This window comes from Vigna unguiculata, chromosome 11 (genome assembly GCF_004118075.2).
Source record: "Vigna unguiculata cultivar IT97K-499-35 chromosome 11, ASM411807v1, whole genome shotgun sequence".
NCBI lineage: Eukaryota > Viridiplantae > Streptophyta > Magnoliopsida > Fabales > Fabaceae > Vigna > Vigna unguiculata.
Window position 1 is genome coordinate 27,932,387 of NC_040289.1, and position 72,089 is coordinate 28,004,475.

General features: G+C 33.1%; 4 protein-coding genes across 4 annotated transcripts; 1 reads left to right on the top strand and 3 right to left on the bottom strand.

Moving 5' to 3' along the window:
• The first annotated feature begins 5,313 nt into the window (after positions 1-5,313).
• On the top strand, positions 5,314-11,239 carry LOC114168504 (protein MAK16 homolog). Its single transcript, XM_028053346.1, has 9 exons — positions 5,314-5,559; positions 5,694-5,803; positions 6,374-6,492; positions 6,586-6,683; positions 8,079-8,166; positions 8,258-8,398; positions 8,529-8,622; positions 9,124-9,272; positions 10,756-11,239. Exons 1-9 carry the CDS (start codon positions 5,498-5,500, stop codon positions 10,798-10,800), a joined length of 906 nt encoding a protein of 301 aa, XP_027909147.1. The 5' UTR covers positions 5,314-5,497; the 3' UTR covers positions 10,801-11,239.
• A 12,324-nt stretch (positions 11,240-23,563) lies between these two features.
• Positions 23,564-24,078, bottom strand: LOC114170316 (protein MAINTENANCE OF MERISTEMS-like). Its single transcript, XM_028055799.1, has 2 exons — positions 23,716-24,078; positions 23,564-23,644 (listed from the first exon to the last, which is right to left on the bottom strand). The coding sequence occupies exons 1-2, from the start codon at positions 24,076-24,078 to the stop codon at positions 23,564-23,566; spliced, it is 444 nt and encodes a 147-aa protein (XP_027911600.1).
• A 42,695-nt stretch (positions 24,079-66,773) lies between these two features.
• LOC114169547 (probable O-methyltransferase 3) lies at positions 66,774-68,732 on the bottom strand. The gene is made up of 2 exons (XM_028054752.1): positions 67,904-68,732; positions 66,774-67,196 (listed from the first exon to the last, which is right to left on the bottom strand). The coding sequence occupies exons 1-2, from the start codon at positions 68,681-68,683 to the stop codon at positions 66,897-66,899; spliced, it is 1,080 nt and encodes a 359-aa protein (XP_027910553.1). The 5' UTR covers positions 68,684-68,732; the 3' UTR covers positions 66,774-66,896.
• An 851-nt stretch (positions 68,733-69,583) lies between these two features.
• On the bottom strand, positions 69,584-71,362 carry LOC114170317 (protein EARLY-RESPONSIVE TO DEHYDRATION 7, chloroplastic-like). The gene is made up of 2 exons (XM_028055800.1): positions 70,820-71,362; positions 69,584-69,643 (listed from the first exon to the last, which is right to left on the bottom strand). Exons 1-2 carry the CDS (start codon positions 71,360-71,362, stop codon positions 69,584-69,586), a joined length of 603 nt encoding a protein of 200 aa, XP_027911601.1.
• Positions 71,363-72,089: the final 727 nt, after the last annotated feature.

Below are 72,089 nucleotides of genomic sequence, written 5' to 3' on the forward strand. Positions count from 1 at the left end.
TAGCCTGCCAACCCCACAAAGCTCATAATCTCCGTTGCTGACTTAGGACGCTCCCACTTCAACACAGCTTTCACCTTGGATGGGTCCACAGATATGCCCTGAGCTGAAATCATGTGTCCCAAGAATTGGATTGTGGTCATCCAAAATTCACATTTCGACAATTTTGCATACAGTTGCTTCTCTCTTAGGATGTTCAGAACTGTCTTTAGGTGCTATGTGTGCTCTTCATGAGTGCGAAAGTAGATTAAGATATCATCAATGAAAACCACAACAAATTTGTCAAGAAACGATCGAAAGATTTTGTTCATATAGTCCATGAACGAGGCAGGGGCGTTAGTCACACCAAAAGGCATCACTACATACTCATAATGCCCGTACTTGGACCTGAAAGCGGTCTTCTGCACATCATCAGACTTGACTCGAATCTGATGATATCCTGATCTCAGATCTATCTTAGAAAACACCATAGCTCCGTGCAACTGATCTATCAAGTCGTCTATCCTTGGCAAAGGATATTTGTTCTTAATGGTTAACTTGTTTAGTTGCCTATAGTCTACACAGAGTCTAGAACTGTCGTCTTTCTTCTTGACCAACAACACTGGCGCTCCCCAGGGTGACACGCTTGGTCTGATGAATTGTTTCTCTAGAAGTTCTTCGATCTGTTTCTTCAATTCTACCAATTCAGCAGGAGCCATTCTGTAAGGTGCTATTGATATTGGCCCTGCTCCCGGAACCAGATCAATGGAGAACTCTATCTCCCTAGAAGGAGGTAATCCAGGCACATCTTCTGGAAACACATCTGAGAAGTCTTTTACTACAGGTATCTCAATATTTTCGTCTCCCTCCTCAATTGACAGCTGAGTCAGAATCAAGAAACACCGAGACCCTTCCTTGATTGCCTTATCCACCTGTTGTGAGGACACCAACTGATCCTCCTCTCCCAAGCTAGGTAATAACACCTTTTTCTCATTACAATCAATGAGAATACGATTGGTAGATAGCCAATCCATTCCCAAGATTACATCCAACCCTTCCAGGGGTAAACAGATAAGGTTTACCTTGTACTTGCGTCCATCCACCTCGATCAAACACCAAGCACACACTGTCGAGGTTCTGACCATCCCAGAAGCAGGCGTGGACACCACCAGGTCATACTGGAGTTCCCTCACCATAAGACCCAACTCTACCACTACTGATTCAGACACAAAGGAGTGTGTCGCTCCAGAATCATATAAGACATGCAAATTCCTATCAACAATCACACAAGACCCGATGATGAGGTTACCTGCTCCAGTCACTTCCGCACCCGTCATAGCGTACACTCGACCAACTGCCTGAGGTCTTGTACCTCCCCTGGTCTGTTGTGGCTGAGACTGTGTCGGAGGCCTCGGCGCTGTGCCCCTACCATTGGGGCAGTCTCTGAAGAAGTGGCCCTCCTAGCCGCATTTGTGACGTGTCTGCCTACCCCCAAGCTAAGGGCAAGAACTCCTCATGTGGGGCCCTCCACAATGATGACAATGTGGCTTGTGAGACTGATGCTGATGAGACTGGGGTGAGAATCTCCTGGACCCCTGAGGCTGAGGTCTAGAGTATGGTTTCCTCCTATCCTTTTGTCTGCTCGTGGACCCAGAAGGTCCTCCCACCTTTTGTTGAGGCCACTGCTGAGTTCGACTTCAGCCTTTAACTTCTCCATGACTCTAGCTTTCTCTACCAAAGTAGGGAACTCCGTGATAGAGAGTGGGACCACCACAAGTTTAAGATCGTCTCTCAACCCATTTTCAAACTTTCTACATTGCCAATCCTCTGCCATCTTCAGGGTATGAAATCTCCCCAAGTGCTTGAACTTCTTCGCATACTCAGATACCGACATGCTTCCTTGCATCAGCTGCAAGAACTCAACCTCCTTTGCATACCTCACACTATCGGGGAAATATTCAGCATAAAACTTCTTCTTGAATAGATCCCAAGTGACTGGTTCCCTATTATCTTCCAGCATCATCTTCAAGCTGGACCACCAGTGCACGACCTCCCCAGCAAGAAGATACTCAATGTAGGCCAGTCTGTTCTCTGTAGGACATCTCTTTGCATCATAGATCCGTTCCATATCCCGCATCCACTAATCTGCCCCATCCAGGCTAGTCTTGCCATCAAAACGGGATGGATGATGCTGTAGAAAATCTTCCAAACTCCACTCTTACACTCGGGGTGATGGCGCTTGGGAAGTACCGGCTGCTGAACAATTTTCTCCTATCTGGCGTAAGGCTTCCAAATGCCTCTGTTGAGTTGTCTCTACTGCTAGCCTAGCAGACTCCATCTGTTGTAAGGCTAGATTGTGCTGATTCACCATGGTAGCACTCTATTGCTGCATGGCTGCAATCATTGCTTCGATTGCTCCCACCAATTGAGGATTATCTGGGTTGGGAATGGGAGGAGGAGGGGGCCTAGGTGCCATAGCTCTGACCACATAAAGAGAGAATCATCAGTCTGACTAGCAGATATTACAACCATACTAAAGGCATTATGGAGAACACGCAACAGAAACCAAGCAGGCTCACACCCACAGATTCTAGAGGAACTACTGCTCTGATACCAAAAATGTAACATCCAATTTAATAGCCTTTTTCTACTAAATAAAATATCATATCATGATAACCCAAAACAGATAGTAAGAGAAAAGGCTGATCTATGAGTATAATACCAATACAGTCATCCAAAATTTAACTATACCCGAACTAGTTATGTTACAGCTAACACTAGTAAAAAGGGGTTAACAAAACGCCAAAGTTCAACAGAACATAAGGTAGCAACTACTACTAGATATCCACGACTACAGATTAACTCCTATCATGGAGAGGAGTATCTTCGCCTACACTTGTGTCTGCTCACACCAAAAAGGCAATCATAGCAAAAGAGAAAAGAAAACACAGAGGAAACAAACATATGCAAGAAAGGGTAAGCTAACTTAATTGAGAAAAATCATACAGTTTCATAATAAGCATAAATCAGAACTTATCACATCCGTCATAACTAATTAAGCTCTCATAATACAGTATAATACCCACATCTCTAGACTCAATATCCGGATTATGTAAGGAACATTGAAGCTCTTTGCGGCTTGCACCTGTAACGGTTCCCAAACTTTGCAGAGTATGGACACATGGGGCCATCACCCGACCGCTCACAAGGTAAGTCCCCTTCGCGTCTAAGACTTGATCAAGTCTAGAGACTAGGACATCCTGCTACTCCTCACGACATAATCCATTCTGCTCTATCTGAGCGTGAATGATTATTGGAGTTTCAGGATACCAACCAATTTAGGAGTCCTCATGTTCTTACATACAATAACTTACCCTCTAGAATTTCCCTTGAATTCTAGTGCTACCACACCTTCCAATAATCTGATTTCATACAACTCTACTATAGGTTCTACTAATCACAAGAATTCAAGCACAATACAACAAACATCACAATATATTACTCATGATAACCTTCAATACTTTAAAATAAAGGAAAAATCAAAATTCTACAGAGGAACTCGCTTAAGGTAGAAGATCTCGCCTGGGCGAGAGGGTTACCCTCGCTTAGGCGGGTCACTCTCGCTTGAGCGAGACTCAAATAGTGGGCAACTCTAAAACTGGGCGAATTTTTGCTCAGGCTAAACTGTTTCGCCTAGACGAGAGTGTCTCTCTCGCTCAGGCGAACCCAGCTCGCCTAGGCGAGACTTCGAGCAGTTCCAAGGGGTAAATTCCTGGCGTTTTCGCTCAGGCGAGAGCTACTCGCCTAGGCGAAAATACCAGGTTCCTAATCTGTTTCAACATGCAACAACACAAGATTTTTGCTCAATCCATTCATACACTCAATCATACCGATCAAACATTCATACAACACTAAATCATGAACTTCCAACCCATTAGAAAGACTTCTATGCGAAAATTAGAGAAAATTTGGCTAGATTCCCTTACCTTATGAAATCTCCAAGAAGCAAAACGTTTTCAACAAAGGAACCCCTCAATCACACAACCTAGGAAGCTAGAAAGTACAAATTTAGAGTGAGAATAGAACTCCAGTTAGGACTTCAAAGAAGGAGATGCTCCATTGATCGAATTTGCAGAGAAAAGAGAAAGACTTGAAGTAAACTTACAAGAATGGGAGGGGAGAACAACTTGAGTGAGAAATTCAGCTCCAGATTCAGTGTTGCTGGCTGCAACAAGAAGAGAGGGTGGATCAGAATGAGAATTTGCAGTTTTCTGGTTGGAGAGGATTGGAAATTCTGAAGGTGGATGCAGTGTGTGAGTATTTAGGAGAGCCTAGTTTCTGTGTGTGGGCAGTGGAGAGAAGAAAAGGGAAATAAAAGGGGTCTCACAAGTTGTAGTGTGTATTTTTTTAAAATCAATAAAATAAATACATAAAAAGTGAATTGAATTTTGAAATATTATTTTAAATCTATCAAAACTATGTTATTTATTCCCAAATAATAAGAATTTAAATTTCCAAATAAACTGTTACGCCATAATATGTATTTTCAAATAATAAGATGTCACGCAATAATATATATCTATTTTTCAAATTTTATTCTCTTTTACTTATTCTTGCATGTTACCTTATTTATTATTTTTATTTTAGACCCATAACACATTCGACTGTCACGAATATTTATCAAGTTTGAAAAGCAAGATATTTATATTCATGATTTATTATTTAATTTGAAGTTAAATTTAGATAATATAAATATGATAAGTTGCACTTAATATATTTTCAAAATAAATTCAAATAAAACTCTAAATGTCCCAACGCATTCTTTTGTCCGTGAATAAGTTCATTTTGAATAATTACGTAGTGGTAATATTTTTATGGGCAATAGGTAATTAAACATCACACATATTTATATAACTTATTTTTAAAATTTAATTAATATTTTTGTTTTCATATTTAAATTTATTAGTTTTTATATATATTTTCTTAACTCAATTAAATTTTAATATTTTTTAAATAAAATAAATTTGATTCAAAATTGACAATTACTACATTTAGAATATTATGGGTTAAAATTTTGAAAGTGCTACGTATTAAACGATTTCAAAAATATCATATGTTAAAATTGAAAAATAACACACGTTAAAATAAAGAGTTTCAAAACAAAAACGAAATTTTAACACAAAAATAAAGATAAAAATGAATTATATAATTAAATATTATGATCAATTTACTGATTAAACTTTTTTATGTGATATCATATTTTATATATTAAAATTAAAAGGTTAATCTCTATTTATATTTTATATTAAAAACCTCAAATAAAACCCTGAAGTAAAACCTACTCCTAAACGTTCGCGGACGATAGTGTTTCAACGGAGGCCACTGTCGATCTCCAGTAAAGAAAGCCTTCCCTTCGTAGTTCACAGCGGCGCCTCAAGTTCTCTCACTCCGCAATAAAACGACATCCGTCGCACCTTGAAACGACACCGCCGAAGCTGAACCCTAAAACTTTGGGGCAACGATGCAACACGACGAGGTCATATGGCAAGTTATCAGGCATAACCATTGTAGTTATTTGGCCAAGTAAGAAGTTCCCTAACTTTTTGTTTTCGATTTTCCTTTTCTTTAGTCTCTCTTCAGATTTATGATTTTGTTTTATTGATGGTGTTGTTACGAGCTCAAACTAATCGTTCACTTTTTTTTTTCCCTTATCGTAGAATTACGACGGGGAATTTCTGTAGAAACCCTTACAACGTAACTGGGGTTTGTAACAGAAGTTCGTGCCCTTTGGCTAATAGTCGATATGCCACTATTCGAGAAGACAATGGTACTTTTGCTTACAAACACTTTTTTTGTTGTTGCCTTTTTGGAGCTAGGTTTTGTTTTGGATGGAATTGATGCTTTGTACTGTGTAGTAGGGCTGGTTAAGACGCTTATGTTATCATTTTGTTGGAACTATAAATTTGTTATAGCCCTGTTTGGATAAATTTATCGAATTTACACAAGATAATATTAACTTGTATACTTCGGTTTATGGAGAAGTTAGATAGGAGAGCATGTATAGAAGTTGTAGTGTGTTGAATGTTGATTTTTTTTTTTTAAAATTTTCTTCTCTGGTAAGTACTCGTTGAGAAGTTTATCCAAACATTTCTGTAGTTTAATAAGTCTCACTGCAAAGCTTATTGAAATTTGTTAGAAAGAGTTTATGCCAGCCACTTTCATAATTTTGACCAGATAGCTTCAACTTTCTGCATAACTTTTGAAGATAAATTTAAATTAGCTCATATATGCTCTTCCGAACGCCCCTAAATGGTTATATTCGTGAGTGACAAGTGCAATAAATGAGTAATTGAAGGCAAAATATGTGTAGAATCATAATTTGCATTGGGTGTTGCAGGAGTGTTTTATCTTTACATGAAAACTATAGAACGGGCTCACATGCCGAAAGATTTGTGGGAAAGAGTAAAGCTGCCTAGGAATTATGAGAAGGCACTTGAAGTCATAGACAAACATCTGGTACTGTTGATATATGTAGTCTTTGGCATATTTAACTATTCAACATTTTACCGGTTAGTATTGTCAAGATTGAATGTGTTTCTGCATTGGCAGATGTATTGGCCCAAGCTTCTTATACACAAGATAAAGCAACGACTGACAAAAATGACCCAGATGCGGATACGTATGAGGAAACTTGCTTTAAAGACGAGGTTTGAAATCATATTCCCATGTTCAGTTTGTTTTATCTTATCATGTTTACCAGTGCCTAATTTTATACAAGTAGCTTGTAGTCCAGATGCTCTAATTTTTGTATCATTTGAATAGCCAGTCTGATAAATTTATTTTTGCATGTATGAAGGAAAATTAATTTTCTGTGAATGAATGAGATTGTCACTGAACATGGAGTAAAACCTCAATACCCTTCCATATTACATCTGATTTTTATTGAATAGGTTACTGATTGTATTGGTTTTGGGCTAAATTTGGTTGAAATAAAAGAATCTACACTAACAAAGTAAAAATTGGGCTACTAGTACTACTACTATCATCATCCTTTAATTCTGATGCTGAAAATCCATTTTGGGTGAAGTAACAAATTATATTGCTTCAGCTTAGGGAAAAAATTGGATCCCCCACTGTTAGATCTAATTTTACTACCTCACCTTTAATTTTTTACCCATATTTTATGAATTTTTAATGTTTTTGGTAGTATGACATCTAATTGCATTCCAAACTTCTTCAATATGCATTCCTCGGATAAGTAATTCCAAAGATGGATAAGTTTATGAGAGAGGGGTTATCTGCGTATGATTGATTTCTGTCGTCCAGGTTTTTCCTCTTCTTTCTGTCTACTTCCTGTATATTTGTATAATTAGGAACACTACAAGAAATCATTTACTTGTATATTGTAATGCACCAACCAAATTATGTTTCTGGTCACTACATTAATATATGTGTGTGTATACACACACACACAGAGAAAGAGAGAGAGAAATATTGGTCCCATGGGATTTTTTTTTTGTATTGATCCATTTTTAGTGTTTTAGTAATAATTTATTTCTGTTGTCCAGGATATTTCCTCTTCTCTCTGTATACTTCCTGTACCATATTTGTTTAATTAGGAAACACTATTATGAAATCATTTACTTGTATATTGTAATGCACCAACCAAAGCTTGTTTAGGTAATTACTACATTAATGTATGTGGAAATATCGGTCTCATGGGATGCATTTTTTTGTATTGAACCGTTTTGAGCATTTAGTAATAATTTATTCTATGTTTATGTTTCATCCCTCGGGCTCTAATTTTTATACAACTTCATTATTACTTAATTAGTTTTAATCCCATTATTTTATTATAAATTCCTTTTTCCAGAACTTAAATTGGAGTTAATTTTGAATGTGTGACTTCATAGGTATTCTTCCTGTCTTTTATTTATACACATGTATGTATCTATGCATTATTTTGAATATGATTTTATGTTTAAGGTGAGGTCATACATTTTGTGTTATATCTTTTATCTATAATTCTATTTTTTAAGCTGATGTCGCAATTAAATGTTCATAGCAGTTTATCATAGTATAAAGTGGTTGCTGTTTTACAGGGAGAAAATAATGACAACTCCAAGGAAAGAGAAAAAGAGAGAGGCTCGAAGAGAAGAGAAGGCTGAGAAAGCAGCTTTGTTGGAAAAGGTTATAGTCAATCCTAATGTTACTCATACACATAATTTTATGCTTTTTTCACTCTTCACTTTACTCATTGGTGCTTTTCAACATTATTTAGTCTATTGAAAAAGAGCTATTAGAACGCCTTCAAAAAGGAGTTTATCAACAAAGTGATATATATAATTATCCTCTTGAAGAGTACAATAAAGTTCTCGATATGGAGAATCTTCAACCTGTTGATGAAGAGGAGGATGAAGAGGTATTTGTCCACTAACCCATTTTTTTGTCTGTTACCAATCATGTTTAATTTAAGAACTATTTGCAGTTTAACCTTTTTAAATGTGTTTAATCTATTCAATTTATTTATTTTTTGTTTTTGGAATGGACAGGAACCAGAGATAGAATATGTAGAAGGATATGATGAACTTGAAGAGGAAGAAGATATGGAGGATTTTGGTGGTTTTGTTACTCACAAGTCACAGGGTAATTATGATGATGGTGAAAATAGTCAAATTTAGTTTAGAAGCTTTGGAACATGCATTGAGTATTTTTCATTTGTTAAAATGTATATGGATGGCATTTTTTATTTGTGATGAAATAGTGAATTATGTTCCCATTTTTGTTTTAAATAATTGGTCACTCAACAAGGAATTTGGTTTTGCCATAATTTCTTTAATAATTTTTCATGTCTTCATTTCTTCTAGATTTGATGCAGTAATAAGATGATGATACCCGCCCCCCCAATAGAAGTAAAATAATAAAAGTCACATACAAAGCTGCTTTCTGCTTGGCTAGAACTTGAAATGCTGAGTTGTGTGTGATGCCTTTGTTATGTGTGATGCCTTTGTTATGTGTTCATTATTTCATTATTTGTTGGGTGTGATAGCCTTTCATGTTAAGAAGGAATCTGTGTTCATGAATTTTTAAATAGTTCCAAACTTGCATATTAGAAAAGCAAAATCATGATAAAGTGTACTTATGCAGCTGAAAGCTCTGATGATGAGGAAGATGAAGAGGAAGATGATGAAACAGTTGATCAGAGTAGAGCAAAAAGGAAAATGATTTTATCTTCAAAGAAACATGAGAAGAATGGCCTTGATTCTAAATCAAAGAAGACAAGGGTCCTTGTTGAGGTAATTATACAATGTTTCCTTCTATGAAGATCTTAACTTAGGGGAGCTTTTGCGTATAATAATTTCAATATTGTTTTCAAATACAACTGTAATTTCTTGACTGAGAACTTTTAAGATAGACTGTTTGATAGTGAAACCTTTTTGTTTTTCGGAAGCTGAAAATAGAGCCAATACTTCTGTATTTTTGAAAGTTAGTTAATAACAAGCTAATCCAATGTTTACTTCAATAATGTTATACATGCATCTCTAATCCATGTGATGAGTATTTCTGACAATAATGAGAACTAAATCGTTGTCGATATTTTCCCTTCTTACTTGATATTACCTAGTTTTTGCTGTGTTTGGTTTGCCAAAGCTACATTCTAACAATTATTATCATGATTATGACACGTTGTAATTTTATGATTAATATGCATTTGTGTTTAAAGAATAAGGCATCAATTAGCTTCATTCCATCTTTAATTGTATAAGTAGCGTTTAGAAAGCAAAAACAATGCTAAAGTCAACTGTATGAGTGCCAAACAGTGTTGAATTCAATACATTCCATATTAGAGTGGATTTCTTCTCTATTGACGTTAGTTGAGTTTTATTAGAAAGTGAACTTCAAGTCTAATTTAACAATTTCACAAAACCAATTTGTAAATTTGAAAGTTAGTTAATAACAAGCTAATCCAATGTTTACTTCAATAATGTTATACATGCATCTCTAATCCATGTGATGAGTATTTCTGACAATAATGAGAACTAAATCGTTGTCGATATTTTCCCTTCTTACTTGATATTACCTAGTTTTTGCTGTGTTTGGTTTGCCAAAGCTACATTCTAACAATTATTATCATGATTATGACACGTTGTAATTTTATGATTAATATGCATTTGTGTTTAAAGAATAAGGCATCAATTAGCTTCATTCCATCTTTAATTGTACAAGTAGCGTTTAGAAAGCAAAAACAATGCTAAAGTCAACTGTATGAGTGCCAAACAGTGTTGAATTCAATACATTCCATATTAGAGTGGATTTCTTCTCTATTGACGTTAGTTGAGTTTTATTAGAAAGTGAACTTCAAGTCTAATTTAACAATTTCACAAAATCAATTTGTAAATTGAGGTTTAGATATTTATATACTATAATTTGACCATATTTGTAGTCCATATAGTATCTCCAACACACTTTCCCACGTCTGGGCATTTCAAGTGTGTGAATAGATATGTATGGGTGGTTTGATAGTGGGTGGAAAAATAGGCATGATGGTCCTCTCTAAGATACTCTGTTTCCATTTAAGAAATGCACTATAACAACTTAATAGTATAAAACTGATTTGTAAGATTATGTTTGCACTTTCTAATATACTATAATTTATTCATATTTTTATGTACGATCCTCACATGTTTAGACATTCACATGTTTAGAGATGCATGAAATGCTTGAATTAGTTTTGGGTTCAAAATATGATATTGTAACCATGATTTTCGTTGTTTTCAGGTTGAGCAAGAGAATGGTGATGAAAGACAGAGGGTGGTGCAGTAGTTGCATTTGCCGTTTTTACGGATAGAAGAAAATGCTAAAGCAAAAACCGATTTTGATTGTTGAGTCTTCTAATTTTGTTCCTATCCATTTAAAAATTATATACAGTTTCCATTTCTCTTTTCAATTTATTTAATGTTCTGAAGGAGTTGTGGCAAATGCCATAAAATGTATCTAGGGTAGAGACGGAGCATCTCATTCCTGCATTTAATCGGGCATTAATAGTGACTGATCCTTTTCCTGTGTCACGCTGGTCAGCAAGGTTTTGGACACCTTTGTAAGTTTAGAGAAAGTTAAGCACATTTTTTATTACTTTTTTTTTTCTGAAACTGATGTTCACATGCAGTTGCTTTACTGACACCTCACATTACAAAAATTCCTTGAATTAGGGAGGTAAGTTGTTAAACATTTTGTTCTGATATAAACTTAGTTTAAGGTGTCATCTGAGTATAAAACAGTGGTGGTTTTGGAATTTTATGTTTTTATTATGATTGCTTTTAAAAGATATTCCGGTTGATCAAGAAAGTTTAGATGGTAAGAAATAGGGCCACAAGTTGGCTGAGTGGATGAAAAGGTAGAAAAGTAATTCACATCACTTTCGAATAATTTCCATGTAAAAATGAGTTTTTTTTTTTTTTTTTTTTTTTTTTTTTTTTTTTTTGTAAAATCATTGCAACTAAACCATTACTCTTTATAGTAAAACAACGTGAATACATTTGAATTAATTCAGACCAACTGAAGGGGAGAGAGCTGTACTTCAGCGAAAGCATGAACTTAGGTGAAAGGTGGTCAATGAGTTAACATTCTCAACCCTCTACAGCACCAAGACTAGGTTTCATGTCCGAAGTTTTATGTTATAATTGAAAAAGTTTATTAATAATTCTAGATTCATTTTAGAAGAAATATAATCTACTAATACTTATAAATTTATTTAAAAAGTCTAAATAAAATCAATAAAAAGTATAAGGAAATAGTAATGATAGAACCCAAGAAAGACTAAAGATCATTGATTTATTATTTTGATTTAAAATCTCTAATTCAAGTTTGAACTTAAAAAGCTTCTTTCATTGAATATAGAAAAAGTAGGGATTGAGATTAATCTCCCTTGTGTAGAAAATACAATACACATAGGGACTGTATTTATAATAAAGAATATATGGGCTAAACTCAAAATACATATGAAGAATAATAACAATAGAAACAAAGTATAAGATATTAAAGATATCTTAACACTCCCCCTCAAGTTGGTGCATACAAATCGTATGTACCAAGCTTGTTACAAGTATAACTAATTCTCGGTTTCTGTAAAGATTTAGTAAAAATATGTCTTAATATCTCTAGACATAATCTTTTCTCGAATGAAATGACAATCAATCTCAATGTGTTTAGTCCTCTCATGAAAGATAGTGTAACTCTTTGAGCAACTGCTTAAGCCAAACAAGCTCACAAGTGGCTGAAGCCATGACTCTATATTCTGCTTCTGCACTAGACCTTGCTACAACACTTTGTTTCTTGCTTTTTCAAGAGATCAAGTTACCTCCAATAGAGACAATATCCGGATGTAGACCTTCTATCAGAAGGAGATCCTGCCCAATCAGCATCTGAATAACAAACAACTCTTGTATATTAGAACCATATAACAAACCTTTACTAGGAGATCCTTTAATATACTTCAGTATATGAATGACTGCATTCCAATGATCTTCGTACGGAAAATTAAGAAATTGGCTTACCACACTGACTATAAAGGAAATGTCAGGATGAGTAACTGTAAGATAATTCAATTTCCCAACTAATCTTCCATACTGTTCGGGATCTGACATAGGCTTCCCCTGATTTGGTAGAAGTTTAGTATTGGGATCCATAGGTGTGTTAACAGATTTTGAATTCATCAACCTAGTTTCTTCCAAAATATCCAGTGCATACTTTCGTTGAGAAATAACAATACCATCTTTGTCGGACTGTGCCACCTCAATACCCAAGAAATATATGAATTTTCCAAGATCTTTGGTCTGAAAATGATCACAAAGATGTTGTTTCATATGAGAGATGCCATGGTTATCACTGCCAGTAATAACAATATCATCAACATACACTATCAAGTAGACACATCCAACACTTGAATGACGATAAAAAACTGAATGATCTACCTCACACCGAGTCATACCAAATTGTTGAACAACATTGCTAAATTTTCCAAACCAGGCCCTTGGAGACTGTTTTAGGCCATATAAAGATTTGCGAAGACGACATACCAACCTAGAAGACTCCCCCTAAGCAACAAACCCAGGAGGTTGCTCCATATAAATCTCTTCTTGCAAATCGCCATTGAGGAAAGCATTTTTAACGTCCAATTGATAAAGAGGCCACTTTTGAAGAGCCACCATGGCAATAAATAAACGAACAGAAGCCATCTTCGCCACTAGAGAAAAAATATCACCATAATCCAACCCAAAGATTTGGGTGTAACCTTTGGCCACAAGACGTGCTTTGAGACGATCAATAGTACCATCAAGTCCAACTTTAATAGCCAAAACCCACTTGTAACCAACAACAAATTTCCTAGACGGTAATGGGACAAGCTCCCAAGTTCCACTATTATGAAGAGCACTCAGTTCATCGAGCATGGCCTGACGCCAACCAGGATGGGCTAAGGCATCACGAACAGATTTTGGGATGGTCACATAAGAAATAGATGAAAGACAAACATAAAAAGGTGAAGACAATTTATGGTAACTTAAAGCAATATAATGAGGAGAAGGATTACGTGTAGAACGAATACCTTTTTTGAGGGCGATGGGAAGGTCACTCTGTGGAAAGGGAGACTTAGTTGTCGGAGCCGGAGGAGACACAATAGTTGGCACTTGAGGTGAGTCACTCGCTGGTTGTTGAGGACGAGGACGACGACTATAAACCTGAAGAGGTGGTGGAACAGAAACTGACGGCGTACAAGGCACACCTGGAAGATCACAGATCATAGGAATATTAACAAGACTAGGAAAATCAACGGTATTAGATGGAGACTCAATGAAAGGAGAAGAACTTTTATAGTAAAAGGAAGACTCATTGAAGGTGACATCTGCACAAACAAAATAGCGGTTAAGAGAAGGAGAAAAACACTTGTACCCTTTCTGGTATCGCGTAAACCTTAAAAAAACACATTTGTGTGAACGAGGAGACAATTTATCAAGCCCAGGACTAAAGTTGTGCACAAAACATGTAGACCCAAAAACCTTGAGGGGTAAGGGATGAAGAGGTTCATGAGGAAATAAAATGGAATGCGGTATTTTATTATTTAAAACCGAAGAAGGCATACGATTAATAAGATAACAAGTAGTGAGAACAACATCACCCCAAAAAGAATGAGGAACCTCACCATGAATTAAAAGAGTGCGAGTAGTTTCAATAAGGTGTATATTTTTCCGTTCAGCCACCCCATTTTGTTGAGGTGTATATGCACAAGACGTTTGATGCAGAATGCCACACGAAGCCATAAATTGTTTAAAAGAATTGGAAAGATATTCACGACCATTATCACTCCGCAAAATTTTAATAGGAACACCAAATTGAGTTTGAATTTCATGGAAAAACGATTGAAAGATATGAAATAATTCAGAACGACTCTTCATTAAAAATAACCAAGTACACTGGGAATAATCATCAATAAAAGTAACAAAGTATTGAAAACCTAAACTAGATGCAACACGACTAGGTCCCCAAATGTCAGAGTGAACTAAGGCAAAAGGGGACGAAGCACTGTGTGCAACACTACGAGGAAAAGAACTACGACTATGCTTGCCTAACTGACATGACTCACACACCAACTTGGACAACTTGGAGAAGCCAGGAACAAGTTACTGCAACTTGGCAAGACTAGGATGGCCTAATTGAGCACGAAGAAGAAGAGATGGAGACTTTATAGCTGCGCCAACATGAGAAGAAGGGCAGAGATGATAAAGACCATGAGACTCACATCCGGTGCCAATCACCTGTCTCGAATTCTGGTCCTGTAAACAAACAGACGATTGGGTAAAGGAAATAACACAATCAAGGTATCGAGTTAGACAACTAATGGATAATAAGTTAAAAGAAGACCTAGGAACATAAAGAACATTATCAATGGATAAAAAAGGAAAAAGATCGACAGTCCCAACACCATGAGCTGAAACATGAGACCCATTAGCCATTGTAATAGAGGGTAAATTATCTGGAGAGGACAAAGAGGAAAACAAAGATTTATTACCAGTAATATGATCGGTGGCACCTGAGTCGAACACCCAAGGACCAACAGACAAAGATTGAGTCAGACCAACAAAAGATGTACCTGTGTGGGCAACAGAAGCTGTGGAACTAGAAAGCTTACGATCCTCACTCCATTTGAGAAATTCATTGAAGAGAGCAGATTGGTCGGTGGCAAAAACAAATGAATGAGGATATGCAGAAGATGGTTGTGACGAAGGATCAGTGTGTGCAACAGCAGCAGATCGAGAAGGACGACCATGTAAGGCATAACATCGATCAATTTTGTGGCCGAATTTGCCACAATGATCACACTTGTGACGCCCTTTCTCCAGCTTGCGTGAGCATTGACGATCATCACGGTGAGAAACCAAAGCAGAGGAATCATTGGCATGGACAAGTGGATCAGTGGAAGGTTGACAAGGCACACACAAAAGGGTGGAACAAGTAGAGGTAAAATTGGGTATAATAGTCGAACCCAAAATTTGATCACAGACATGGAAATATTTATCAGCAAGCCCGTGTAACATCACAACCATGAAGAAGCGTGATCGTAGCTCAATTTCCTGAACAGGAGTAGAGGCAGGAGGTAATACATCATTAAATTCATGAAAAAGCTCAGTCACCTTACCAACATAATCTGCAACAAGGTCTTGAGTACGAGAAGCAACCACATTAAGCAGATCTTGACAGACACCATATAAACGTTGAGTGTCATTGGTGTAAAGTAATTTGGCCTGTTCCCAAACTTTACAAGAGGTGCCGTAGGCACGAAACAGTGGTTTCAAAGAAGCATGAATTGTATTCTTGAGAACCATGCATAAGTGAGCATCAATTCTCTTCCAATGAGGAAACTCAGTGGTATCAACATCAGTCACTTTAAGGATATGATGATCACTTTAAGTTTAACGTCGGACACCCATGTCGAATAATTCTTGCCATTTAACTTATCAATGGATAAGTGCATACTAACATTTGGAGGAAAAATGGATGAATCAGACATGGAGGCGACGGAAAACACGAAGCCCAGATCTGGAATGCCGAGGTCGAGGCTAGTACAAACGTGCGATCGCCAATAGAACTTGAACTTTCGGCGATAGTGACGATGGCCGGCGACGGTGACGGCGGCTGGAGACGGCGACTGGCGACGACGCCAACGATGGTGGCCGACGGTCGGCGATGGTGGGCGGCGACCGACGACAGTGACTGTTGGTGGGCGACAACTGACGACGGTGGACAACACTGGCAAGGACCAGAGACCGAGGCAGGAAAAAAATCCTTAGGGTCTAGATACCATATTGAATATAGAGAAAGTATGGATTGAGATTAATCTTCCTTGTGTAGAAAATACATATAGGGTCTGTATTTATAATAAAGAACATATGGGCTAAGCCCAAAATACATATGAAGAATAATAACAATAAAAAAAAAGAATAAGATATTAAAGATATCTTAACACATTCAATTTCTCTGTAGAAAAACAAAATTAAGACATGAAAAATAAAATATGGACCCATAATCGATTTTTTGTTTTGTATAGATATGTTTAATTGATGTTCATTACAAGTTTCACTTATTTGTTTGAAGGGTAGTACGTTCATTACAAATATTGACCACATAATCATGATGAATTCCTAATTTGGTTACTCACTGGTTTCCTGTTTGACGATAAATGATGGTCTAAAAAGAATAAATCTAAGATCTAATGAGTGGAGAAGAGAAATAGGAAATGGTTGGTTGTAAATTAAAAGCCAGTGAGCAAATAAAAGTACCAAATTGGATATCTTTAAAAAATTAAAAGACTATATTTCATGTTTTTAAAAAGTGAAGTATTAAATTGAAAAAAAATCAATATTTAGGAGCTTTATAAAAATTCGAATGAAATTGGAGCACTAAATTAAGTATTAAATCTCATTATGAATGTCAATATGATCAACATAAGCATCAATGGCAGAAATATCAATAGGGTTTAAAAATAAGTATCAACAAGCATCAATGGCAGAAATATCAATAGGGTTTAAAAATAAGTATCAACAAGTGCTTGAGGAATGTCATCAGATCATAAGTAATCGCTAGAATCATGTCATGTGAAGTAAGAACCGAAGGTATCGCAAAATTAATCTGAGAACATATAGAACACATGCCAGAATCATAAGTGCATCTTAGATAAGTTTTTGAAAATCGCGATAAATATAAATCTAAGTCTCTCCATTTTTAAATTGCTCTATCTCTTTCTTAAGATTTTTTTTATTGAAAAAAAATTAATTTAAATTAATAATAGAATACTAGTGAGGTGTTCTAACCCATTTACAAAAAGATGAGAGAAAAAATATAGCACATCTCCAAAACCTGTCAAAACAATAATAAAATTTTCACGTACAAAAGCTAAGGCTCCCCTAGACATTGTACACACAAATATATATTGCAGGGGCCTTCAAACAACATCTAAGCAACATTCTTGGTAAGGAAATATAGTTTGGGTAGGAGACAACAACATACTATGCTACTACAATAATCTAAAAAAATAATTAAAACTGAACTTTTAATGCAAGACCTATGCATTCCCAACGTCAAGCTAGCCAGGAATCTTAAGATTAGCCATCCAGATCACACCTTCCTCGGTCATCCTACAAGATTACACAAAAAGTGAATATAAAACCAAGTATGCATGCCTTCTTTTGGTTGTTACATAGTAACCAATAGAAGTGTGTATGATCATTGATGAAGAACTCATTCCTTTAGACATGGGAATCCCTGTCATGCTCACCTGACAACTTAAACATAGAAAACATCATATCATAAAGATTTTAAACACATAATAGGAGCGAAGTACCAGTCACTATATGAAAACTTTACCAAAGGATTTTTATGTTTCAACAAAGCCCAAGAGTTTACTTGAACAAAACTAAAAATCTTTTCAGTGTGAACTTGCTTTTACTTAAAGATCACTCCATTATTATCTCTCCAGATTTCCCCAACTATAGCCAGCCACATTCCTTCCCACATTGTGTTTTGTCTAGTGTTTAAGTTACTCATATGAAAGTGTTTAAAGTGTATCGTAGCTTGGTTATGATGCATTGAGCTCACCCCTATCCAACTATCACACATTTTCCACACCTTTTGAGACACTATACAGGAGAAAAATAGGTGTGATGCACTCTCTTCACAATCTAGGCATAACTCACACAAGGAATGTTGTAATTGGACCCCCTTCACCGATAATTTATTCTTTGTCAGTAACTTATCCAGGTGTAGCCTATCTGTGCCTTCAGAATCACTCTTATACTCCATAACTCTGTGAACACCTTGTCACTTTCCCCTTTGGAGTTACCCATCAACTTCATATATGTAGACCTTACAATGTATGGTCCTTTCGTATTTTCCTTCCAACTCCAAGTATCCAGATACCCTTTCCTAAATGTATGACTATTATTAATTGATAGAGTTGTACTTCCATAACTTGCTCCCAAACAAGTCTTTGTCTCCTCCAAACTAATTCCCAAACCCATGTGTTATCGACCCAATGTCCTACTCCCACTATGAGACTTTGTTTACTTTTTAAGATTAGGTATAACCTATGGAACCTCGAGCTAAATGGTGCATCCCCCACCCAATGACCTTCCTAAAACAATACTTTGTCCCTTTATAGCATATATTTGTCCCAGTCAAACATAAATTTACGTCTGACTATAGCGTGCCAGACATAAATGTTAAAACATAAATTCCCAATCATCTTCCACATAGCGCTGCGACTGGACGAGAAAGCGAATTTGTGGTTTCGCGACTGCACCAGTGTTTCATCGCGTGATTGATTGTTGAGAGGTTTGTTTTTCTTTTGATTCCATTTTGGTGCACCTCCATTTACGTTGAAACCCCCAATTGTTCGTAGACCCAGCGACAATTTGGTCAAAGTGCAGTGGCGGAAGACTATGGTTGGCGATGTCGCAAAGGGTGTTTGCTCTTGATGCGTTGCCTCTCATGTGCTTTTTCAGCGGCTGTTTGGATATGGATCTGCGTTGTGGTTGGCATCTTCATTTCTAACAAGATGGAGTGTTGCAATAAGTGGATTGATTTCGACAAGTGCTCCTTGTTGCAATAAGTGTGATCTTCTCCTATGGAGGTGGTGGTGCTCCGACAACTGCGCCGTGGTTGCGTGATGACTTCCTGGAAGACTTGTGGTGGTTGGTGCAAATCTGGCGTGCAGATGGGCTGCAGTTGTTTTTGCATTTCACATGGTGGGATGACGATGCAAAAGCATGAAAATTTGTCAAAAATCATGCATAAATTTATGTATGACACTGTGTACCAGACGTAAATTTACGTCTGTTAATGCATAGTCATACGTAAATTTACGACTATCGTTATTACATCTAACCTAAACCAGATGACAAGCAAAAAGCACCGAACGTAAAAGACCTTTTTTGTGTAAGTGAATGTTGCTTCCTTGGGTCCCCCCTATTGGAAAACCTATATGAATGAGATTTTCATATGCTTACAGTTCAGAATGCTAGAGAGGTTGTTTATATGAGTGGTGTTCAGACCTAGCCCCCCCCAATTCTAGTTTTGTAGAAGTTATCACTAAGACCAGACGCCAATTCAAAGCATCTTAAAATGACTTTTATTACTTAGGCACTACGAGTAGTTGCATCAAACATGAATAACGTGTCATCAACGAACTGTAATAACCCCACTTTAGTCTATTAAGTACCCACTTGAACTTCACAATACAAACCTTTCTTGACAGCTTGTCTTACCAACCTTGTTAAGCCCTCCGCTACAATGAGAAATAGGAATGGAGCCATATGATCCCTTTGTCTAAGATCCCTAGTTGGGACAGACACTTTGGTAGGGCTTCCATTAACCAATACTGACACAGAGGATGATTCCATACATTCCTTGATTCATTGAATCCATTTTCGGCAAAACTCGTGTCTAGACATCATGTTGTATAAGAAGTCCCAACTTACCGAATCATAAGCTTTTTAATAATCAACCTTGACTATAGCTTGTCTCTTCTTTTGGATCTTGTATTCTTCCACCCTTTCATTGGCTACCAATATACTATCCATAAAAGATTTTTTTTCCATCTAGCATACTTTTTTCAAAATATAACCCAGATAGCATACTGTGCACAATATTTACATGGTTAACACACTTTTATTTTATGTTCAGAATTCGGTTTCCGGGCAACCGAATTCTGGGCTCAATTTTGAATTTTTTTTTGTTATACCAGTCTGAATTCGGTCCCTAGGGACCCGAATTCTATATTGTTTTTTTTAAATAAATAAGAATTAAGAATTTTTATTTTTTTAATAAAATACTTTTAAGAGTTATTTTTTTTGTGTGAAAAATGTTGCTTTTTAAAATAGGTTTAATAGTGTGTTTTTAGTTATTTTAGGTATTATTTGATACAATGAAAAAATAAATAATTTTTTTGTCTTTTTGAATTTGTTGATTTTAAAATAGATTTTGTATTGTGTAGTAAGTTATTTTATGTGCAATTTGAAAATATAAAAGTTAATTTGAAAATATAAAATAGTTTTCTTTTTATAATAGTGATTTTGGAAAAAAAAATTATGAATTATAATAGAGGTAACTAAAGTAAAAATAATTTATATATAATGTTTAATGTGGTGTTGTATTATTTATTTTTTAATGTTTATTAAATATTTTAAATTAAAAAATTTGGTTGAAGTACAAATTTATTTTTTATTTATATATTTAAATTTTGATTTGTTTATAAGAATTTTTTATTGATAAAATATTTATTTTTACACAAAAATATATAATGTAAAATTTATTGTTAGAATTTATAGTAGGTATTAAATTTAAGGAAAATGATATATTAACATCCATTTATTGAGAACTTCTCTCACAACCTGACGCGACATTGTTACTTTCTATTTTTTTTTAATCTTTTTCAATTTTCACGTTGGTTCTCCTTGGAAGGAAGCGAGAAGAGAAAAAACAAAAGGTGCAAATGCGAATGGGAAGAGAAAAAGCAGAAAGTGTGAAAAGATGTGTGAAACCACTGTGTAGTATTTTTGCTTACCCATGGCTACATAAATGCTAACCTATGGTATACATTTTTAACATGTGTGAAATGATGTACAAAACTTATTTCAATTTTCACTCTCTTCATTACTAGTGGGGAGTATATGTTGGTAAGTCAAGGAATAAAATTTTTGTAATTTAATTAACAACATATGAATTCATTCCCTTACTATGTGCCAACCTGTGACTTACTAAATGCTAACCCAGGTGCAATGCTTTGCACATGAATTTTTTCTTTCTTCAATAACTTCAATAGTGGAACTTTCATGCCTTAAGTTCATATGATAAAGTTAAATCTTCATACTCATATTCCTTCAAGTGAGTCTAGTTTGCCCCTCTTTGTTGTTTGGAAAAGGAAAATAAAGGTGTCTATCACTACCATTGTGCAATATTTTTGCTTACCCATGACTACATAAGTGCTAACATGTGGTATACATTTTGAACATGTGTGAAAGGATGTACAAGATAGGAATTTGAATAGTTCTCTTGGGTGTTGATGCCAAAGTGTTCCATGTCGAAGCATTGACAAGTCTTGTCCAAATTGCAGGGTGAGAGTAAATTTCTCAAATTAAACATCTTCCTTGACACATTATGACAATGGTAATATAATAAATCAGCCTTGGCACCTCCCAATAAAGTTGACAAGTGTTGTCATAATTAGAAGGTGAAGTGAGACCATTTATTTCAAATATGTGTTAGCTTTTACAGTGGTCAAACTAAATTTCTTAATTGGCACATTATCTCAATTGAAGTATCTGTCACCTTTTACAAAAGTAATATAATAAATCAGCTTTGGCATGTCCCAGTAAAGTTGACAAGTGTTGTCATAATTAGAAGGTGCAAGTGAGGCCATTTATTTCAAATATGTGCCAACTTTTACAATGGTGACAGTAAATTTCTGAATTGACACGTTATCCTAATTGAAGTATCTATCACCTTTTAGAAGAGTAATATAATTAATCAGCTTTGGCACTTCCCAATAAAGTTGATCAGTCTTGTCATAATTAGAAGGTGCAAGTGAGGCCAGCTTTTACAGTGGTGACAGTAAATATCTTTCTTGGCACGCTATCCAGGTGAAGGTAGTCAATTCTATTTAAGGTTGTGGTTCCTTGGTTTGAAAGTTGTGGAGTGCTTAGTATAATAAGTAAAAATGGTTTTATTTGAGGAGTTGAACTCATATAATTCCTTTAATGCTGCTATTGATTTCGAAGATGGAAGGTTCTCTTTATGTAGATTTGCAAATGGCGTTACTCTTAACTATATGCGCATCATCATAAGAAGTCATTTGATGGGACCATTTGAGCCCCCACTCAGCCATCTTTGGTACCATGTCCCTCCTGAATTTGTTGCGAAAGGCATTGATGAGTTCCTTTTTATAAGGAATGACGAAGATCTTCAACATGCCATTCAGTGGCACGAAATGATGGTTCCGACAACGACAATATCTTTTTATGTTAACTTCATGAAAGTTGAGAAGTGTGACAACTTTGTTCATATTTAGTTTTCTTTTATGTGTTTTAACATTGTACTTTAAGATGGTTGAACTTGTTCACTTTATCTAAAGAAGTTGTTGTTCACTATTTAGCAATGAAGCATTTGAAATGATTAAGTTCTTGCATTACTGATGTGTGAATTTGTGTTAAACATGGCAAACTCTTACAAACACATAAAGACGACCTAATACATATGTAATACAATATTAAAGTACATATTTGTCCTTTTAATCACCGTAGTGGTGTCTAGTTCCACACCGAGGTCAACACCTGTTTTTGGTGGGATTCCTCCTATGCACTTCAGGTCTAGGTTCTTCAACCTGTGAAGGTTGTCGTTCATGTTCCTCATCAGGTTCATGATCATCATTTGCAACAAATGATGATGCTTATGTGTAAGGATTGTGGACGTAGTAAACTGAGTCTTGTTGTGGCTGATGTAGACCTTCAAAGAAATTTGGACTTTGGGGATATGTATGCAACCACGGTTGTGCAGAAGGTGGTGTTTTAGTATAAGTTGCAAACATACTTGGTATGCCTAGTTCCGAGTTTGGTGAAACTGAATTCCTTGTTCCCTCCATACCTTGTGGTGGAGGAGGAGTGTTTAAGTCATGCGTAGTTTGTGGTGGTGGAGGGACATTTGTCGGTGTTGATTGACGATGCATTCTAGGATCATTTAAAATTTGTGGAACTGACAAATATAAACATAAGTTTGAAGTATACCATGACATTTACTCCATTGTATGTTGAAGTGGCCCAAACATCGGTACTCCAGTCAACGTAAGGTCTCGCTGGTTATTCCATACCTGTATCCATTGCGCATGTCTAGTAATCCAGTTCTCATTTTGTCGCCCCCTCATGTCTACTTTATGTAAATGATCAAGGTTGTTGGGTTCTTCAAGGATCTCCTGTGATAGGCAAAATTGTAACTTGACCCTGTCGGACTGGTGCTATTCGACAATGGCAAAACAAATTAAACTTGTTCATGACGTCCATATTGCTTGGTCGCGATATGCTCCAACATCAATGATAGAGCCCAATCCCTCATAAGGAACCCAAATAAACTACAACAATCATTGAAAATGTCAATCATTAAGTTACAACCATTTCTTAGTACACAAATCTATAATTTTACCTGATTTTGTTGCATGTGATCTATCCTTGCTCGATATCCGACTAAATCATTATGATGAACATTTCTATAGTTCAGTACTCGACCACCGCTCCATTGGCAAACTAGCGGGAAAGTTGGTGGAACTCTTGAAATGGGTGCAAGAAAATGCATGCGAAACCATGCCCATGATTGTAACAACGAAGCACATCCACCCATAGTCTTTGCACATGCATCAGTTGCTCTACACATCTCCCTGTACAAGACAGCCAAACACGCTGAACCCCAACTATATCTACTGGTTCTTCGAAGATTACTCAAGTAGTTCAAGTACATTAAATGTACTTTATTCCCAGTTTTATCTAGCATTAAAACACCACCTATCATTTCTAATATATAGGGCCTAGCATGTGCATGAATGACCTCAATACTAGAATTTTCATCTATAGGCAACAAATTATCCCTTAATCATTTCAATTTTATCATAGAACCGACAATGGATTCCCCCTTTACTAGTGTTAAACCTAATAAGGTATCACACATCTCGTCCCAATCCAACATAGTTGGACCAATGATAGGGTGTCCGTCAACACAAAGACCCAATTGAAGTGACACATCTTCCTAGGTTATGGTGCATTCTCCAGTTGGAAAATGAAATATGTGTGTTTCAGGCCTCCATCTTTCAACCAAGGCAGAGACTAAACCATGGTCAACCTTTAGATGTCGCAATTTAGCCACACTGCCAAACCCTGCTTCTTGTATTACAGGCACAATACTTGGATGAGGTTCAGGCATTGAGTGACAGTAAGACAACACAATGCTCCCTTCCGTGTCCTAAACCAAAAAAATAAAAGATGTGATTATTTTTAATAATTACGCCTGCAAATTAAAAATGCAATTAACATACCCGAGCAGAAATATATATAGCCTTATGTTGTTGTTGTTGTTTCCATAGCAACATCTTGATAAACTCTTTGTAGATTTGGTGACGATAGCTTGAATTGAAAACAACAACATTCAACATTTATAAACGACTCAACACTTGCCAAGGGAAAAGTTAGTCGTTGGATTACACAAACGAATCACATTCCTTACACGTTTATTGCACAACATGATGGTGACTAAAGCTTGCCGATGTTGGTGACTATGAAGTCGACTTACGTTACAGGTTACCGATCTTCATATCGGGCGACATTACGCACTATCGATCTTGTATGATGTGTGGAGATGACGATGTTGAGTCCATTTTTTACATAGGAACGACAAAAACATGTCATCTTCCAATTGAGATAATGGCCTTTATTACTGCAAGACATAGAAATGCAATCCCTGACGAAGTTTATTTTGAATTTTCTTATAACTTCAACATGTCCCTCAACTTAGATTGAGGTTTATATTTTCTTATTTAAAGTATGTAATTTTATTTATGACATTCTTTTTCATCAAATGTTTATGCAATTTTTAATTTCAATGAATTTGAACTTACATAATGGGGATGATGAAATGCTAATCTCTTATAAAATGTTCTCAAGTCACATGCTAACATTAGAGGTCGTGCCCGTCACATGGGTTCATAATAATTTGTGCCACTCACATGGGTACACAAGAAGTAGTGTGAATCACATGAGTACATAAAAGCTCGTGTCACTCACATGATAACATTAACTCTCGTGCAAGTCACATGTTCACATAGTAGAAAGTCACATGATAACTTTAATTTCGGTATAAAAGACTACCATCACTTTCTAAAGTCACAATCTTAATCTTTCAATTTCTCTTCACTCTGAAAAATCATCGAAAGTCAGGTTCAACTACAACCTTAGATGGAAGGGTCAATGTTTGTCTGTGTATACGACGATGGAGAACTCGCTAGTGACGCTTAAACTGGTGCCTACTTTGCATCTGCAAAGACAATCATGATCCGCATCCATAGAGGTTTCGGCTTATCCAAACTTATTCGCATAATAATGGAGAAGGCAAAAAGAGATCCTAGGGATGGAGTTCCAATTATTCACTTTAAATTTCTGACTAAAGTTTGTGGCCAACATGTTACATACAGAACCACTCAGATCCAAGATGACGACGACTTGGATGACGCTTTCGACATGATACATGCCACCCCAACTATTACATTTATTGAACTCTGCACCACCTACAACTCAGGTACGAGACCTTCTGAAAATATTTCTTTAACACATTTTGATGTGCATCATCCACACGCAAACACTGAACCACAACAACTATTTGACAATAACACTACCTACCTAGGGGATTGGGGAAATGATATACAATCATATACCGAACTATTAACCGGTCCGTCTACCTCAAATATTTTCAAACTCCTGCACATCACAACACCCAAAGGTTCTCTCCTCCAGTTATCGTAGAAGTTGAAAACCTAGGTTTACCTCCAACATTCATAGACACATTTAGTGAAGATGAGGACAATATACTTTTTTATGAACATGATGACCATGACCAAACACTAGATGTCCACCAAATACAACAACAAGACCCTTACCCTCAGATACATGTCCCCTAAAACCCACCACAACACTTCCAATTATATGAGGAATACAATCAAAGCCCACACTAGGAATTCCCAAACGTATATGACCACCACACAATGTTGAATGACAACATTGACCACGATGTTGGTACACTGATCCAAGGAATGAGGTTCCAAACAAAGGAACAACTTCTAGATGCTTTAAATAGGTATCACATAACAAACCATTGCACCTCCAAAACGACACACTCAAACACAACAAGGTTGAGGGTGCAATGTGTACAATAGTTGTGTCCTTGGAAATGTCAGGCAATATTACGTACAAGGAACCAAGTTTGGGAAAATAGAAAAGTTGAAGGTGTGCACACATGTGCCACACAACTCATAACGCAAGACCACAGGCACCTGGGCTCAAGAATAATTTCTCAACACGTAAGACAAATGGTGGAGTCAGACCCATCCACACTAATTGCAACAATAATTTCTTCCATCCAGACCTCTATGGGATATAACACAACCTACAAAAAGACATGGTTGGCGAAACAACAAGCAATTGAAGATGTGTACGAAAACTGGGAACAGTCATACAACCGATTGCCGTGCCTACTACAAGCCATGCAAACTTATTTGCTTGGGTTTGTATACAAGTTGAAAACCAGTCCAATTACAGATGGGGACGACGTCCTACAAAACCAACAACACTTTCGAAGGGTGTTCTGGACATTCAAACCATGCATTGATGGCTTCTCATTTTACAAACCAATAGTCCAAGTCGATGGGACCTTCCTTTACGGAAGGTATAGGGGCACCCTTTTAGTAGCTGTTGCACAAGATGGGAGAAATAACATTTTCCCCATCGCATTTGCTATAGTAGAGGGTGAAACCGTTGAAGTTTGGTTTTTTTTCCTTAAAAACCTAAGGATACACATTACGCCTCAACAAAATTTATGCTTAATGTTAGATCGTCACAATTCAATCAGTGCAACATTCAACAGACCTAGTAGTGGCTGGACTCAAGGGAACTGCGTGCAAGTGTTTTGTATTTGACACATTGCACAAAATTTTACAAAAAGATTCAAGAATACAACTTTGAAAAACGACCTCATCAACATGGGTAAGTTATTACATGTAAATCTGTCTGTTTCATTTTTTTTGCTATTAATTATTCACACCCAATATTAAATCATAAATTATTCTTAAAATTATATTTGCAGCATACGCATTGACGGAGCCACACTGTAACTACTACTACTATAACATCATTAGAGAAGACAACTCAGAAGCAACAGCTTGGGTTGACCAAATTCCAAGTGAACAATGGTGTCTTGCATATGATCAAGGAAGAAGGTGGGGTCACATAACAACAAATCTGGCTGAAGCAATAAATTCTGTCTTGAAGAAGACAAGAAATTTGCCAATTTCATCCATAATATTGGCCACGTACACCAGGTGCAACACATACTTTACCAAAAGAGGTAGACAAATAACTGCAATGCTCAATGGTGGTCATGTGTATCTGAATATGCGACGAACTTCCTACAAGATGCGGACTCCAAGTCCAACAAGAACCATGTCATTGAATTTGATAGAAATGCCACAAAATTTAGAGTGGAGGAGATGGTTGTAAGACCCGGAAAAATTAAATAATTAAATGAATAATTATTTAATAAATGCGGGTAGTGGAAGCCTTTATGGCATTTAATGTTAGTTGTTGTGACGTGGAAAAGTACTAGCTCATGTGGTTGAGAGTACTTTGATTGTGTGAAAGGACTTGTGATCAAGTCCTATGTATGTCATGTATGTGTATTTATTATTAATTTTAATTATATGCATGATTATGTTTGGTGATAACATAACTATAGAATTAGAAGAATTAACATAAACATGGCTTGGTTGAATTGGTTGTGCAATTGCCTTATGATTGAGTGGTTGTGGGTTCAACCCTTGCTGAGAACAAATTAATCTCTTTATTTTTGTTAAAATACTTGTGGTCTGAATGTGAAAGGGTGGGAAAACCCTAGAGACAATGGGCCCTCAAAGGGGGTTGGGAAAAAACAGCCCATAATGGTCTATGAAAAGTAATTATAGACATTAAAAAGGGTAATTTCATTTTTTTATTAACCATAATTAAGAACCATATAAAAAGGGGAATTGGGGTAATTATAAGGGTTTTGGTGAAGTCTGAAACCTAGAGTGAAAGGGGAGCACGAGTTTGGGGTGCCAAGGGGAGTCAGAGAGAACCAAGAAATATGAGTTTTGAATAGCAGAGGGGAGTTATTGGTGGTAGTAAAAAGCTAAGGTTAAAATACCCAATTGAGCAAGGAATTTCAGGTTAGGGGAGTTCTTTTGCGTGATTATATTTAATGGTGAATTATTTCGCGCATTCTGAATTGAGTAGGTAGTAATGTGGTATGACTATGAATTTCCATGTTCTGTATGGTATGATTCAGAGGGGGGATTGTTTTGATTGCTGTTGAGTAACCTTTTATGCATTTGTATGAATATGATTGGGGTTTTTTTTGGTACTATATGATTTCTTATGTTTCAATCTCGAATTCTGGAAGCCAAATTGGGTTAAATCATGTTTATAAGACTTGAGCCAGGCTCGCCTAGGCGAAAGTTGTAGGGTTTAGACCTTGATTCTGCTCGAGCCACTCGCTCAGGCGGAGGCCCAGGTTTTTGGGCGCCATGTTGACTCGCTCAGGCGAGTGTATCTCGCCTAAGCAAAAAATCGAGATTTGTGAGACTTGTTTTGGTGCATCTCGCCCAAGCGAGATGTTCTCGCCTAAGAGAGAACTCGAGTTTGGTTTTGTGTATTACTTAACTCGCCGCCTAGGCGAGGGTGTTGAAGTTAGGCGAATGGAGGGCTCGCCCAAGCGAGACAGGCTCGCCTAAGCGAGACTTCGCATATGAGCCACTGTAGCACGCTCGCTCAGGCAAGAAAGCTTAGCCAAAGCAAGACAGGCCTGGTCGCTTAAGCTAAGGCTTCTAGCCCAAGCGAGTTTAGTGCACTTTGTGTGTATTATTTGTACGCTTGATGCGAACGTGGATCAAGAGATGTTGTGCCATGAACGGGTAGGTTCATGGATTGTGGATGACATGTGATGGTATGAGCGGGGAGGTTCATACCCAATTACTCTCCTATGGGGATACGAGCGAGGTAGGTTTGTATGTTTCGTGCTCACAATTGAGAGATGCTACGTGCGGGGAGGCATGTAGCTAGTGGATCACATGTGTTGGATTACGGGCGGGCAGGTCCGTAGAGTAGGACTACGAGCGGGCAAGTTCGTAGAGGCAGGACCATGAACGGGCAGGTTCGTGTGAACATCATGAATCTTGAGTCCATGGCTAACTTTATTGATTATACAGGAGGTTTAAAAACCGTGGGGTTATTAAGAATGTGACCAGGTTGTAAGTATAAGAATATCATTGAGTGTATTTGCAATATTGAATTGATATGTTTCTTATAATCTGTTGAGCTCACCCTTTCTGTTTGTGTTTTGCAATGATCGTGTGACTCGTTACACGGGAGCAGATGATAATACAGGTGATGCTGAGGGTGCTCAGACTGCGGAGTGAGGGCTAGCTGGGATAGAGCTAGGGATTTTTAGTATTGCTTTTATGGTTTTATTGGAACTTGTAATAACTTTTGATTTAATTTCCTTTGAGTATTGTTGCATTGAATATTAACTTTTGTTTTTCCCGCATTTGGGATAAATAATGTCGCGATGTTTAAACTTCTTTTATATCGTTATATATTAATTAAGTAATATTCTTTAAGGATGTTACAATGGTCAATCCCAGAGAGGTTCGTTCGGCAGGAAAATTTGTAGTCAAGTTAGATGAAAGATGGTGCGATTGTGGAAAGTTTCAAAAACTACATCTACCATGTTCACATGTTATTGCTGCTTGCAAGCATGCACATCACGACTTCAACATGTACATAAGTCCACATTACAGGCTGGATGTCATCGTCAAAGTATATGACAGTTTATTTGGCGAGTTAAAACATTAAGAATATTGGCCACCATACCAAGGGCCACAGGTTTGGCCTCATCCTGCCACAAAAAGGACCGAGAGGGGTCGTCATAAATCAAGTAGAATTAGGACCGAGATGGACATTAGGGAAGGAAGACAATCGAGGAAGTGTTCCTATTGTAGAACTGAAGGACACACAAGAAATCATTGTCCTAATAACCCTGCACTTTCATGATCTGCATCAAACCACTTAGTTTATGTTGTACTTTGAATTGTCTTCAATAAATATAAACTTCATTCAATTCAATGACACATCTTTTCTTATTATCTTTTATTCTTACTTATTTTACATAAACCAAAAACATATAAAAAATTAATTTCATATACAATAATGAAATAGTTTTAAATTATTTTAATTATTTCCTTCATTTCTAAATTAATTTGGACAAATTTACAATGTTTAAAATATAAAATTTTTAACAATTATCCAAAATTAAAAGAAGCCTATAATTCTAATTTTTGTTAACACAAATTACAAAAAAAAATTCATACTTCACAAAATATGAAACAAAATTTAAAATTAAATTGAATTTTATATTTTGAAATTACACATAAAAACCACTTACTACACAATACAAATTCATTTTTTTTTAATTTACAAATTCATAAACACAAAAAATTATTCTTTATTTTACTATTTTTTCAAATAACACCTCAAATAACTAATAACACATTACTAATTCTATTTTTTAATTTTTTTTACTCTTATCTATTTAAAAAAAAATTAATTATATCAATTTTAAAATCAACAAATTCAAAAACAAATAAAATTATTTTTTATTTCTAATAATTAATAACACATTAATAATTCTATTATTTAAAATAATTTTTTTAATTATTTCTATTGATAACAAAAATAAAAATCAATTATACTTATTTAAAAAAAAACTATCTTTCCATTATTTAAAAAAAATCAGTACAAAATTCGGGTCCCTGGGATCGAATTCAAACTGGTATAACAAAAAAAAAATACAAAATTGAGCACAGAATTCGGTTGTCCGGAATAATTCTGAACATAAAATAAAAGTGTGCTAACCATGTAAATATTGTGCACAATATACTATCTGGGTTATATTTTGGAAAAAGTGTGCTAGATGGGAAAAAAAATCATCCATAAGACCTCTTTCTTTAATAAACACAGATTGAACACATCACATTCATCACAAAAAGGACTACTCAAAATATGGATCATTATGCTACTCTAAATATGGCTAAAACTACAATGGTTGCTCATAAAATTGTGAAGGTTGCTATTGATGCTTAAAAGACTATGGCATCTGCTCATAATGTGGCTCATAGTAAGGTAGTGACTGTTTACAATGACTCAAAATGTATTTCATTTTTGTATCTTTGTATTGTTCAATATGTTAAAATGAATAATAACTTGCATATATATAAACATCATACTGAAGAGTTATTTTATAAATATGCTAATTGATTAGTTATTAAAGTCAGGTCTATATTCACAAATAAAAACCATTAGTCTTTAAAAACGGAATAAAACTAGCTATTATGAGAAAATCTTAATAAAAACCATAAACTAAAAAGCGACAATGCATGTATTTTTTTTATGTGAGAAAATTTAAAAAATAAAAAATAAAAGTAAAAACAAAAAGAACAAAATTAAAAATAGAAACAGAAATAGAATTTTTTTTAAAAAAATACCAGAACTGTAAAATTTAAGAAAACAAGAACAAAAAGATTAAAATAAAAAAAAACAATACAGAAATATTAAAAAAAATTAAAACAAAATAATTCAAGAGTTAACGAAATCCAATTCATGAATCCACAATTCAATAAACGAACAAAAGAAAAAATGAATTAAGAACAAGAAGAATTAAAAAAGAAGGAAAGAACACGAAAACATTACACAACAATAGGCGTCATTGACGAAGGCGACAATTTGATTTAGGGTGAAAAAATATTAAATTTCTCTAAATTTTGTAATATGAGTACAACATCCATGTTTATTAAAATTTAATTGTTTCTTAATTTAATTGAAAAGAATATCAAAGAAGAGAAACCAAAATTAGAGAAGTAAAAAACAAACTAAAATAATGAAGATCAATGAAAACTCAATTTGTGTCGTTTGATGTTGTTTTTGTAAATTATTCTCAAAGTCTTAGTTCTCCGTTAAATAATAACAAAAACACATTACATAAATAATAGAAAAATATGAAAAGACAGAAATAGATAAAAAAGGAGAAAAACTAAAATCCTAAAATTATGCAATTGATTTGTGTCTATGTTTTGAGTAAAATTAGGTATTAAATAGGCTCTGAATCTAAACTCTAGTTTTCTAAGTTCTGAAGAAATTATGGGTCTAATATGAGTTTTAGTCAAGTTTAGAAGCTAAATTACAAAAATCAAATCCGTAGGTTCTCTTTAAAATTTTTCAGCAATTCTCTTCAACTTCTAAAAATCAAAGAAAATAGAAGAAGAGTTTAAATCCATCAATTCATATGTCCATTTTAAAGCTTTGAAAGTGTAGAATCCTATGTAACTTGAACCAAGAAAAAATAATGTCTATAAAAGACATTATGACTGAAAAAGTGAGAAAAGGTCAAATGGCCTTAAAAATATAAAATTAAAGCATTTATTACAAATGTACCCAATTCATTACTACCGAAAGAAAATGAATTAAAAAAATGAAAATAAAGCAAATGGAAAGTACATTCACTCTGTAATAAATATATAAATCTTTGTACAAAATATACTATAAAGTAGTATTTGGAATGTAACCAATGATGACTAAAAACCTAAATATTATTATTTGAATAATTACCCACTTTAGTATGAAAAACTCGAGTATTGTTTGGTACACTATCATTCCTTATTAATACAAAGTAGAGGATGGTAAAATGGGCTGGGCTGTCATCTCGTGTTAAAAGGGATGGGTTGGGTTAAAAATTTCAACCTGTCAACCTGTTATATCCTGTACCGTCCAGCTCGTCCCAATCTATTGACCCATTTTTAAAAAAATAAAATAAAAATAATTAAAAAGATTACTTTTTGATATTATATTTTTTAAATGTGTAAATATATAATAATAGTTTAATTTAAATCATTAACACCTAAAAATCAAGTCTCAATTATTAGTTATAATTGAGTAATTTAATATGTAAATATAATAATTATTTTAATTTATCTAATTAAAAATATTAACTATTCAATTAAAAGTTGAAAACATATTTTATTTGATTAAATATGCTTTTAATATTAATTTATATCTATATATATACAAATTTTAAAAATAAAAAACTTAAAAAATTTGAAAATAAATTAAAAAAATATTAAAAAAAAAGAAAAAACAAAATTGACAGGTCAGCCTAACCCGTCCCTATTAGCCCGTCCGATATGGGGGTGGGTTATGATTATTTGTCCGTTTCTGTTTGACGGGTCAGACTGGTTCGATCTGTTTTTAACAGGCCAAAACGGGCTGGGCTGGCCCATTTTACCACCCGTAATACAAAATATTTTTTAGACCTCACACACTCATGGCTAACGCATTAAGTATTATTTGGACTATAGTCACTCTTGGTTAATACTAGTAGTCACTCATGACTTAGATACTAAGTATTTTTTGGAACATAACCACTCTTGACTAAAAAAACAAGGTTTGTAAAATAATGTAATCATAAATATCACAAGATCACAATGGTTTTCTTACTAGAGAGTGCAACGTATACAAATATATATGAACTCTTTTCTAGTTTTATATATTATGGACTCTTTGTTCGAATCAATTTCAACAAGTGTACTAATCTAGATTAGATTCAATAGAATAACGTTTGCAATTGTTTTAATAAGTATTAAAACATAACTTAATTGAGTTTTAAAAGATGCAATAGTAAAATCGTGTTGAGGTTGGATTTCATTTCACATTCCTTTATTGCACTACTATTAATCTTTATTTATTAATCATGCAAATCATTCAATGTAATGAAAGTTCTCTAAGGTAATTCTAGATCCATTCCTGCAATCTAGAACTTGAGGACTTCAAACTCGGTGTGATTTCTAAACCTTTGATTAAATGAATCATTGCCTTAAATGCAAGACTCTGTATCCAGGAAGAGCTTTAGATCTATTCCTAGTATCTTAAAGCGGGAGGAGATCTGATTGAATCACAATTTAAGATTAGTTTTTTAACTCATTCTAAACTAGTGAGCTAATGATCAAATCATCAAGAAATAAAGCATAAATCAAATCACAAACATCTGAATGAAAACATAAATGAATATCAAAGATGTAGCATTTTAGAGAGTTATGCTCAATTGCATCCAACCTCAACATAGGAGGGTTCAACTCCTCACAATGATGGAAAGCATTACAATATTTTGGATTAGCTAACCTCCCTTATGGCTCTAAGAAAATATTCCAATTTAGTATAGAGAGTGCCTAAAGAAGCTACTGAAATTGACATCCAAAACAAGGGGTGATGCTATATTTTTGTAGACTTCTGGGTTAGTGCTTAACTTCATCTCTTTGGTGCTCAACAATAAGGGTTTCCTCCCAAGGTGAGTTTTCGTTTTGGCTCAGCCCTTTGTTTCGGTGGTCAACACTTGAAGGTTACCTCTCTTGGAGGGTTTCTCTAATTGCTTAGCTCCAAAATCATATGCTTCAAGTTTTCTCATGCCGAGTATGGCTCAACACCAAAACTTTGCTACTCAACTGAGAGGCCAAAACTTGAATTCTCTCTTTTCTACCTTGAGTTCACAATGTCAACTCCTATGGCTCAGTTGCACCATCATTTTCTTCCAGAACTAACTAAAATTCATCAAAATTAGATTAGTTTGACCAATATCTAATTCTCCATACCTTATTTTGTAATACAAAGCTAAAGAGAGTTGATTTAATAGAAAATATGAACAAATCATGCATTATAAGTGTCAAAATCATGTGAAAATACAAGTAACCCAAACATTTATCATATATGAACACATTGATGCTCTCTATGAAAGCTTTTGAGGTCATACAAGAATTTTGATAGCATTTTGACACTTGATCACTTTTTCGTCCTCAAAGGACATTTTTATACATAGCTTGGAAAAAAGAGCCATTGCAAATCCTTTTCTGATGTTGAGAGTTCTTGAACTTAGATAACTTCATCTTCTTTCGTTTATGGATGTAAAGGTGCATCAATGAACCTTATGCAACATTAAATGGCAAGTGATCTTGATATGTTGATTGATATTTGAACAAAATGTTAGAAAATGATTAAACAAATAATACTACTAATAATTAAAATATGAAATAATATAATAATAATAATTATTAGAGAAATAATAACACTAAGACATACATACATACATACATACATACATAATACATACATATATATATATATATATATATATATATAAGAATATTAACCAAACACAATAATTCTCATAACAATAATAGATAAAAAATAAACGAGGAAATAGGTAGAAATATACTGGGTTAAGGCACGCATAATGTTATCCTTATAGAGAAAACGTCCCCACTACAATCCCCCACATAATTTTAAAATAAATATTATCTTTTAAAACAAAATATTGTATTTCAGTATAAGGAACCTTTCGGTTTGAGCCTTACACCTAGTGCTTATAAACTTCCACCTGAGAAAATGCAGAGACTTAATTGTCTTAAGGTACATCTCTTGTAACTAGGTTTTAGTAAATAAGACATACAATATTGGTATTCATTATAAGTTCAATCAGTGGTTGCACATTACAGCCTTGTGCATGTATCTTGTTTCATGAGTGTCACTAAGAGACTTTGCCCATGTCTCACAATGTTAGCCCCACCATCATACTCACTAGGTAAACCCTCAAAGGATGGTTTATGACTCACACCTCTACAAAAAATTGTCATTTGATTTATTAAGAGGTATTTTATAAAATAAGCATAATAATGCATATACCTCAACCTTATTATTGCAACAATTTATAGTACATCTCGCCATAGGAATTAGACATAAAATTTAATCAAATTAGTTGGTGTACTTTAGTCGACAACAACTTCGTTGTTAACCATTGAACTCCATTCCATACGATCACCATTCATGTGGAGTTGAGTGTTCGTTGTTGCAACTAATTTATGGGCTTTAATCTCATTCTCCTCGACAACTCAAATTCTCGTTGATGTATCAACCCTTTGATAATCAAATCTGTAATATTTTTTTCTGACATGACAAAGCCAAGAAAGATAATACCATGAGTAATTAAGTTTCTAATACATTTTTCTCTCATTCTCATATGTCGATTTTTCATTGACATTTTTAGTAGAAACTTTAAATATAACAATTTGATTGTCAGAATGAATTGAAAATGGGAATAATTTATGCTTGCATAGTAGATCATGACAAAAGAACAACTTTTTAGCATATTTCCTTGATAGTGCACCTCCATCCAAGTTAAGACATAATCATAACCAGTAGTTGAATTTGTATCACCAGACTCAATATCCAATTTACATTAATATATCCTTCAATAATCTTAATAAATTGGACATATTGAATGCCATAACGAAGAATCACAAGTAATATCATCACTAGATGGAAAAATAGTAATAGAGATATATTTTCACTTACTTCAGAACATCTAACCAAGATTTTCTTTTTATAAGAGGTATGTTAACCATTGCAAGACACCCCCACACTTTGAAATATTTTAAATGTGGTTCCTTTTTTTTTAACTCATAAGAATTTTATCACATCCTTTTGTAAGGATATGATAAACAAGATATAAAGTTTCACCCTATATAATTTTAGGCAAGTTAGAACTTGTAGAATAACTTTTACAATATAATTTTTTTAATGAATAATACCATGAGTTTCATACAAAACACTCATTTATATAAAGACATGTATCATCACTTTTTCAAACACATATATTCATCACTTCCCCTTTTAATTAATTTTTTACCTCAAAATTTTATAATTTGAATGGTCTCTGACCAAACTTCTCAACAATTATAATAATAGTATGTCATATATCACAACTTGTGTTTGTAATGATCATAGAAAAAAATACTAAATATTTTGTTATAGATAAAAGTACTCAACTCAAACAAACCATCACATATATATCATTTACCAACCAAAACATATGTCTAGAAATAATAATTCTATTGTACTAAAAAACCAGTTCATAACCTTGTTGAGCAGCAAGGAAGTTTCTAAATTCAGAAACATGAAAAACTAATTTTAAAAAAAATTCTAAAAGACAAGTTTAATTTTACTTGACCATACCCTTAATTTCTAATATGAAGATAAGATTTTTTTAGCATACATGATCATAAGCATGATGTCAATTAAAATAATTCATTTTAATTTCATGTTATAAACAAAATTTTTAAGTTCATAAATATGATAAAAAAATTTTATTATCAGTCATTGTTTCTTCATATAACTATCAAGATAAACCTTTTTTCCATGCAAATGCATAGTTTCATAACTCAATAATAGTTTTAGTATGACAAATTATTTTATAATTATTTTCATACAAAACACTTAAAATATATTCATGATTTAGAATATCTTTATCAGTTGTAAGAGTAGAATATATTAAAGCATAAATTAATATAATAGAAAAAAACATTATCTTTAGAAATCACACAAAAATAAATCAGTGTTAGAATTTCATTTATTGTTACCAATAAAAATATAAACAATAACACATAAATTTTTAGGCTTAGTTGAGATTGATTTAATTATAACTTTAACAAACACATTAGTTCATAAAAAAATGTTTTCAATATTTAGTCTTCTGCTCCATATTGTCTTTAATGTTAGAAATGAATAAGGCATTTTCACTCTAAGAATGTTAGAAAATGATTAAATAAATAATACTACTAATAATAAAATTATGAAATAATATAATAATAATCATTAGAGCAATAATAACACTAAGACATATATATAAATAAAAGAATATTAACCAAACACAACAATTCCTATAACAATAATAGATAAAAAATAAACAAGGAAAGAAGTAGAAATATCCTGAATTGAGACACACATAACATTATCCTTAGAGAGAAAATGCCCCGACTGCATAGGGAAATACACAATGTTATGCACTCCTCTCCCTAGATACAACAACCTATCAGATCGATCTAGTGCAGCGAAGGATCTCTGAACCTTGTGAAAACTACTGTTTTAAGAGATAGTATAGAGAAGAAAAGAAGAACACTTTTGAGAGACTCTAGTGTTTTTGTGCATTTTTTCCCATGCAAAAAAAGGAGAGACACAAGAGTCCGTTGCCATCAATCTGATTTAAATAAGAATAATTTCTAATGAATGAAAAAAAATTGTTTATACATAAATAGTATTTAACTATAGGATTAAAACATTGGAAACAATACTATTTAATTTTATTATTTTAAAATTATTCTAACATTTCTAACACAAAACAACTTTATCTCATATTCCAAGTGATTTTAGTGTAGACTTTTACTTTGCAAATTGGTCGAGCATTCAACAGATGAATGCATTCCCCACAACATGATAATGCGTTTCAAGAATATTTTTGTTAGGTACAGTGTAAACTTAAAGTCTTCATGCACTTATTGTTTATTGTATATTTCACTTATCAATCGAAGAATTGCAATATGTTGTATCATTTATTAGATGAAGCACTATGTTTTACATGATATGTTCTTTTTCATAGTTCCTTGTCTTTCAAATAAAATATCTTCATGCTTTGTACTATGTTATGACAAACACTTAACAAAAAGCTAAGGGTTGTTGAATTTTGCTTTAACAATACACTTCTTCCATCATGTCTTTTTATTGTTCATTTTCAGTTATTGTATATTATTGTTCACTTCATTTTGACCTGTTCTAGTCACGACCTTCAACTTGATCGTGACAACAATAAATATTATCTTAAAAATGAAGAATAAGCGTACATTTGACTAACGTATGGCTTAAAAATTATATTATTTTTTTTAGCATTTATTTAGTGGGTGTAATTCTCAACTGACACAAACTATTACTAGCTTCCGATGAGTCAACACTTACATTATTTAGGATTAACTAGAGTTGTCAATTTGACATTCTCTATAAGATTTGACTCTAGTCCACGTGGATTGAGGCCAAAAAATTCATAAAACCAAAAAATCTCTTATTGGAAAAGTTCATAGGGTCAAAATGTCCACTAGGATTAGCCCGGAGGTTTTTTTCTTTAACCATGAAAAATATTTTTTATCCATGAAAAATAATTCAACAAAATCTATCATTGATTATGAAAAATTAAACTATATAAAAAATTATGACACTAAGAAACATTACCTTCCATTAATTCCATCAATTGATAACATAAAATATTATATCAACAAAAAGTTTTATTTTGATTTATCAATATGAAATCTAATAAAGCAACTTGCATGTTACAATATGAAAATAGGAAATTTAGATAACATAAGAGATGTTTGTGTTATTTATTGATTAGTATGAAAGTACCATATCTAAATTATTTTCATTAAGAAATTAAGATATATGATAATGAAGTATCTGACATGGGTTGAAAGGGTCGTTAGGATCATAGTTAGAGGTGTATAAGCCATCATCGTAATTAGACCACATACCATGAATTCCAAAATATGCATTTGTGGGGGGTACTAGCGACTCTTTGTGTCACAATATGAGATTACGGCTATTGAAAAAGCAAAACTTTAAACAAAGCCTCAACGCTTGATCTTCCAATGAAATTGTTCATTACCTATTGAACAATGATAAAACTTCATTACCTCAACAATTAGTTAATCAATTTTTTCTTTTCGTAAATAGTTGATCATACACATAAAAAGCTATACGTCATATAGACAAGAAGTTAAAGTTAAAATTGAATAATTAAATACATTAATAATAAACATACTTTAAAAGAAAATGTCTCATTAACAACTAATTTTTATGATCAAAAGTTATTAGACTATCACTATAAGAAAAATATTTTATAGTGGCATATATTTGCTGGCCTTTTAAAAAAATCGACGTTATGTTTTTAAAAAATTAAATTTATAATGTATTTAGAGTCCTTTTACAACTAACAGGAAGTTTTGGGTATTTTTTTCTCTTTCCCCTTACATCTTCGTTCCCACTATAGAAGAAAAACTCATTTTTCCCTCTTCCCCTTAGATAAACATTTTTGCTGCAAAGGAGCTCATTCATTGTATTGTCCTTCGATTTCTTTCTCTACTGCTCATCAATGGAAGTCATATTCCCTACTACCAATTGAAGTCATTTTTTCAGAGCCATCTTCTTCTCCTTTAAGTAAGTATGCTTCATTTGTCTTTCTTCTCCATGTAAATTATTTTGAGTTTCATAAATCCTAATCCCATCTTCAATTTCTTGAATCCTAGCTTGATTTCTACCTTTAAAATATACAAGAGCTCATTCTTTCATCTCAATGGAAGCCAAATGTTTTGCTCCTGGTTGAATCCATATTCTCTTGTCTCTAGAGCCATTTTCTTCTCCTTTTTTGTACGTATTTTTACTCTGTTTTTTTACTCTGTGTAGATTATTTTGAGTTCCAGGTTATAAATCTTAATCTTATCTTCAATTTGATGAACCCTAACTTGACAATAATATATATAAAAGATTAACATAAAGTTTATCATCAACAATAATATATTAAAAAAAATTATTTTAGTCAGAGTGCTCCTCTATGTTCTTTCAATGACTTAAAATATTCAATAATTGAATCAGAACTGAAGCTAGTTGCAATATCACTTTTCATGAAAATCAACTCAATTACCTGTAACAATGAAAACATCTGAGTTAGGTCGTCCGCTTGGTTTTTTACTAAAAAGATAGCACAATAATTAATACGCAACATCTTTTAATGGCGAATACTCTAACCATGAAGGAAATAAGCTAAACCATGTATATTGAAATCTTCGATCATCTTTACCAGACTACGAATAATTTTCTAGATGCATTTGATATGGACCCCATTTTAGATAAGCCCTTTGTACCTCATCAATTTGATTTGGTGGTTATTGCCAAATTTGAATACGTTTCTCCGGATCACGTTCTAAAGCATTTTCAAATTCATTATATGTAATTTATGAACCTTATAAAGGTGTTTTTCATTTTCTTCAATTTTTGGATTCTCATGAAGTTTCACAATTTTATATGACGTAGATGCATTTTTTTCATCTTCATCACAAGCCTTTCTCTTGAAAAACTAATCAATTCTTTTACTCTTTACCATAATTTTTCTAATTAAATTTGTCACCTCTCACCTATTTACAAAAAGATAAAATTATGAATACCCCAAATTAAATCTTAAAAACAAGACTCAATATTTGAAGAAAACTAATAATTTCTAAATGATTAGCTTACTTTACCTTAAAGTAGATTCCTAATATTGCTCTTCCCTTACACAACTTCAAAGTCTAAAATAACTCTATCTACATAAAGAAGAGTTTAATAAACAACTAGAGCATGATTTTATTATCTCTAACAAATAGAGATATGCCTAGAGCGTAGAAAAGCTACATACAAGAGGAAAACATATTGCATCGAAAAAAAAGGGTAAAAAATGAACTTACTCAAAAGAATAAATTGTTTGGTCCAAAGTGTTCCTCAACTCTTCAATTTTGTCGTAGTGCAATTTGATTTTGAAAATAATAAGGAGTTGATGGTGAGAATTGAGATTGAAATAATAGGATAGAAAGAGATGGAGGCACGGAAGAGAGAGAAACCAAATAAAGAAGCATAAGAAATTATAATAAAGAGAGAAAACATGATTTTTAAATTTTAAAAAAGCTTTTTCAAACTAAATTAATATAAATAAAGTAATAATATATAAATATATATTTTTTAAATATATAAAAAATTAAATAAAAAGAAATCGTTGGGGGGAGCGATGGCTCCCCTGTCTCACTTATGTTCCGCCACTGATTGCAATGGACTTGTTACGTCTTCTCTAGATGACAATTTAAGGAAATGTCATTCCTTTATAACAGAGGCAGGAATGGTCTCTCTAATCATGAGTACCAAATCTTTCGGAAGGGAAGTTTGGAAATAAATAACAAAATTCTAAAAATGAATTATAAGATATCCATCTATAGAAGATATTAATCAAATGGAAATCAAGATTCCATATGATACTTATTGCGATGTTTCCTTGGTAAAATAATACTACATAATTTAGAGCTTGCATTTTAAATTCTAATTTTGTATATGAAATTAAAATCTTTTTAATCTTATATCTCTTCCTTTATAATTACTTAATGGTTACACATGTTTATATTTAGAGATGGATAAATCTTGGATCAAGTTGCCACACAATACACCAGAGTATTTGGTGGGACTAAATAGCTTTTTAGATTTTGCATTTCAACATGGAGCTAGTGTGAGTACGATCATATGTCCATGTAGTAAATGCGGTTTCAGAAAGTGGAGAACTCGACAAGAAGTGTATGGCCATTAGGTTTGTAAAGCCTTTTCTCAAGGTTACACATTTTGGTGTCGTCACGACAATGTCATGGGAGCCTATATTAGTGAATGGAGATGACATTACAAATATAGAAAATGAAGATCCAATGCAAATAATGATAAATGATGCATTTGGATTATTTGGCACGTGTACCAATGAAGAGTCATTTACATCATCATTTGAACATAGAGATGAGGTTGAAGGAGATGTATTGGAATCACGACCAACCACTCTATGATGGATGCAAAAAGTATTCAAAATTGTCTTTCTTGGGAAAATTATATCACATTAAAGTTTTGTGTCAAATTAGCAACAAAGCAATGGACATGATACTTAAGTTGTTGCATGATTCTTTTAAACATGCAAACATCCCTTCATCTAATTATGATGCAAAGAAACTCCTCAACAAGTTTGGCCTTCATTATACTAAAATTCATGTTTGTCCTAATGATTGTATGTTATATTGGGGAGAAAATGAAGATAAAGAGGAATGCAAAACATGTAAGAGTTCAAGATGGAAGAAAAAGGGTCATGAAACTACTAGTGAACACAATTTGATAAATAAGAAGCAACATAAAAAAATGCTAGTAAAAGTTTTACGGTACTTTCCGTTGATCCCATGGTTGAAAAGGATGTTTATGTCTTCAAAGACATCTAAGAGTATGGTTTGGCACGCTGAGAATAATACACAATGATGATTTGATGAGGCACCCCAAAGATTCACAAGCTTGGAAGACTTTTGATCTAAAATATCTTGATATTGCTTCAGATCCTCGATTGGATTTCAAATAGTTTAGTTTATTCAAATATACTTCTCTGTAATAAATATTGACTTCCTTCATAGTATAAAAATAACAAATATATAAATTATAAAATTCTTGTAACCTTGACAATTATTGTTTTTACCTTTTATTTTTTAAAGCATGTTGCATATTTAAGAAATCAAATTCCTTTGAATATTGATCGTTCATTTTAATCATTGATTGATCATATTTATTTATATATATATATATATATATAATAATAATAATAATAATAATAATAACATTAGTCCTATTACTTAAAAAAATTTCATATCATTTTACTAAATTAAAACTAAAAATTATTTACATCCTAGATTTACAAGATTATCCATTATTAAATTTTTTTAATTCTTAGATTTCCTAACAATTAAAATCGCCACCAAATTTTTTTAAATTCCTAGTCTTAGTGGCGGTTGTAAACGCCACTAATTTTTTTTTTTAATTCCTATACTTACTAGCAATTACAATTGTCACTAAAATATTTTAAATACCTAGACTTAGTGGCGGTTACAACTGCCATGAAATTTTTTAAATTTCTAGATTTACTAGCAGTTACAACCGTCACGAAAATATTTAAATTCTTAGTTTTATTGGCGGTTTAAAGTGCCGCTAAGTATTTAAAAAATATATTTAGAGGCAGTTAAAACCGACGTTAAAAATTTTAGTGGCGGTTATTCTGACAGTTACAATTAAATCGACGTTATCACGACTTTGTGACACTAAATTCGGTGGCAATTAATTAACTAACGGTAGAGAAAATAGTAGCGGTTATAAACATTAAACTGGCACAAAAATTCAAAATTGTAGTAGTGTATAATGACCAATTTTGATACCAATTTACAAAATAAAAAAATATTGGTTACTAAAATAGTCACTATTATGAATAAAAAATTATAATTGGTTGTTAAATTGGTCAATAATTAATTAGAGAATAATTTAAAAACTAATTCTTTTGGTAGTTAATGTTTAGTAACCAATTTTTTTTTTTAGCTAAAACCTTGGTGCTAAATTTTAGAAACTAATTTAGAAATCGATTATATTTTTTTATTTATAATAGTGATTATTTCGGTAACTAATAATTTTTTATTTTTTAAATTGATATTTAAATTAATATAAGACTAACAATTTTTTTCATTAAAATTAATTGTTAAATAAAATATTTTTTGTAGTAATATATCTAATCTAATTACTAACAATTTTCCGAGCCGTCTTATACGACTCATTCTAAAAGTTAAAATTGAATCTGATGAATTCTAAAAGTATAATTAAATTAAAATAATTAATCCAAGTGACTGATAAATCATGTAAATTAAACAAGTGATAATTAACAAATCATATTCGTACTCAATTTTTGTATTTGAATGCTATCAAAGCATATTCCTTTTAGCTCAGAAAAAATAATTCAATTAAAAATTGTTGTAATTAATTACATGTACTTTCTTATATAGGTTCACTAAATATTTATTTTGAGGAAAGCCATACCAGTAGCCAGAAATGTCAAGATATGATGTCTCTTGTATAACCAACCAAACAGGTTGTAGAGGGAATGAAGCACTGGCAGACTTTGATCGCACCATCCAGGGTCTCAGAGATACTGTTTGAACCATCACCGTTATGGATTTTGTGTATATTTGAAGGACTTGAAATCCAAGAGCCTTATGTGGGCATGGAATTTGATTCTGAAGTAGCTGCTAGAAAATTTTATGTTAGTTTTTGGGGTATGGTCTGTGAATTGTGCATGTAACACCTGTGCTAACTACTGATAACATTAATTGCGTAATAGTCATTTCAATATATTTTGTTTACATCTGTCATAATCTGAAACATCGGTGTTCACTAGTTTGTAAGGCTGTTTTTTTGGATTTTTGCATAAATGGAATCACAACAAGTGTTTTTCAGAATTGCTAAATTCTATAAATGAGACTAAAGGAGTACTTTTCCTGGTGCCTTTTATTTGTAACTTCCACTGATTTTTGGGGAATATTTATGAAATTTTGTTAATAGTCAGATTTAGGGAATATCATGTATGAAGAAGACTGGCAGAATAGCACTGATAATGAGAGTAAAGCAGGTGCTAGATAGAGAGGGTACTCTTATCAATAGAGGTAAAAGGGAGACTGTCAAAAACTATAGGCGAAACCAGAAAGGATACAGAGGGTACTGATTTGTCTACAAACATGATTTGCTGGAGCATTATGCATTATTTGATGTGATAATCATATGGCTGAGCCCACCTAAGGGAAAAAAAAGGCTTATTGGTTGTAATCAGTTGTAATCAAATATAGACAATTGAGTCATGATTGTATCCTTTCTTCCAAAATCTAATATAGTTTATGCATTGGAAAAGGAGTTTATGTTTCCATAACAATTGTTGTCTGATACCAAGATTGGGGCATGTCTTAATGACGCATAATTACTCTCACACTTGGTATATGACTGATTTCAGAGATAAGATCAAACTATGTTCGAAGCAAGTACTGTGATTAGAATTAGGTGTCAATATAAAGGGTAGTTGAGATTTCACGAATAAGGAAATGCAGAGTTGGTGTGCTTATGTTATATAAAGGCATGTCAATAAGAAAATATGCTACTAGTTTACAGGACTCTTCCACCTTCAAGCCAATTTCTTTAATCAATTCTGTTGTAAATTTCTTTCTTTCAATCTTTCTTTAATCAACTCTGTTGTTAATTGACTCTTATGTTTCTAGAAAAGTGACTTAAGTGAATGAAAGCTTAGTAACTCTCCAGCTTTGGTGAGTTTTAACAAGATGTGTGTGCTAAGTTTATGTGCATTAACTATTTTACCCTTGGTTAGAGGTTTATAAATACAAAAAATCTAAAAATCTTTACTTTTTATAATTTTTCTTTTATTTTAAGATTTATGTATTATTAAAAATTACGAAACAAACAAACAGGCAATACCAGAGTTTTGAGAACCCTAGGGTAGTAGGGGTTTTGAGAACCCCAGACAATGGTGGGGATTTTGAGAATTTCAAACAGTAGTGGGGTTTTGAGAACTCCAGGTAATAGCAGGTGTTTTGAAAACTCCAGACAAGTTATGGTTTACTAGAGGTTGCTAAAAATCTCTAATAATTTGTTAGTCATGCTGGTTCCTTTAGAAAAATTATACCGGATAAATCCATTACTGGGAATTAAAATTTCTAGAAATCGCAAATATAACCTCGTTAAAATCAATTATTTTGGTATATTATACTCATGGTTTTCATTGTCTTGATCATCTTAAAATTGCAAACAATTATCAAAATATGATGTAAAATTTTTTCATCATGTTATACATTTTTATAAAATTTAATTTATAACTAAATACAAGGAATATTAATGCAAACCAACCAAATTCAGCTCATTACCTATGTTTTTTCTACTAGGAGAAATAATTTTTATCAGAAAAAATTAATAAATATACTAACAGAGCACTTTGAGTTCTCTAACCTAATAAGGACAATTGTATTTTAGAAAATATAGGTTGCTTGAATATTTACTTGTTGGGATTCGAATATTTTTATTGGGTATATACTATTAAGTCCTATCAATTAAATGTTGATGATAGCATTGTTGCAAGTAGAAAACTATGTTATGTGTCTCAGAATAGCTACAACAGCAAGACGTATAAATAGTGAGATTTAATCTCAAGCTAGGGCAATGAACGTTTTAATCTGCATGGTCTATGCAAAATAGTCAGATTTTATAAGATTTATAAATGGATATGAACAGTGAAGGTTCATTCCCTCTTCAACCAATGAATAAAAAAGTGAAGGTTCGAAGTAGTATTATATAATATTTGAGACCCTGGATGGTGGCGATCAAAGTCTGCATATTGCTTCGTTCCCTCCTGCTGGTTGTTATATAGAGATAGGACTTCGTTTGAAGTAGAAGAAAACAGACATTGTCGCACCAATGAGTCTAATAATAAGTTGCAACACCTTAATATCTCCGTTTGATTACAAGCTAGCACGACCTAGCTCGACACTGCTTCTAGTTAATCAAATCTTTATAAACGTTATATTTTTCGTTAACTGTTAAAGGTGGGACTTGAAAAAGGAAAGAACTGTTAGTCAACTTGCGTGTACAGAACATTCCCAAGTCTCGCAATATGCTTGTGCATTAATTATAATTGCAACTTTTACATTCATCTTCCCTTACATTATTTCATGCATTCATTTGAAGAATGTTTCTGCTAGTGCATGAGAGTCAATGCATGAATGAAAACTAGATGTAAAAGACCACGTGTACCATATTCTCTAATAATTATTTACTTAACGTTTATTTTAGTGTTATGAAATTTAACATTTGTTTGTTTAAATTTTGGGATATGGCAATTGCATATGTTATGCGACCAACTTTCAGTATAAATATGTCAAAGTAGTTTACCATCCAATGGAGTTAATCCATATACACAAATGACCACAATTAAATTTCAATTTCCACATTTTATTTAAAGGAATGTATTTCTTGTTAAGATGTTACGATATATGTAAATGAGATTTAATTTTTAATTTTGTCCTCCAATTTTATTTTAATTTTCAAAAAGACTTTTAAATTTAATTTTTTCAATTTAATTCTTTAATCTTTTTAAAACATCAAAATTAGGCTTTTAATTTTGTTAAAGACATCCAATTTGATACTTTTGGCTATTCACTGTCTTTTAATTTTCAACCAACCATTTCCTATATCTCTTCTCCACTCATCAGGATCTTAGGTTTATTCTTTTTAGACCATCATTTATAGTCAAACAGGAAACCAGTGAGTAACCAAATTAGGAATTCATCATGATTATGTGGTCAATATTTGTAATGAACGTACTACCCTTCAAACAAATAATGCATTAGTGAAACTTGTAATCAACATTAATTAAACATGTTTATACAAAACAAAAAATCGATTATGGTCCATATTTTATTTTTCATGTCTTGATTTTGTTTTTCTACAGAGAAATTGAATGAAAGAAGTTTTTAAGTTCAAACTTGAATTAGAGATTTTAAATCAAAATAATAAATCAATGATCTTTAGTCTTTCTTGGGTTCTATCATTACTATTTCCTTATACTTTTTATTGATTTTATTTATACTTTTTATATAAATATGTAAGTATTAGTATTAAGTTTCTTCTCAAATGAATCTAAACTTATTAATAAAATTATCAATAATTAATATTATTACATAAAACTTAGGACATGAAACTTAGTCTCGGTGCTGCATAGGGTTGAGAATGTTAACTCATTGACCACCTTTGACCTAAGTCCATGCTTTTGCTGAAGTTCATGCTAGAGTACAAATTAGAAGAATATTATTCGGTGTTTTTGCTTTGAATTGGATTATGAAACCAATTCGGTGAAGAATTTATCTTATATTTTTCTCAAACAAGTTATTTGTTTTCACTATGTCAATTTTTGTTTATATTTTACATCTTAATTCCAAGTCTTATTTTCCCTTTAAACCAAAAAATGTTTTATTATTCTCATTGTTTTATCAATAAACAATCCATTAATTTAAACGTCCTTGCGGATGATGATATTTGGACTTGTACACCGTTACTTGTGCGATTTGGTAAACTTACTAAACATGTAACACTTAGTTTGACTATAATATATTATGTTGTTAAAATGTGTTTTGGTTAAATTTTTTTAGACCTTAAATTTGGATGTAAAAATAGAATTCGTCTTTATCCCAAACTTTGATATGTTTTGATCTTCAAACTTTAAATTTGAATGGATATAATCTTTTTAACCCAACAATATTAACTTTTTTTACGTGTTAAACGATGTTCTTACTAACATTTGAGCTAAAATGTATGAAATGGTGTAGAAAGTTCAAACATAAACTGAAATAGTAGTTTAACACATCAACAAAGTTTCACGTAGTTAAGTTAGAAGGGCTATATCTATTTATTTTTTAAGTTTGATCAGACTCTATTAAAGTTTGAGACAATGCAAGAAAACTATCAATTAGTGACTATTTTACGAAAAAAAATATGTCTAGAGACCAATTTAAAAATCAATTTTCAATTAGAGGCTAATTTAGAAACAAATTCGTTTAGTAGTCAAAACTTAGGTAGCTAATGTTAGTGACTAATTTAGAAACTAATTCATAATATAAACTATTTTAGTTATCAATTTAAGAATCTATGATAACTTTTTGAAACAATTTTAGTTACCGATAATTTTTAGTTTATAAATTAGTATCTAAATTGATTACTATAATGACAAATTAATTATAGGTTAAATCATTCCAAAGGTCCCCAGTTTTATAGCGAAATCTCAAATAGGTTCCCCCATTTTTATTTGACTCAATTAAGTCCCAATTTTGGAAAATTTGTTGTAATCAGGTCCTTTCTGTTAGTAGTACAGTAACGGTGTTAACTATGTGTCACGTGTCAGCACGTGATTTTTTTTTAATTTTTTAATTTTTTTAAAATTTAAAAAAAAAAATAAAAAATTGTCATGTGGCAGAGATAGTGTGATGTGGTAGTGATAGTGCCACGTGTTACTATTGAATCTGAAAAGTCTCAATGTAGTCCATGTATTTGTTATTTTGTCTCAGTTTGGTCCCAATTTTTTTAAAAACTGAATCAATTTCATCCTTATATCAAATTTAATTTTTATATAAATTTTACAAAGGTATTTTATTATAATTGATATTTTTAACAAAATTAAGTTTATTTAAATGTATATTCTGCATTGAACTTTATTTAAATATTGTTTCAAATATTTATATATCAATAATTTATAGACAAATGTTAGAATTGGTTTAAAAATAACAAATTTATAAATTGAATTGTAAAATTTTAAATAAATATATTAATTTTAAATTGTTATAAAATTGGTTTAAAATTTTATATTTGAATTTGTAAAGTTTTATATTGGAATATTAAAGTTAAATGTGTGTATGTATGTGAAGTTATCCTCTTGGAACATGAAAAAATCAGTAACCCACCCAGCCTCTTTTGATTAGTAGTTAATGCTACCATTTAACTCATCTATCATGTTTTTCCAATCACAAAGTTGCACCTGTTTCTGTTAAAGCAACTTAGAACAAAATAGTCTTTCCTCCTAATATGTCGCCTTTGGTTTCTGACATGTTGCAAGGGTAGTAAAGTTAGCTAGCTCATAGCAGCTCCAACTTCACTCCCAAAATGAATCCCACGTGCAAGGCTTTTGTAGCATTTTTTGTATTTCTTCATCAAAGCACAACAACCTCTTTTATGGTAGGGACAACTCTAGAACTTCAGCGCATCACATTATCTACACCAGAATCAAAGAAACCAAATTTCAATTATAAAAGTAGGGTTTAACTACAAAATACAACTAGACTAGTCAATTAGGTAAGTGCAAATTAGAACTAGAGTTTGGATGCAGTCCTTTACCATTTGTCACCTCTTTTAAGTTCAAGGGTAGTGTAGGTGGATGTCCCCTAGCTTCTCCCATAATTGTCATAACATTTGGTTCTGAATTGCAAAAAGTCAATCTTTGTCAACTATCTGGTCAACTCTGATTGAAAAAGTCAACAATGCATAATTTGTGAAGTCTTTAGCTGATTTGCATGCATTGGTTTCTTTCAATCACTATTTTAATGATGATTTTGCATCTTTTGGCTGCATTAGAATCATAAAACTTAAGTTAAGGTTAGTCATGCTAACAAATCTACCTAAAGAAACATGACTAAGCAATCCATTAGGCTATATTTCACTTAAGCGACCTAAAATAGCAGATCTTGGTAGAATCTTCTCTATTGCATTCATGGAAATTTTGGTCTACAATGAACCAACATAGGGCTCACCTAATTTTAGTTTTAATTCATGCTCAAATTTCTCTTTCAATTCATATAGACTACTTACCATTGTCCCTACCTTATAAACCTTAATCTATCTAGACTACTTCCTTAAAGATTTACAACGACAAAAAAAACTGGAATTAAAGCTAACTATACAAAAGTACGTAGCATGCAAAATATCAAGTATCCAATACTAGAAATGCTCCTTAAACCGAGGCATATAAGGCGAGTTAAAAACTATAATTTGCATTAGTATAACTAGCTTGACAACCTAAAATTGAACCTTACAACCTAATTTCACTATCTAAAGTTAAGACACCAATCTAGAACTACTCTACAAATCTAGAAATCTTTATGTGCATAAAATATATGTAAGAAAGTGTAAACAAATTGTGCAATTAAGTTTTAGGTGCCAAAATAAAGTAATGAATCAACTCAAGTTTTTAAATCTACATAAAACTTAAAATTTGACTAACTAAGACATAAACTTGAAGCTAAACTCATCCAAAATAGGCTAAAACTTAAAAGTTGAATTAAGCTAGAATTTGGAAATGCTAAGGAACTATTTAGAGACTTTATAAGTTGTATATAAAGGATAAAAACAAAACTCAAAGTTAGGAAAAATAATAGAAATTAAATATGTCCATAACAACTAATTAGAGGAGAGTAATAGGCTAACCTTAAACAAGCAACCTTAATCTATGTATAATACTTGCTACAAGTTTAAAAGTGTAAAAAAAAGCCTATAATTAATACTAACAGCTGAAAAGTATGTAGCATGCAAAATATCAAGTATCCAAACCTAAAAATGCTCCCTAAAGTAAGTTAAAACTAAAAATTTGCATTAAATCTAAGAATACAATTTTGAAGTAACTAGTTAGACAAGTTTTAACATACACTAACAATGTGAAGTGGATTTTCTGAGTTTTCTAAGTTTCTGAGTTTTTTGAGTTGTAAGATACGAAATAGAAATTGCTAATCATAGTTTGACTTAGGTTCTTCCAATTAGGACACTGATGAGTTTGGTCACTCTTCGGATATCTTACACAATAAGTGAGATATATCCCCTTAATATCATGCTTTTAGGAGTATCTCTCTCTTCTACATTGCCTTCCATGTTGGACTTAAGCAATCATAGATTTATTACTTAATTCTCATGTTCTTTAACTATCACAAATGTAACATTGTCCTTCTTTGCCTTGTCACAAAACATGGGCAAAGTTCCCAGCCCCCACTGCTACATATACTAATTTTAATAACATTTAAAAAATGTTACTAAAGCCTAAAAAAATGTTGCCATTTGCAAAGGCAACATTTATACACATGTTGTGTATAGTGCATGTTACCAAAAGGTTTTAGCAACATTTTTATGTATTTTTAGTATCATTTATAAAAATGTTACTAAGTAGCATCTTTACTAACACTAGAAAAATGTTACCAATTTAATTTTTTTGTAACACTTAACAAATGTTACCTATACATTTTCTAACATTTAAAAAAAATAAGCTATATATTTCCTAACATTTAAATAATGTTACCAATTATCTTGTTTTGTAACAATTAAATAATGTTAGGAATTGCCTTTTCGTAACATTTTAAAATTGTTACTCATTTATCCATTTAGAAATAAGAAATACAAAATACCACCATAACTAAAAATGGAAACATCTAATATACATCCAAACCTTCATTATGCACTGCACAATTCTTGTAAATATGGAGGTAGGGAGAACATCTTTTGTTAACTTTAATTTAAATACAAATATTCACTTTTTTAAAAATCTTAGTGAGTAGTTTAGAAGGACCAATCATTTTTCACTAAGAATGTCACAGGTGGAATGGAAAAGCTTCTCAACTTTATGTAGTACAATTATGACAAATAAAACCTAGATGCGGGGAGGGAATTGACAATTGCAGCAGTCAAAGTGGCAGACGTGTAAACACAAATAATAGGAAATGGTGTAGTGTAGGTCGGGGGAATCTTGGGAAAGTGAAGAAAGGTGTCTTTGGGTCATAAAACTCAATTTGCATTCTTTAGAGTAAAAAGCTTTTGACAATTTTGTATCTATTCACCCTTTAAATTCACCTAGAATTAATTATTACGGTCATGGAACTTTAAATTTGACTCTATTTTCTTGGTTTTAGCTTGCAAAAACAAAGAAATGATGAAACATATTTTATGGTGCTAGTGTACTATAATTGCACTAAAAGAACCCACATGGGCATAATCTTGTTAGTGAAACCCACATAGGCACCATTGCCAAAGAACAATTGAGATACTTCCCTAATATGTTTAGATGGACTTTTTAAGTTTCATCCTTTATAAGGTTTAAATATGATATATAGAATAAAATGGGACCTGTACTTCCCATCCACCAAAGAGGGGACTAGTTACTGCCATTCCTTTTGTGAATCTAGTGCCTTAAAAGGTTCCATATTGTGGTTTCTTTTGATACCAATGGTCACAAAGAAAACAAGACTAAAGATCTCTACCAAAATGATTGGCAATCAAAAGACATAAAAAAGAAGTGCAAGTAACAAAAGACCAATACTTGGCTGAGAGTAACTCACCAATGAAGAAAGTTACAACATGTGATTCTTTGCGTTGGCTTGGTCTAAGGTATTTCATGGCCTATCTTCGGTTTTCCTCAACAAAATTTTTTATGAATAGTTCCTCAACTTTGTCTGCTAACTTCATCTACTAACTTCACCACCTGTCATTTGCCAAGAGTAATAAGCAAACAAAGAAAAGCCAATTCAAAGGGTTTTTCGAAATTGGTACACCTAGCAATGGGGCACTACACCATTTCCCCCCTTTAGTAACGTTTTCTTAGTTACACTTTCTTAAAATGTTACAATATATGACTTTCTCTTTACTATTGTAACATTCTTTTTATAAATGTTACTATAAGCATATATTGTCACTTTTTTTTAGAAAAATGTTATAGAAGTAAAAATTAAGTTAACATTTTTTTCCTTCTTCAGGGACTCGTTTTCCTTGGTTTTTCCTCTTCCCTCTCGTCTCTTTTACAACATTTTCCCTTTTTTTCTCCTTGCCGAAAAACATCAAACTCTAAATTCTAAAATTGGGAAAAGGTTTATTCTTCCAAATGTAGTTAAATGGTGAAATACTCGCAGAGATTCAGATCGATTTGGTGTTGTTCTTCCACAACTACGTTATCGACGCTACAACCAACAATTCTTCCCTCGACCAACTCTTTCCAATCATTGACAACATATTCAATTTCTCCTCTTCAATTTATTTATTTTGGATTTTGATTTCTCTTCATTATGTTGTGTTTTTGTGTTTACAGGTGTTGAAGATTAAGCACGATGACCAAGCTATGCTTTTTGTTGAACTGGCTCTTCCAATACAAGCTTCTTTTCCAACTTCTTATTGAGGCTCTTGTTAGCATCGTTGCTAGGAAGCATATGCACGATCACTACTTGTTGCTTGGTTGGTGCCTTCTCATTCAGAATATGGTTGAATTTGAAAATTTTGCTCATCAATCCATTTTGGTGGTGAGTTTCTAATTTCCACTCTCACTATTTCAACTTATGTTTTGACGAACAACAAGTTTTGAAATAGGGAAGCTTTTTACTTTCAATTCATTTGGTGTAATCAATTAACTTGTGTTTGTTAGGTATACGAGAGATGTATGGGGATTTGTTGAAGGTGTTCTACTTGTTTTCCGGATTTGGCCAACATTGTTAATAAAATAAGGTAGTGTTGTTTTTCATGCACCTCTTTCTTGTTAGAAAGTGTAATGTAAGAAGACGTTCATGATGTTTAGTGGTAGATTTTAACTCAAGTATTTGTTCTTTGTATAAACTTGTGAGTCTAAAGATCTGTTACTAACTATAAAGTCAAAATATGCAAAAAAAATGCATTTCAGGTTTGGAATACAAAACCCTGTGATAAGGGTATGTTAGCTAGATGTGTGTTTGTTTGGACATTCTGCTGTGGTAGTGCCTACTTTGATTCTGAACAAGTGGTGGATATAGCAAGCCTAAAAAATCTTGATTCTTCCTTGCATGTGATGCAAAATCAGAACCAGATTCTTGCACTTGTTCAACATTATGGTCCCACTATATACTTTCATCCTAATGGCATGTACATGCCATTATCAGTGCAATGGTTTTTCAAGAATGATGCAAATTTGTATATTGCAGGTAGTAGTAAGGGTAAAGCTATAGAGTATACTTTTGGATGTTATGTGTAATTATGTGTGTCTAAAACTCTGTTCATTGGAAACAGAGGAGGGCTCTGTTAGGAGCAGACCACAACAAGAAGAACTATAGGACACAACAAGCACAAATGAATTGGAGAAAATTGAAGCTCCATTTTCAGATTCCCCTGGTGTAGAAGAACTTGCCAAGTCTTTGCAAATGAAAAGAGAAGATGGTAAATTCAGTACACTTTTTGGCCATGTGATCAACTTCGAAGGGAATAATCTGAGGATAAATATTGCCTTGACCACACCATCCAGAAGGTGGAAACATCCACCTGAGCAAAACTAATTTGCACCATGGTGAAAAGATGATCAAAGGAGGTTTCATTGAGCTCTACAAATGCCTAGGATATCTAAAAGTTTACAAGTGAAAAGAAAAAAAAAACTTGTTTTTCAAGCATGTTTGTTTAATAAACTTAATAGAAGTATAACATTTAATATGAAAAATATAATGTTTTGTCCAATTTTCAGGAACTTGAACATGTATGCATTTATAAAGATTCTGAAGAAGTTTGATAAGGTAAAGTGAATTAGAGGCTTCAAAGTTGATGCTACAAATGGGGTTTCAACTATGTTGTACTAAATAAACAATACAAAACATTTCTCTGTGGTTTTTCAGGTCACAGAAAAACAAATTCTTCCTATTTATCTCAAAGTGGTTGAGAGTTCCTATTTCAATAGCTTAGATAAGGTAAATCTTAGGCATACATACACTAAAACTGCTTCCTAGTAAAATATTTGAGTTCCATCAAATAGACTGATAAAAATATGTGTGATACCATATCAAATCATGTCAAGATTTTGGCCACAAGTTATGCTTGCACATGAATGGTCACCAACAATCTCAAATGGCCAATAATCCTTTGTTTGCTTATTACTCTTAGGAAATGACAGGTGGTGAAGTTAGTAGATGAAGTTAGAAGACGAAGTTGAGGAACTGTTCATAAAAAATTTTGCTGAGACCAAGCCAACGCAAAGAATCACATGTTGTAACTTTCTTCATTGGTGAGTTGCTCTCAGCCAAATATTGGTCTTTTTTTACTTGCACTTCTTTTTTGTGTCTTTTGATTGCTAATCATTTTGGTAGAGATCTTTAGTCTTGTTTTCTGTGACCATTGGTATCAAAAGAAACCACAATATGGAACCTTTTAAGGCACTAGGTTCACAAAAGGAATGGCACTAACTAGCCCCCTCTTTGGTGGATGGGAAGTACAGGTCCCATTTTATTCTATATATCATATTTAAACCTTATAAAGGATGAAACTTAAAAAGTCTATCTAAACATATTAGGGAAGTATCTCAATTGTTCTTTGGCAATGGTGCCTATGTGGGTTTCACTAACAAGATTATTCCCATGTGGGTTCCTTTAGTGCAATTAGAGTACACTAGCACCATAAAATATGTTTCATCATTTCTTTGTTTTTCCAAGCTAAAACCAAGAAAATAGAGTCAAATTTAAAGTTCCATGACCGTAATAATTAATTCTAGGTGAATTTAAGGGGTGAATAGATACAAAATTGTGAAAAGCTTTTTACTCTAAAGAATGCAAATTGAGTTTTATGACCCAAAGACACCTTTCTTCACTTTCCCAAGATTCCTCCCACCCACACTACACCATTTCCTATTATTTGTGTTTACACGTCTGCCACTTTGACTGCTGCAATTGCCAATTCCCTCCCCACATCTACGTTTTATATGTCATAATTGTACTATATAAAGTTGAGAAGCTTTTCCATTCCACCCGTGACATTCTTAGTGAAAAGTGATTGGTCCTTCTAAACTACTCACTCAGATTTTTACAAAAGTGAATATTTGTATTTACAAAAGATGTTCTCCCTACCTCCAAATTTACAAGAACTGTGCATAATGAAGGTTGGAATGTATATTAGATGTTTCCATTTTGTATTTCTTATTTCTAAATAAATAAATTAGTAACAATTTTAAAATATTATGAAAAGGCAATTCCTAACATTTTTTAATTGTTACAAAACAAGATAATTGGTAACATTATTTAAATGTTAAGACATATATAGCTAATATTTTTTTTAAATGTTAGAAAATGTATAGGTAACATTTGTTAAGTGTTACAAAAAATTTAAATTGGCAACATTTTTCTAGTGTTAGTATAGATGCTACTTAGTAACATTTTTATAAATGATACTAAAAATACATAAAAATATTGCTAAAACCTTTTGGTAACATGCACTATACAAAACATGTGTATAAATGTTGCCTTTGCAAATGGCAAATTTTTTTTATGCTTTAGTAACATTTTTTAAATGTTATTAAAATTAGTATATGTAGTAGTGGTATGACCATTGTTATAGTAGTAGGAGAGAGTTGAAGGAAACTTTTGTGATAGGAGTTGAACAGTTTATCCTGATGGCTGTTCAATATAAATATTATGCTCTTGAGGAAGGGATTAGATGTCCATGCATCAAGTCCGAATGTACTCATATTTTGAAAGACGATGAGGTTAAAGTTCATCTATACAAAAATGGTTAGACATTTCACAATGAAGAAGTGTCCTTTGATTATTTGGTTGAACATGAAAGACGTCTTCCTACTTCAAGCACGGTTGTACATGCAAGAGATGTGAATAATGTTCTTGGCCAACCTGCTTCATTTGAACAAGTAGATGATAGTCGTTTAGAGTCTCCAAGTGATTTCATTCAGAGGTTTTACAATTTATTGTTCGAGGCAAAATAGCATGTATTTGAAGGGGTAAAAGATTCCAAATTGTCATCACACATTAGACTTTTGGCCTTCAAATCCAATTGGAACGTTCCCAACTAAGCATTGGACCAGATGGTAAAACTAATTTTAGATCTAACACTACTAAATAATTCTTTGCCCAACAATTATTGTGAAGCAAAAAGATTAGTTTCAAAGTTGGGATTGGAGTCTAAGAAGATTGTTTGTTGTATGATTGATTGTATGTTTTTTTATGACAATGATAATCGAAAAAATAATGCATCCTTGCTCCAATGAAAATTTTTTGGGCAACCACGATACCATACAATCCATCCAGGACAGAGGCAAAGAAAACCAATTCCATTAAAGTCCTTTACTTGCCTATAATTCCAAGACTAGAAAGAATGTTTGCTTCAATGCAAACAACACAACATATGACATGGCATGATGAGAACAAAACACAAGGCATGCTACGTCATCCATTTGATGGGGAAGCCTGAAAGCACTTTGATCGAAAACATCCATCTTTCGCCAGTGATTCCCGTAACGTTCGACTTGGTCTATGTACAAATGGATTTAATTCGTACATTCATACATCGTCATCCCCCTATTCTTGTTGGCCTGTGATTGTTACTCTATATAATCTTCCACCTGAGATTTGTATGACTAAGCCTTATATGTTTTTAACATGTCTTATATAAGGTCCATCTAATCTAAAGGCATATATAGATGTTTATGTAGAGCCTTTGATTGATGATTTGAATAAGTTGTGAAGTGGTATTTGGACGTATGATGTTTCAAGGAGGCAAAATTTTCTAATGAGGGTAGCTTCGATGTGGACTATTAATGACTTTCCTGCATATGGGATGTTATCCGGTTGGAGCACACACGGTAGATTAGCTTGTTCGTATTGTATGGAGCACACTAAGTCATTCACATTAACTTATGGTCAAAAAAGTTATTGGTTTGATTGTCATCGTCGATTCTTGCCCATATAGCATCTGTTTAGGAGAAACAATAAGGCATTTTACAAAGAGGATGTTGAAAAGGATGGGCCACCTCCGAGGTTAACCCTATCACAAGTATGACAAAGAGTCAAAATTTTTCCAAAAGTGACTGAAAATGGTATGACAAGGATGGATGGGTATGGAGAGTGACATAATTGGACTAAAAGAAACATCTTTTGGAATCTTCCATACTGGAAAGATAACTTGCTAAGACATAATCTTGATGTGATGCATATAGAAAAAAAATTGAAAACATCTTCAATACGATGAAGAATGTTAGTGGCAAGAAAAAAGATAATGACAAGGCAAGAAGAGATATAACTTTGTATTGTCGGCGAAGAGACTTGGAGTTGAAGTCAAAAGCTAATGGGAAGTTGCTAAAGCCAAAAGCAAATTACACCTTAACAAAAGATGAAAATAAAATATTTTGTCATTGGATCAAAGAGCTTAGAATGCCAAATGGTTATTTTTCTAACTTGGCAAGATGTGCAGATACTGAAAAAGGTAGTATTCACGGTATGAAAAGTCATGATTGTCATGTATTCATGGAGACATTACTTCCTATTGCGTTTAGCTCATTACCAATACATATGTTAAATCCTTTATTAGAAATTAGTCACTTCTTCAAAGACCTTTGCTCAACGATATTAAAGGAGTATTCAATAAGAAGATTGGAGGAAAATATTCCATTTATTCTTTGCAAATTGGAAAGGATTCTTAGATTCAATGGAGCATCTCCCTATTCATCTTTCATATGAAGCATGGCTTGGCGGACCAGTGCAATATAGGTGTATGTATCCATTTGAAAGGTGATATGATTACTATATTTTTTATATCTTGCTTTTGTCCTTCCCTAATGTATTCCTTTTCTTCATATAGATTTATAGGGGAATCAAAACGTTCTGTAAAAAACAAAGCCAAAATAGAAGGATCAATTTATGCAGCTTACTTGCATTATGAAACCACATACTTTTGTTCTCATTATTTCAAAAACTTCATGTTGCTACCGAGCAATCATAGCAATGAAATACAATGGCAAAGTGAAACATCTGAATCAACATTATCAGTTGTTTCAACAAGTTGGTCGTCACGTTGGCAAACAGTTCACTTATTGGTTAACTGATGCTAAATTCAACTCTGTTCATGTGCATGTGTTGATTCAACTATGTTCATGGCAAATAGTTCACTCTGATCAATAGGGATGGCAACGGGGCGGGGACAGGTTTCACTATCCCATACTCATCCCCATAAAAAAAATTCATCCCCATCCCTATACCCAAACCAAATAGGTATCGAACTTTTGTCTCATCCCCATTCCCACCGGGTAACGGGTATAATCCCGTACCCATACACGTACCTGTTTTACCACTTCAATATTAATTTTAATTAATTTTATAAAATAATAAAAATTACGGTAAATGAAACAAAATATTATCAAATATTCAATATTAGGACGATGGTTGTTTCTTCGATATCAAATACTTTTAAATAAATTATAATTGTTTACATTTTAAATTAGAATACCAAATAAAATTTCATGAGAACCAAAATATTTATTAAATTTGTAGACATTAATGAAACCTAATTGATAAAATTTAAAAATATTTTTAAAAAAATATAAAAGAAAAACAAATATTCAAATTAAAATATATTTTAAATGTTTGTTTACTTCAATTTTTTAAATTCTAATGAATATCTTTTTTATACATTAATAAAAGTTATAATACATCACTTGATCGAAATGACGCAAAGAACAAATAATAAACATAATAATAAAAGTTTGACTTAGATCTTGTATCTTTTGAACTCCAATATATGTTGAATGGTGATAAAAAATATTCACGGAAATTACATTAAATTTTTATATGGTAGTAAATAAAAGTTATTTATACAATTATAGTGAAAAGATTACAATATGATTGATAATGAGTTAGAAAATAAAAAATAATTAGATAAAATATATTGAAATAGTATTCTACATGATGAAAATAAACAACAAATAAAAGTATTAAAAAAATTAAAAAATGTGTGTCTTAGAAACAATTTGAGAGACTATTGAAAAAAAATCTCATAAAGGAAAACAAATGTATAATTAAGAGTATGATAAGATGAAAAATACCTTAGAGATCTAAGAAAACTTTTCAAATATCAAAATATATACTTAATGGTTGAGAAATAATAAAAATTATTTTAGCGAAACAAAGAGTTTTCAAATGAAACAAAAATTATTAATAATAAGTAAAGATATATATTTTTTATATTACCTATTAAATGAAAGGTTTATGCTATTAAACACTTAAATTGAGAGTATTAAATATTTTGATGAAAGAAAAATAAACAAATAAATAAAAATATTAAAAAATAATAGAAATATTCAAATGTGAAACATACATTTTTTTAACATAATTACATAAAGGTTATGATATATATTAAATAATAGAAATATTCAAAGATGAAAAATATATTAGAGATGCGAATGAGTTTCATGACAAACCAAATAATGAGAAGAAATAAAAAATATAAAGTATATATATATATATATATATATATATATATATATATATATATAGGGTTACTTAATCAATTGTGAATATTTTAATAATTTAAACGGGACGAAGATATGGCGGGGATGAGTATTATGGTGGGGATATGTACATCCCCATACCCATCCACATACCCAATTGAAAAAGTCGGGGATTCTCCATACCCAGTCAATGCGGGGATTCTTGTCAAAACGGGGACGGGTTCGGACAATACCCACGGGGGCGGGTTTATTTGTCATCTCTACTTGAGTATGTTCTAATCTCATTTGTACAACCTAACCAATATTGTAATGATTCTAAGCAACATGTATCCTTTTAACAGTTCATTCCTTTATTATAAAACTTGATGTAACTCTCCATTACCACATATTTGTAGGTTTATAATGAGCCATTAAGTCTTAGAAATCAAGAGCTAAGGGATTTGGCAAATTGGCCCATGAGTTGCGTCAAAGAATGACACACATACTTTGTCAATGGGTACAAGTTCCTCACCAAAGCGCGGTCGTACGGAAATAAGACAATTATTTATGGTGTGTACGTCAAAGGCCTTACTGAGGGTGGTTATGATGATTTTTATGGGATAATTCTTAAAATATTTGAGTTAGAGTACAACACTTGTACTTCTCCAAAGAGAATAATGATTTTTTATTGTGAATGGTTTGATCCTTCTAGAAGAGGTACAAGAGTGGATCCTAGGTATAATATTGTTGAACTTCAAATGAGTTTAAGATACCAACTATTTGATCCATTTATTCTTCCAAAAATTGTTAGACAAGTTTAGTATGTGCCATATCCAACATTTTGCATCGACAAACGTGGGTGGTGTGTTGCAATACAAACCAAACCTAGGTGTCACATTGATTCAAATGAGGTCGAAGAGGATATTGCCTACCAAGTTGATTAAATGTCACATGCCAATGAAATAATTAAAGTAGAAGGTGTATCTGGGTTGCATGACTTTGATGGTGATGCTGAAGAATTGGAAGGACCTAGACAAGAAGAAGAAGAAGAAGAAGAAGACAATGATGATGATGATGAAAATTATGATGAGGAGGATGATGATTAAAGCGTTTTGGAGCCATTTGCATTGAAAATTAGATTGCTATTATGACTTAGTTATGAATGATCAACTATTAATACACTAATTGAATGGTCTTGAAAAATTATTAGATGTGTACTATATCTTTATGATGCTTTTCATTTTTTTTGCAAATTTTATATTATAAGTTTATTGATACATGTATAAGAGTTCCACTTATTTATCATATTGTCATAGTTTTAATTTCACTTAGTTTACAATGACATCTGGAGGTCAATCTAATCTTGATAAGGGGAAGGAGAAAGCTAAACGTAGAGAAAAGACGGTGCCAAAAAAGGGACGATACGTTTTAAGGATTCCTGCCACTATAACATCCACATCCATTCTAGCCCCTACGACTGACCCACAAAGTGCACCCATACAATCCCCCTCCCCAGCTCTTGTACCCATGCCATCACATTCCCCATCCACACCTTTTGTGATACCCACATCACCCCCTATTGTGGTACCCACACCACCCCCTCTTGTGGTACCCACACCACCACCTGCTATGGTACCTACACCACCACCTACTGTGGTACCCACCACACTACCCCTCTTTCATCTACAACAACCTTCTCCCTTTATTGTTTGGTGATTTACAGAATATTGCTATAACTTCCCTATCATCAGTCCCTTCTCCTAACATTGTTGGAACCTCAGATACTACTGATGTAGTTGCTAATATTGACCCTCCTCTTCATGAGCGACTAGTGATTGAACTGTTTAATTGAGGTAATACTTATCAAGTTAAAAATCAATTTGTATTACACGTCCTATTTTTTACCTTGGGTTCTTATGAATGACTTTTCTTTAGTGAATATGCGGGTTTCTTCCTTCTAGATGCTTCCCAAGCCAACACATGGTCTATTAAGCAACAATTTATGACAACTTAGCCGTCATGGGAAGCAATACCTCCAGAAGACAAAGATCATTTCTAGCAACATTTTAAGGTAACACATCATCAAACTTATTCTCTTTTCCTTACTCTGTATGTTAATATTGAAATGCAATTTCACTATTATTGATGTTTTCCACTTTATTCATTATCATAGAGGAAGGTTCAGTGGAAACTTGAGCATGAAGCAGAAATTCATAAAATTTTTCACAGTAAAGCATCTTATAGACTATTAGAGATGTTTAGAGAGGCTAGGAATGCAGGACAACACCCTTATTGGCTTGGGAATGATGTGTGGAATAATTTTCTGGCACATTAGAATTTTCTTGCATATCGCAATAAGTGTGTTACAACCCAAAGGAATCGAAGTTCCAAAAAGGATGAGAGCCTACACACAAGTGGTTCCATTACCACTCATTAGCATGCCATTCAAATGGTAAAAAAAAACTCCATTTTTAAGTAATTCAGATTGTATAATCATTTTTAAAATTTTTGTATATGTATATAAAAACTCCTTCTTTTGTTACAAGGAAAGGAGCTGGGACGAGATGCTCATATTGATGAGATATTTCAACAAACTCATCTACGCAAAGGAACTGACCAGTTTGTTGATGAAAGATCTCAGAGGACACATGTAAGCAAACACTTTAATTTTATTATAAAAAAACTTTAATTTGTATCATATTTAACTAATTTTTCATTATTTTATTTAATAGGAATAATTTGAAAATAGACTTTCATAGGTCAGATCAAATTAAGGCTCATGTGTTGGTTGATCACAAGAGAATACCATTGATGATCTTATTGCAAATGATATGATAAGGACAAAGTTTTGGGTTGAGGTTGTCGTTGAAAAGAATAAAGGAAGAATATATGGAACAAGACAACTTGCAGGTGCAAGCAGTAGCCTAAAGCCCCAATCCTCTGCATCCACTTCCAGTGTTGAAGAAGTTAGCTACATCAAACAACGACTACAAGAAATTGGTCAAAAGCTAAAAGTAATTGATCAACGATTGCAAGAAAATGATCAGGTTTATGCTGAATTGAAAGGTCAATTCACTCGTTACACTACAAGAAAATGTTTTATTAGTAACCAATTTTAGTGACTAAAAGTTGTTAGTCACTATGGTGACCAATTTAGATACCAATTTACAAAATTAAAATTTATTGGTTACTAAAATAGTCACTAATATAAATAAAAAATTATAATTGGTCACTAAATTTGTCACTAATTAATTAAAGAGCAATTTAGTAACTAAGTTATTTTGGTAGCCAAAACTTAGGTAGCTAATTTTTAGTGACCAGTTTTCTTTGGTAGCCAAAACTATGGTAGCTAATTTTAAAAACCAATTTAGTGATCAATTATAATTTTTTATTCATAATAGTAAATATTTTAGTAATCAATAATTTTTTTACTTTGTAAACTTGTATCTAAATTAGTAATTATAGTAACTAACAATTTTTTGTCACTAAAATTGGTTACTAATGAAGCATTTTCTTGTAGTGTTACAACATATACTCCTGACATTGCTCCCTCTTGCCCTACAAGTCCTTTGACAGGTTGTATTCAACCTAACACAATCTCAACCACAGCCTGCACTTGCCTAGCCTACACAAGTCCAACCAAGTCTAGTGCATCCCAGCCAAGTGCAGCCCAGCCAAGTGCAACCCAACCCAATTCTAGACCCTGAAGACCCTGCTATTTCTAATGACTATATAGATTATTAGGGTTTCTAACTTATGACATTTATGTTTAGAATTAATGCACCTTGGATATTGTCACTAATTAGTAGTAGTTTTATGTTTGATTGTGTACACTGAATTTGGAAGTTTATTGTTGGATATTTGGTATGAATTTCTGTAATTGGAAGGTATCTATATGTTGGAATGTTTATGGAGGTTTGATTGTGTGTGGTAAATGAGAAAATAAAACTGATTTTGCAGTCACAATTGACTTTATCGAAGGATTTATGGATGGATATATCCGTCGGTAATGATGTAGTACAATTACCAACAAATAAATTGGTCGGTAAACTAACATGTTCATGCACCCTTTACCAAAGGAATTGTCGATGGACAGTCTTTCGATAATTATCGACAAATGTCAACTGTCGGTAATTACCGACAAAAATGTCTGTTAGTAATTATCAACAGACAGAATATCCATTAATAAATATTACATACTAACGTCTTACCGATGAATTTTTTACCGTTAAAATTTTATCGATAAAATAAAATTTTTATTAGATATTGTCCATTACAGACGAAATTTGACCGTCGATAATCAATATTCTTTTAGTGTTGGTATTACAATCTTATTAGAAATTTTAAATGCTGGATAGTCGCGGAGGATTCTCTGATATGTTATAATGATTGTACAAAATATTCTTCGCTTTATATTTTGTTACAAATCTTATTATATATTTCAAATAGAGTGTTTTTTTTGGAGGATATGAATCAAATATTTGAATAGGATCTCAGCGTATCCATGCTAGATTGCACATCCTTATTTTATACCAATATATTTCTTTACTAATTAACTTATCCTAAAAGATTAATTTCACGTGCTCAAATATTTCCTCGCTTTATTAAGAAACATACAAAATGTTCAATTATTACACTATTATTATAATCACGGAGATGTCTCCATTAACCCAAAAATTTAAAAGTAAAAAAAGTCTATCTATCGCCAAAAACATCATTATAGCAACTAACTCCAATTGTCTTTAGCATGAATTACATAATGCTAATAAACAAATGATCCAAAGATTTGATCTAACGAGGTAATTTGTCGGATCAAACGTAAGAACTGAAGTAATTTAAAAATACTTACCGGTTAACAACACTCTAAATATAAATATAAAATTAATTAATTGCATCTTCAACAACTCCTTATAAAATATAGATTTAATCCATATATAACAGTTGAATTTGATATTTTTATCAATTAAATAATTACAGTACATTTCATATAATATCTATATTCTAAAAATTTATTCTATTATTATGTTTTTGTCAAAAGACACAATAATTTTTGAAAAAAACACAATTAACACCATGACTTTTCAAGATGAATCATTTTTATTGTTTGAAACATGTTGCTCAATAAGAACAAATGTTCCAGAAATATTTATTTAAAATATATATCACATCACACATCTTTTTCACATTTTCAAACATTATTGCTATGGATAAACCTCTATGAGAGACTTGAAACCTAGAACTGGAGTTATCTTATAGTGACTAAAGCCTGCAGAAAAAAACAAGTTGGCCCAATCTTTCTGATTTCTCTCTTTTCCAGTAACCAACACCATCATCTCCATATCATAGTAGAGCTTTGTTTGATCCAATTCACTGTCTCCTTTCTCGTTTCCTATCACAACGTCTATGATAATCACTTTTCCTTTATCTTTCTTTTCGATTGCCTCCTTACATCTCTTCAGGATTTTCAAGCATTCCTCATCGTTCCAGTTGTGCATTATTGTCTACATCACAGTTAAATTACAATCACATTAAATGTTAATTTTCCATTTAGTAAAAATTACATGTTGATTGTCTAACAAAAATCAACCATTCTGATGTAATTTCGTTAAGAGATTACTAGAACGGCCAGATTTGGAAATGATTACAATAGGTAAATTGTGTTTGAATTTGCAACTTTTACGTACAAGACACAACTTTAACTTTGTGACAAAAATATTCATGAATCTTGATTATTGTTTTAACTTTTGAATCTCAATCGTCTATCTAGACCAACTCATTTTAATTATTTGTCATCGGCCTATTTATATTTTTGTTCGGATTGACATGTCTCGACTTTTAATTTAGGATGACTTGTCTTGACTTTTGATTTAGATTGATCTATCTCGACCTTTAATTCACATTGATCCGTTTTACTATTCAACTTGAGACGATTCGGTTCAAACTTTGACCCAAGTTAAAAGTGTTGTTTTTAAGAATTAATTAAAAATCTTCGTAGTGAGATCAAGTCCACCTAGACCCTAAACTACTTCACTGGGGAGTTTGGAGATGTGACTTTTTTTTCTACCTCGTTGGAGAGTCTCCTAAAATTGACTTATTTAAAGGTGGGTTAAGACGACCCATGGATCAAACATCATATTGAAAAATCTAGTTGAAGAAGTAAATCTATCGACCAACTTAATGCCTAGATAAAGAATTAGATAATATTTACCTTGAGCATGATGGAATGAGCAGAAGGGATTGCTTGAAACATGTCCCCTCCAACATATTCGATGTTATCCGTTCCTTGCAAGCCATGAACGACATGTGGAAGATCAAAAACAATACACTTCAAGTGTGGAAAAGACTTGGCAATGGCCTTAGCCATGGTTCCTGTTCCTCCCCCAACATCAACCAAAGACTCTAATCCTTCCAACACTCCCTTGCACTTCTCAATCATCACACTGGAAATCAATCGAGTGTCATTGGTCATGGCATCATTGAAAAGGTGATTGAGTTTGGGCTCACGGCTCGCATAGTCCCAAAAACTCATCCCATTATGTGCGTGAAATGGTGTGGGCTCATCATTTGTGAACCAAGTGGAGAACTGAAACCATGGATTCACCAAAATTGGATCAAGTATGACTTGTGGCAAACATGTCATACTAAAGGGATGCTCCTTAAGGAGTAGTGCAGATGCATCAGTTAAAGCATAACTCACTTCTTTCTTTTCATCATCATCATCAGTGACACTGTTTTGAGAGATAAAACCAGATTGGACCAATATTTGCATCAAACGGGAAACAAAGCAAGCCTTGGAAGGGTGAATTGGAAGTGAAGCAATGAGTTGTGAGAGTGGCATAGGTTGGCCATAGTTGTGTATGACATCAGGTATGCACAAATCAATTGCACATTTAAGGGACATAGAGTTTATGAAACCAAAAGTTTGGTTAAATATGTGGGTTTGAGCTTGGAGTAGCTTGGAAGAATGATCTTCGTTCCCAAAACTCATTTTTAATGATTTGTGATTAGCAACATCAAATTGTGCGTGAAAGATTATAAACTTCATCCATAAATTTATAATCTTGTCGTGTGCACTGTTGCTGTACTAAAATAAGAATATAATACCATTACCTTTAAATATTGCAGATTCTACCGACATCTTCATATGACCATAATCTTACTGATGTGGAAATTAACTATATAATACTAATATTCACTTCCCTTGCTTGTAACATGTTTTTTCTTGACACAATAGATTCAAAATTTTAAAATAAAATATATGTTGGACTAGTCTATTTTAACGATATTCATTAAACTATAATTAATATTTAATCCTATATTTAAAAAATGTATAAATTTTGATGTAAAAAATGGATTAGAGATATATAAGTGAATGTAACTTTTATCTTACAAATTGATTTTATAATATCAAATTAGACTTAAAATTTAAGCTTCACAATTTTATAGTGATTAAAGTTATTAATATTTTTTTAAAAAAAAGCATGCGAGTAACTCATCGGATTAGAATGGACCCACATACTTTGTGATTTCGAATAAACTTTAACCAATACAGATGTCTGTATTCAAAAGAATATGCTACTAGCATTTCTTTAAATTAACTTAAAAACTTTTTATGAAAATGTGGATTTATTTTAATTTGTTCCTTCATCAGTGTTATCAATAAGTTTATTAAAATACAAAACATATATTAAAGCTTTTACATTAATAAAAAAACAAAAATAAGATAAAAACAAACTAGGCTGTCTTTCACTTAAAGTTGTTTGTTGAATTAAATCCAGAAGTATCTTAGTGACCCATTTCCACTATAATATGTCTCAACTGCTCTGCCATTCATTTTTAAGAGATATGCCTTAACTGCTCCCCATCTTGGCTCTTTCATTAAGCTAAATTATTTCGTCTGTACCCAACCAAATTCATCGTACGATTGACAGAGATTGTTCACATTATACTGTTCATGTTTTTTTCCCAAAGATTTCTTAATACCTAAATAAGATTTTGAAGAAAATATTAGAGTGTTCGTCATCTACTTAAGAAATTGGGATTCAAGGCTGACAGAGAAAAACGAGAGAAACTTGGACAATGAGTGTGATTGTGACGTCCTAATTAATTTTTTTTCTTTATTTGAGAAAATTACAACACCTTCGTTATTTATCAAAATATTTCACATTTTTTTCACAAAGCTAATATTTTACATAAGTACACACCATAATTATGCATGTAACATGATCGACTTATATTACATTCATCATATTTATTTCCTTCCTAACATTTTTACAAGTTTATTCTTATTTTTTTATTTTTTCTTTAGAGTTTGCTAGTCTTTTAGCAGTGTAAAAAGGACACTCAAACAATCGTGGCAGCTGATGGAAGTTTTAATACAAATGTAAATAAACTTTTTTGCCGGAATGTTTTATGTGAATGGATGAGAATGATTGTTCCAATTTATATTATTATTATGACCTTCTCTTATAGAACTATACTCAGTCCTTTAGAGGAAAACTATTTATGTACATAAGTGTAGAAAGGTTGGAGCATCCAAATACTCTATTATTTATATAATTTTTATTGATAAAAAAAATGTGGCAACAATAGTAAATGTGATGATGATGGATCTTATCAGGTTGATAGGAGGCGAACCGTCGGGTAGCGACAAAATTGTTAATCCTTCATCCTTTTATTATTTTGTACATCTACAATCATTACAAAAATATTTAATTTTAAGAGGGGTTAAAATATAATATATCGAAGGTTTTAAAAACCTCAGTTAAGTACCGAGGATTTTTTAAATAATCCCGTAAAATTTAAATTTTAATTAATTTTTCATTTTCATTTTCTTTTGTAATTTTTAATGTTTTAGAAACATTAGTGTCTCAGGAGGTGCAGTGCTGCTTTCCTTTGTCGCATGGTCGTGTCTCAGAGGACACCAGTGCAGGAAGGGCCTTTGGCAGCGATTGTTTTTAATATTCTGCACCGGTTCGGGAACCGAAGCATATTAGGGCGAGACCAAAAGAACATAGCTTTTGGCCTCGGTTAAGAACCGAAGCCATAGAGGCCCCTTCTGCCTCGGTTCAATGGAACCCGAGGCCATAGAACCCGGCCTTTTGGCCTCGGTTTTGGGTTCCACCCGAAGCCATATGGGCTCCTTCAGAAGCCCCTCTTGCCCCTTCGAAGCGATCGTTAACCCGTAGCTAAGAACATCCTCCTCCTCCTCCCCGGGATCGAAGCCCTTGGGGACGCGGAACGAGAAGAAGTAGTGCGAATCATCGACTTTCACGGCGGTCTCATCCTTCGCCAGAGGCCATTGGATCTCTTCGGCGACGCGCGCGTACACGTTGACGGCGTTGTCTCCCTGCTGGAGGCAGATGACGGAAAAATCACCGCACGCAAGCTCGACGTTGTAGTCCTTATCGACAAGGTTGAGGATCGCACCGGGGATGCGGAGGAGGACCTCCTCGGTGGCCTCAGGCGGCGCGGAGGGGGAGCTAGCAGATGAGACATCCTCGAAAAAGAGGTTTTGAATGAGGTCGTTGTAGTCAATGGAGGGGTAGAGTGGGATTTGCAAAGAGGATGAGGGATTGGTATTGAGGAGAGGCGAAGGAGCATCGAGGTTAGAATCGATTACCTGAGGATAGAGAGAATTTCTTTGATTAGGGTTTTGAGAAGCCATTAACGAAGAGTGAACTTAGTTACAGTAATGGAGTGTTGAGTTATGAAAGCGCGAGAGAGAGAGCACGCGAGAGAGAGACGCGAAATGGTGGCCGGAGGAGGAGGTCGCGTGGTGGTTGCACTGGCCGGAGGACGTCGACGGTGGATGGAGGGTGTGGTGCAGCGGAGAGAGGCAGCGGGGAGAGAGAGAGAGTTGCAGGCTGGCGCGGGGAGGAAGAAGAGGGTTCGCGATTTTTGAACCCTAAATAAACCCTATGGCTTCGGTTGTTAGAAGAACCGAAGCCATTGACCCCTTTTGGCACTGGTTCGCCTTGGACCGAGGCCTATACCCTGACTTCCAGCCACTTTTTGGCTTCGGGTCCTGATGGACCGAGGCCTAAACACCTCTTTGGCACCGGTTTTGAGCGAACCGCGGCCTATACCCATCTTTGGCTTCAGGTATTTGGAGAACCGAGGCCTAAAACTTGGCTGTAATTACAAAAATGCCACCGCGCCATTATATGCTTCGGTTCCTGGCCAACCGAGGCATATAAGGCGAGGTAAAATAGGAATTCTGCACTAGTGGGAGAAGATCGTTCTCCACTCTCCACCACCGATGCACATCCTTCTCTACCGTTCTTCCTCACTGTCTCGTGGAAACTTCTATGTAATGAAGCTTGAGTTAACGAAGATTGCTCTCCCTTGCTTCCAATTTCGTTTTCATACTTCATCTCCCTATTTCATCTTTC

Coding starts and splice junctions, on each gene's coding strand:
- LOC114170317 (XM_028055800.1), bottom strand. CDS start 71,362: ATGGCTTCTCAAAACCCTAATCAAAGAAATTCTCTCTATCCTCAGGTA. Junction 69,644..70,819: donor AGGAGCCCATATGGCTTCGG/GTGGAACCCAAA, acceptor AAACATGAACAG/TATAATGTGAACAATCTCTG.
- LOC114169547 (XM_028054752.1), bottom strand. CDS start 68,683: ATGAGTTTTGGGAACGAAGATCATTCTTCCAAGCTACTCCAAGCTCAA. Junction 67,197..67,903: donor CTCATTCCATCATGCTCAAG/GTAAATATTATC, acceptor ACTGTGATGTAG/ACAATAATGCACAACTGGAA.
- LOC114170316 (XM_028055799.1), bottom strand. CDS start 24,078: ATGATAGGTGGTGTTTTAATGCTAGATAAAACTGGGAATAAAGTACAT. Junction 23,645..23,715: donor ATCACATGCAACAAAATCAG/GTAAAATTATAG, acceptor TGATTGTTGTAG/TTTATTTGGGTTCCTTATGA.
- LOC114168504 (XM_028053346.1), top strand. CDS start 5,498: ATGCAACACGACGAGGTCATATGGCAAGTTATCAGGCATAACCATTGT. Junction 8,399..8,528: donor ATGAAGAGGAGGATGAAGAG/GTATTTGTCCAC, acceptor TGGAATGGACAG/GAACCAGAGATAGAATATGT. Junction 9,273..10,755: donor AGACAAGGGTCCTTGTTGAG/GTAATTATACAA, acceptor CGTTGTTTTCAG/GTTGAGCAAGAGAATGGTGA.